This window comes from Haematobia irritans, chromosome 4, assembly GCF_050003625.1.
Source record: "Haematobia irritans isolate KBUSLIRL chromosome 4, ASM5000362v1, whole genome shotgun sequence".
Lineage (NCBI taxonomy): Eukaryota > Metazoa > Arthropoda > Insecta > Diptera > Muscidae > Haematobia > Haematobia irritans.
In genome coordinates, this window is record NC_134400.1 from 80343493 (window position 1) to 80408303 (window position 64811).

Below are 64811 nucleotides of genomic sequence, written 5' to 3' on the forward strand. Positions count from 1 at the left end.
GGCATCATGGTTTTATTGTTATTGACGGCAGAGACAGCGGTGGTGACGGCAGTAGGGACAGCTGAGACGACACCAGGAACGGCAGTAGAGACAGCGTTAGCGACGGCAGTGGGGATATCTGAGACAGCAGTGGGAACAACTGAAGCGGCCGCAACATCAGTGGATACAGCGGCTGTGGTGGCGACGTTAATTGGAGTTGATTCCTTGTTTGCCATCTCTTGAGGGCTATCAGAAAAAAAATCGCAGCTAATGATGGTAGTATCTCTTACTTCGCCATTGGTTTTGGTGGGTGAGGCACCGGCTAACATTAGTGTATCATCCATTATTTCAACATCATTTGTAGTGATACTGGATTCTTCTTCTACCGCGGCTGCAATATGGTTGAAGCCGGAATCCTCTCGTTGATTTTGCAAACCCCTTCCGTCGTTGGCTTTGAGCTCTGTTGTTAATATACTACTGTTTGCATTCTCCAATGCTTGACAAAGGCTCCGTAGCTGGCTTATAGTTGCCGTGGTTAGGAATTCGATATTTGCTTCTATCAACGTGTTTATTAATGCTTGGCGGCTTGAGCGCAAATCTATTTTAATCCAATTTAATCTTCGTAATCCACGAACAAAATTATCGATTTATATGCTAAGCCGGACCCCACACCTGGTATTGTAAGAAACCAGCCTGTTGAATTTTCCGGTTATCGATATTTATTTTTTATTGGCCCAAATTCAAATAAAACACACTTGTTCGTTCGACTTATTCAGTTAAATTCGGAATTATTCGGAAGACTAATTCAGTTAAAAAAAGTGCTGATTTTTTTTACTTTTTTAATTAAAAATGTATTTCAAACAATCATTTGTTAATCCTAATAAAAACTCTAAGCCAATCTAACTAAGTAATTAAAAATAGTTACCTTTTTTAATTAATAAATTAATTGCGTTTTGCAATCAACATCAATTAAATTTTTAATTGAATCAATTAAAAAATTAATTGAATTTTGCTGAAAAAATCAATTAATTTTTTAATCAAGAATTTTTTCTATGCCCAATTAAAACTGTGATTGATACTATCATTTTCGTGATTGAAGACATTTCAATTAAAAAATTAATTGGATCAATTAATTTGGTGATTGAATCAGAGAAAATATTTTTTGTGTGTACCTTAAAACCGCTATTAAAACAAAACAAAATTAGTGTTTTACACTTTACAAAGGAACACTTAACAATTAACAATTACCCCCATTTTCATAAAGCTCCGTTAGTGTTCCGTTAACTAACCAACTTTTGAACCGTATTATGGACGAAATTGTCATCTTGCATATATATTCCATAGCCAGTTAAGATATTTGCAATTTACTTTCTGTTAATTGGCAGTTAAAGCCTAACGGAGCTACACAGAAAAAAGTGTCTTGTAAATTTAAGGACCATTTTAACTTTCAGATAGTTCAACAAATTTACTGTAATATTGTTCATTTTTCGTAACCACAACGAAAATTAACTTAGCTAAAGGAAAACTTATAAAAATTCAGTAAATGTTTGTTAGTTCACTAACTACGAAATGAGAAGGATTTTTCCTTAAATAAATTTCCAACACAGTAGTTAATGCATCGTTGATTCTATTATAAAAATACATGGGCAATATAAAAATCTTACTACGAAATGTGGACAATTTACTAAGAAAAAATTTTGTATGGAAAAAAATTTTTGTAGTAAAAATTAACTTAACGACATTACCGATTCGTACGATGGCTGCCTACAGATTATTTCCCTTTTTATTATATGTTGGAGTGTTTTTACTCACATTGAAAATTTTAGATAAAGTAGAATAAAAAGTAGTTAATATAATCCTTGACGGGTGTATATAATTTTTTATAGATTCCTCATAGATTTGGTATATATTTTACCTTAACTTATAGATAGAATTCCAAATAATCAATAAACGTGCTACTGGAAAATGTGAGTGCATCATGTGAGGGTGATTTTAGAGACATTTTGTGTATATCTCGTATGATTGTTTGTGTTTTTTATTGCGTCATTTATGCTGTTGTTGGTTGTTTTGATTCTAGAGACAATGGAATGTTTCTTGTGTGTTGTTGGTATCTTTTGTGGTGCGAGTTGTTTTCTTGCAATAGCGAGATCAGAAAGGGATCGTGTGTGTGTGGAGTTGTTTTTCTTTACGGCAGGTATGCATCCTCAAAGACAATAAACTTGAGGAAGATAGGAAATTGGCTTGCGTCATACCAAATGTTGCATTTACCATGTTAGTTCCATACATGTTTGTAATTTTTTATTTGTTTTTCGTTTTTATTTTTTAAAATGAAAAACTTAATTTTCTTAATGAAACACTGTTAAATTTTAGGCAACAACAAAAAAATTACATTTTCCCCTTTATGGAAATTTATTTCGTGTACTTAATTTCTTTTTATTTGCATTTTAATGCTATGTCAATACTTGTCGTATACGCGTTTGGTTCGAGTATGAAACTAACACGGTATATGGTTTGATCTCCTCAGTAGCCAATTTCCTATCTTCCTAGAGTTTATTGTCTTTGTGCATCCTTTGTGACTATTTGTCTTTGAGTTTTATTGCTGCATTCAGTTCTGTTGATGCATTTATGAAGTGCACACGTGGATTTAATTTTGCAAAATTGTGCGTGCGGTATTGGTGTGTATTAATGAAACTACATTTATTCGAAACATTTTAGAAACTGAGAAGTGAATGATGTGATGTTAGAGTAATCAAACACGCTTTTTATTGATTAAAAAACAAATTACAGATTAAGAAACTGTATATTTCTGTTAATACTTTAAAATTAGTGCGGATTTTTAATTGATTTACATAAAAAATATACAACATGAGTGGTAATGGGATGATCTATATTTATTATACATCTGGATCACAAGTTGGAGATGCAACAATTTTTTTTTGAATCTATATTTTTTATGTTACATCAATTCCTACAGGTGAGTACTAAGCAGCGTTGCCAATTTAGCTTTTTTCCCCGCTAGATTTGGCTTTTTTTGAAGACGTTTAGCGGGGAAAAAATGCATTTAGCTTTTAGCTTTTTTTCTGGCTTTTTTTCATGGCCCTTTTAGCTATTTTTGGCTTTTTTTATTTTCGGCATGTTTCTATTGAAATATGGATAAATCGGCGTTTTTATCTAAGCCTTGCTGCAAGAATAAGGGTTTCCACATATTTCAAAGCTCAGTTGAAACATTAATAATGATTCCAGCCATTATGCGGGCATTTTTGTAGCAAATACACCTTGTTGTAAAGTTTTCTCATTATATGCATAAAAGTTATCGTAAACTTTAAATCTACTATTACCATACAAATTTGTTAGATAAACTGTCAGTAAATTATTGGAAATATTATCATTTGACTCGTTTATCCTTTTTATGTTATTATAATATTCTAAAGTTATTACGATATTACTAAATTAAAATAGTAGATGTGAATAGCTTGTGCACTGAAAAAATATTGTCGTGAGGCCAAAGATTTCATCTCCTTAAAATACGAACGCGAATTTTGGTTATAATAGCATTTGTGAACTTCTTTTATATAAACTGTTTTCCTTGTCCAAAAGACGATAAAGTCGTTTTGTCCTTATAATTAAGTGATTCAACTTAAAAATGGGTATGTTTTCATGAAAGAAGGAAGAATTAATGAAATAGTCTTTAAATGTGAGGAGTTTTTGCATCTTAACCACAAACCAAAATAGCGTTCAAAAATATATGTTTTTCAACACTTTATTTTAAAAACATATATATATACAATAATTTCTACTTGAAGTCGAGTCTGAATTTGGAAATTTAAGTTGGCGTTAGCACGTTTTTAAAGCACTTTGATAGCTCATGAAGAAAAGGAAAATGTTTTTACTGGGAAATGTAAACTATAGGTATTTTCTACAATTTTTCACAATTTCAAAACCAAACTAAAATTTTATTTAAAAAAATGACAAATCATTTTTTTACCAAATCCAAAGCATGCTTAGATCATTTAATATTTTAAAATAACAAGTAAATAAAATAGAGGTGTTGGGAAGGTAGCTCCCACAAAACGAAGGACTTCCAGTAAAAAATTTGTGATAGTAATCAAAATGTATCGAATACGCAAACAGAGCTAATATGCCTTAGATATTGTTACAATCTCACAGAAGTGGAATTAAAATGAAAATAATATGCATTGTAAGTGAAATAAAGCCTTTAAGTTTGTTAAATTTCAATCAAAAATGTGACTTTTGATACAAAAAAATTTAGCTTTTTTTCTAGCTATTTTTAGCTATTTTTTTTGGGCAAATCTAGCGGTTTTTGATGAAACAATTCTGGCAACGCTGGTACTAAGTTCGAGTTTAGCCGCTAAAATTAAAAATAAATCACTAAGAAAAGTATAAAATTATACGTCTTCGATACAAATTTAAATATAACTTGATGGAGAATAGGCCAAACCAAGTTTTTTATAGAGATTTTTTTTTATAATAGATTATTAAAGAGAAATTGCGATTTTAGCCTCTAAACTCGAACTTAATATCCACCTTAAACACTAAATGCTATACTGACAAGTGGAAATTATGTCTAATTTTATAATATTTTTTATTTCAAATATATTCAGAGAATAATTTCAAAAACGTCCCATTAGTCCACGGATATGATTCCAATAATGTACCTACTGGATGAATTTTTCAATGTGGTAAGTTTTTCTATAAACGGTATTTTGTCCGTTTTTAATAAAACCAAACTTTCAATTTATTAAAAATAATTATTTTCACTTGCTGGTAGACAGGTCTTGTAATGGTAATTTTTTTGAATATTCTTACTGTTTAATGCTAATTAAGCTGATATCCTTATTGGCTCTACGAAATACTCTTGAAAACCGTAAGTTAAAAATCAATATGAACGATAGAATTTGATAATATTTTTCTTATATTTTGTATAACTTTGCAATTTCAGATGCTTATAAGACTCCGCCCAACAAAAGTTAGCCAAAATCGATGAAATTGGACAATTCAATTGAATATAGCAACTTATGCCACATATATCTTTCATATGGATAGAAAACATGGAAATGTAAATTAATTAGTTTAGTCCTAATAACATAGAATATTACTCTTTTGAAGAAGCAATTACTAACTACCGACAAGTAACTGCATCCACCGTACTAATAAAAATATTTCCTTTATTGTATATCATAACCCATAATTTTGTGTAATATAATAATAATTTTTTGAAATAAAATATTGGTGATTATAGAAAATTTACTTGTTTTGTACGAAAAATTTCTTAGTTGTATACAGGCTTGTTGTACCTTTGATTCCTCAATTTCTCTACTTTTTTGAAAATTATACCGCTAAAATCGCCATTTTTTCACGATTACTTTTCTTTAATAATACTTTTTAAGGAATACAAACTTTGTGAAAACTTGCTTTGGGCTATTCCCCATCAAGTTATAGTAAAATCTGCAACAAATATGTATAATTTTATTCCTTTTTTTATTGATTTAGTTTTCACTTTAGTGAAAAAACTCGAACTTAATACCCACCTTAACATGTGAAAAAAAGTAAATATGTCTAACAAAATTTCTTCAATTAGTCGATAAATAAGTACTTATATTTGGGTTTTGGCGTGATGTCAGCGTTTAGTTTAGTTAAAACTTTCTACTCATTTGTAAAATTACCCAAATTGTTGTTCCTAGTGGTTTCACTGTTAATGTACATATTCACTTTATATGATAAAGGAACATTATTTTTTTTTTTTTTTTATTTATATATATTTATCCTATTATAAATCAATTCCTATCAACAATAATACCTCCATTACTCATTAAAAACCATTAGACATTGATGGAAATGCATTTTCAACGATAATTTTATGGAAAATTTACTATTTAAAAACCGTCAATTAATTTGTTTAGCAAGCGTTGTTTCAACGTTGGGTTCCAACGCTGTTACAACGCTCAATACTGGGTTTATGTACCACTATACTACAGAATGAAAAAATTAACTGAATTGAATTCATATATGGAATTATTTTATTGAACTTTTTTCATTCATTTGGACAAATCTTACATATTTGTTGTAAACCTTTTACTTCAAAATTAGAACTGCTTATTTTCGTTTTTAAATACAATTTCATTTATTTATATAGACAATTTTTTCTTCAATAAAAGACATGTTTTATTATTATATTAATCAACAGCATCGAAATATTAGTTTATTATTCCACTATTTCCAATTTCCATGTAATGTTACACTCAAAAAAAAGTGAACTCTCTATTTCACTAAAGCCAATTTAACTTTATTTTAGTTCATGGAATTATTATGTTTGGAGAAAGTTTCCTCTACTCTAATAATTTTTTGTGTACGTTAGTTAAATTAACTAAAACCCAGGAAAAAATATATACACAAATGAAGGATAAAGATTAACTAAATTCGTGTCTTCCACAAAATAGTTCAATATTTCTTTAAACTTGTAAATTTTACCACAAATGCGTCGATCGTGAACTTCGTATGTCACTAAAGACATTCTTGCAATTTTTAACGCCTTCAAACTATAAAATTACACCCAGAAAAAAGTGACCCCTTCTTTAAGTTAAAATGAACTCATTGTGAAGAAAGTTGAACTTCGTATAGCGCCAAAGACATTTTTATTTGTTTGAACGATGTGATTTTCGTAGAAATTAGGTATAATGCATTCCATATATTAGTTAACATTTTCCTATATTTATGTACCACTATACTACAGAATGCAAAAATTTAACTGATTTGAATTTATATATGGAATGATTTTATTGAAATTTTTTCTTTCATTTGGACAAATCTTACACATTTGTGGTAAAACTTTTACTTCATAATTAGAACTGCTTACCTTAGTTTTTAAATACAATTTTATTTATTTATATAAACAATTTTATCTTCAATAAAAGACATGTTTTATTAATATATTGAATATATTTATTAAGAATCAACAGCATCGAATCTCCTTGAAATATTACTTTATTATTCCGCTGTTTCCAATTTCCATGTGATATTATCAACTGTAAAACGCACTTTTTCTTCTTCTTGTACTTTTCACTTTTAATAAGTTGCTGCCTAACGATTTTGTCCTCCTTTTACAATTTCAATACCTACAAATATAAAAAATCATAAACCATTTTTGTTACAAAAGGTTAGCGTCACTGAATATTACCTGATAATTGAAGATTCCAAAATGAAGACAAATGAAAGGGTTGTTATTATGCTGGTGTTTTCTTTCTTTATATACCATCACGAACATTGATAGATTTATTTTCAAAAAAACGAAAAATTTTCTCACTAATTTAAAATAATAAATATTCTATATATTTTATTTGTTATTTATTATATTATTTTACCATATTAGTTTTTAACAATCTTTCCGTATACCACAACAACGCGATTCCAACTAAAACAAGTATATACGGCCGTAAGTTCGGCCAGGCCGAAGCTTATGTACCCTCCATCATGGATTGCGTAGAAACTTCTTCTAAACACTGCCATCCACAATCGAATTACTTAAATTGCGGTAACGCTTGCCGATGGCAAGGTATCTTAAAACCTCCAGTTCAGTTTGACAAAGTAGACATAAAATTTTGACAAAATTTTCTACAGAAAGAAAATATTAAAAAATTTTCTATGGAAATAAAATTTTTACAAAATTTTCTATAGAAATAAAAATTTTGACAAAATTTTCTATAGAAAGAAAATTTTGACAAAAATTTCTACAGAAATAAAATTTTAACAAAATTTTCTATAGAAATAAACTTTTGACAAAATTTTCTATAGAAATAACATCTTGGTCGATTATTTTTGGCTCTAGTGGCAACCATGATTAAGAACCGATATGGACCAATTTTTGTGTGATTGGACCAATTTTGGTATGGTTGTTAGCGACCATATACTAACACCTCGTTCCTACTTTAAACCGGATCGGATGAATTTTGCTCCTCCAAGAGGCTCCGGAGGTCAAATCTGGAGAACGTTTTATATGGGGGCTATATATAATTATGGACCGATATAGACCATGTTCCAAATTACAACCGGATTGGATGAAATTTGCTTCTCTTGGAGACTTCGCAAGCCAAATCTGGGGATCGGTTTATATGAGGGCTATATATAATTATGAACCGATGTGGACCAATTTTTGCACGGTTGTTAGAGACCATATACCAATACCATGTACCAAATTTCAGCCGGATCGAATGAAATATGCTTCTGTTAGAGGCTCCACAAGCCAAATCTTGGGATCGGTTTATATGGGGGCTATATATAATTATGGACCGATGTAGACCAATTTTTGCATGGTTGTTAGAGACCATATACCAACACCATATACCAAATTTCAGCCGGATCGGATGAAATATGCTTCTGTTAGAGGCTCCACAAGCCAAATCTGGGGATCGGTTTATATGGGGGCTATATATAATTATGGACCGATGTGGACCAATTTCTGCACGGTTGTTAGAGACCATATACCAACACCACATACCAAATTTCAGCCGGATCGGATGAAATATGCTTCTGTTAGAGGCTCCACAAGCCAAATCTGGGGATCGGTTTATATGGGGGCTATATATAATTATGGACCGATGTGGACCAATTTTTGCATGGTTGTTAGAGACCATATACCAACACCACATACCAAATTTCAGCCGGATCGGATGAAATATGCTTCTGTTAGAGGCTCCACAAGCCAAATCTGGGGATCGGTTTATATGGGGGCTATATATAATTATGGACCGATGTGGACCAATTTTTGTATGGTTGTTAGAGACCATATACCAACACCATATACCAAATTTCAGCCGGATCGGATGAAATATGCTTCTTTTAGAGGCTCCACAAGCCAAATCTGAGGGTCCCTTTATATGGGGGCTATACGTAAAAGTGGACCGATATGGCCCATTTTCAATACCATCCGACCTACATCGATAACAACTACTTGTGCCAAGTTTCAAGTCGATAGCTTGTTTCGTTCGGAAGTTAGCGTGATTTCAACAGACGGACGGACGGACGGACGGACGGACGGACGGACGGACGGACATGCTTAGATCGACTCAGAATTTCACCACGTCCCAGAATATATATACTTTATGGGGTCTTAGAGCAATATTTCTATGTGTTACAAACGGAATGACAAAGTTAATATACACTCAAAAAAAAGTGAACTCTCTATTTCACTAAAGCCAATTTAACTTTATCTTAGTTCATGGAATTATTATGTTTGGAGAAAGTTGCCTTTACTTTAATAATTTTTTGTTTACGTTAGTTAAATTAACTAAAACCGAGGAAAAAAATATACTCAAATGAAGCATAAAGATTAACTAAATTCGTGTATTCCACAAAATAGTTCAGAATTTCTTTAAATTTGTAAATTTTACCAAAAAGGCGTCCATCATGAACTTCGTATGTCACTAAAGACATTCTTGCAATTTTGAACTCCAAGTTTTTCCTTCAAACTACAAAATTTTCTTTAACAAGTGAAAAAACTTAGTTATGTCTAATAAATTTTCTTGAATTTGTCGAAAAATATTTACTTATTTTTATGACATCGGCGTGATGCCAACGTTTGTAATACTGTTTAGTTAAAATTTTCTACAAATATTCAAAATTTTCTAAAATTAACCGAAAGTTATTTTCCTGGTGGGTTCACTGTTTTTTCAGTGTACCCCCATCCTATGATGGAGGGTATAAAAAACCCACGCGCAAACATATCGATTACACCCACGCGCAAACACATCGATTACGATGACAGGTATCGATTACAGGTAGACAATAGAAATATAACAAGTGTGTTTCCCTAAGTTTTGAAAGGATTGCATACTTCTTAGTACGAATGAATTAAATATTTTTCTATGCCAAGTGTTGTTCGTATGTATGAAAAACTTTCTATTATAAAGGAAGTCGCAATTATCATTTTATAAGAAATTTTACTAATTTTGAGGAAACTTGGTTTTAGTTCGGTTTTTGTTTATTTTTACGAATGCTTTGTTATCGGTGAATAAAATTTTCTTGTTCAGTAGTAAATTCGTATACCCAGCGAAGAAAATAGTATGAGTAAAATTCCATGCCTTATTCTAGTTAATGAACTATTCCTAACTGCTTACACTTTAAGATTTTTTTACTGAAACGAGTAAATTTTATTATTTCTCACAAAAATTTACCTTAATGGAAATAAAATGGATAAACTAAATTGATGAAAAATGTTTCCTTTAGTTTCGAAGGCACTTTTTTCTGGGTGTATCTTTAACAAGTGAAAAAAATTATTTACGTCTAATAAATCTTATTGAATTTTTCGAAAAATATTTACTTATTTTTATGACATCGGCGTGATGCCAACGTTTGTAATACTGTTAAGTTAAAATTTTCTACAAATATTCAAATTTTTCTAAAATTAACCGAAAGTTTTCTTCCTGGTGGGTTCACTTTTTTTTTCAGTGTTTACTATATGATTTTTTAACAATTTCTCCGTATACCATAATAACGCGATTCCAACTAAAAAACAACCCACGCGCAAACATATCGATTACACCGATGACAGGTATCGATTACAGACAGACAAAAGAGATATAGGAAAATTTCCTATATTCTAACAAGTGTGTTTACTTAAGTTTTGAAAGGATTGAATACTTCTTAGTACGAATGAACTAAAATATTTTTCTATGCCACGTGTTATTCGTATGTATGATAAGCACTGACTAAGGATGTCAGTGTTATCGTTTTATAAGAAATTTTAGTAAATTTAAAGAAACTTGGTTTCAGTTCGGTTTTTGTTTATTTTTACGAATGCTTTGTTATCAGTGAATAAAATTTTCTTGTTCAGTAGTAAATTCTTATACCCAGCGAAGAAAACAGTATTAGTAAAATTCCATGCCTTATTCTATTTAATGAACTATTCCTAACTGCTTTTAGTTTAGGAGTTTTTCACTGAAACAAGTAAATTTTATTATTTCACACAAAAATTTAACTTAATGGAAATAAAATGGCTAAACTAAATTAATGAACATTTTTTCCTTTAGTTTCGAAGACACTTTTTTCTGTGTGTAAGTAGGTTTTCTTTCCTGACGCTTTAACTCCAGAATGCACAAACCGATTTCCACGGTTTTGCATTCGTTGGAAAGGTCTCGGGATCTGTGAGGTTCATAGCAAAGAAAATTCAAGAAAAGTTTAAACGGAAAAGAGGGAAAATCTTTTTTTACATACAGCGCACATTACAAATATTTATAATTTGAATTCATCGCAGTTTCATTTGCTATAAAATAATTTTATTTTTGCACATGACAAATGTTTGGAGAACGTAGAGGTTTCATTAAATTTAGGACACAAATTTTGTAAATTTGCGTCCCTCCGTTAAAGTCGCATGTCTTTGAAATAAGGAAAACTTTCCTTAAAATAAAGAAACACATTCCTGATTTAAAGGAGTCGTCCTTAAATTAACTGAAATATTGGTTCTTTAGATTTAACATAAATATGCTTCAAATATAGGCAAAGACTTATTTTGAGGATTTAGCATCTTTGGTTTAAAGTTTTTTTTTTGTTTTTTTGGAAGTAAGAAAACATTTTTACTTTGAGGTATCCGCTATAACTTCGATTTGTAAACTGGCATTTGTTTGTACGTGAATAGCTTTACCGCGAAAAGAAAATCAAATGAGATCTGAATCCTAATTTTAATTTATTAATTTTATTGATCCCAGATTTAAGGCCAGATAGGTAGCTAAAAAGTGTCTTTATTTTAAAGAAGCCGCATCTTTGGCTCGGAATCAATACCAAAATCCTTAAGAGAAGGTCAACATTTTTGGATCCAAGTAAACTTTTTTTTGAGTGTATAGTAAAAAAACAAAAATTCTCTGATATACTTGATATTTACAGAGAACATGCCGTGAGGTTATGAATTTATTATGGTGTTCCCGACTTTTTAATATTTGTACGGGAAGGGGGACCTTCCCCTTGCCCGACTTTTTGAAAATTGGAACAAAATTATCCGATTTGCTTGAAATTTTCACGGAAGATTGAAGGGGGCGTCTAGGCAAAGACTTTTTTAAAGTACAGTGAAAAAACTAAAATTTGTCGACTTACTGAAATTATACGGAGAACTTGGGGGAGATTATGAAATTTATATGAGGTATATGATTTTTTAATATTTGGTCAGGGGAAAATAAAAGGGCACAGGGAGACCCAAATTTCTCCTCAAGTACAACAATTTGTCCTCCGTGAAATAGTTAAACTTTTCCAATTTACAGAGGATGTGGGGTAGGTTATATTATTATAATGGATATATGATTTTGTGATATTCGGAAGGGAAGAGGGTCCTTCATTTGACCTGCTGTTTAAAAAATTGACTTATATTGCTTGAGATTTTCTGGGACGTCTACGCAAAACACGCTATATAATTTTTCGATATTGGGACGGGGAGAGAGACCTCCTCTAACACTGAAAAAAGTAGAATTCTCAAGTTTACTTTACATTTACAAAGACCGTAGGGAAAGGTTGTGAAATCAATATGGTGTACTTGATTTTTGGGTATTTGGACGGGAACCTTCTCCTTGCCCCACACTATGAAACTTGAAGGAAAGTTTAGAGATTTTCTTGACATTTCTGAGGGTGTCAAAGCTTCTCTAAGTGGTTTCAGTGCAATGTGGAACGCCGTTCGGACTCGGCTATAAAAAGGAGGTCCCTTGTCATTGAGCTTAACATGGAATCGGGCAGCACTCAGTGATAAGAGAGAAGTTCACCACTGTGGTATCACAATGGACTGAATAGTGTAAGTGAGCCTGATACATCGGGCTGCCACATAACCTAACCTAACCTAAGGTCATAACATCATACACTTAAAAAAAAGTGAACCCTATATTTCACTAAAGCCGATTTAATTCCATTTTAGTTCATGGAATTATTACGTTTTAAGAAAGTTTCCATGCCTTTAATAATTTTTTGCGTAAGTTTGTTAAAATAACAAAAACAGAGGAAAAACATATACATAAATGGAGCATAAAGATGAACTGAATTCGAGTGTACTACAAAATAGTTCAGAATTTTTTAAAATTTAAAAATTTTACCAATAATGGGCCCATCTTGAACTTTGTATGGCATTGAAGACATTTTTGAACTCCAAATTTTTCCTTCAAACTACGAAATTTTCTTTAGTAAGTGAAAAATAATAATTTTGTTTGAATGTGTCGAAAATTATTTACTACTTTTGTGAAATCGTCATGACATCTGCGTTTCTAATACAGTTTAGGTAACATTTTTTAAATTAATCTATTTTTTCTAATATTAACTAAAATGTTCTTTCCTGGTGGGTTCAATGTTTTTTCAGTGTAGGTGTGCGATTTGTAGGAAAGCGATTTCAACTCGTGAGCTTACACACATTCACGAACCGATTATTTTCGCTCAGCATTTGATTTGACAGCGTGACTCACGCCCCGTGTAAAAATTGTGGGATCATATCAGATATAGTTAGATCTCAAAATGGACCTCTCTAGATATAAGCCCATATACCCATATATGATAAGGTATAATTAGATACAATTATATATAATTCCGTGTATGACGATATCTAACAGCAGATCCAACTATATATAGCGATAACATTACGTTGCATCTAGACCAATATTGAGATACGATCAGACCATTTTTTGGAACTACTCATATCTAATTTTATCAAATTAGATCTCTCAATTTTTACTCGGGGCGTGACCCAGCAAAAAAAGCGTCGCCAAAAAACACTGAAAATGTTCTTTTTGGATCCGGAAATGGTGCAAAATTGGCGCAGAGGCGATTAATTTAACATGGGCTTGTGATAGGAAGGTTAGGTTAGGTTAGGTTAAAGTGACAGCCCGATTAAATTTCAGGCTCACTTAGACTATTCAGTCCATTGTGATACCACATTTAACTAAAAGTACCTATTACATATGGGCACTTCTAGTCTTAACCACTGAACCTTCTCTATTATTTACTTTTGTGGAACCAACCAGATTGCTCCAAAAACATTAACAAACTGCTTAAGTTAACGTTATCCAGGTCAGCCAGTAATCTAAAGCTATATGCTCCTAAAATTCGCTTACGCCTTACACAAAAAGCAGGACACTCACACAAGAGGTGTTTAATTGATTCCTTTTCCTCCACGTCATGACAGCTTATACAATAGTCATTATACTTCGCACCTATAGTTTTTGCAAATTCGCCTATCAGGCAGCGACCCGTTATAGCAGATATTAGAAGTGCTATCTGACGCCTTGAGAACACTAGCATATCTAGTGTGCGGTTTAAGTTTAAATGGGGCCATATTTGCTTGGTGTCGTTACAACCCTTGCAATTTTCCCATCGAATATTGGCCATCATAACAGCCTTCTCACGCAGTAAGAGCTTGCAGGTGGCCAGAGGCATACCAACAGATTCTAGTTCCCCTGGAATATGTAAGGTAGTTCCTAGCCTTGCTAACACATCTGCTTCACAGTTCCCCGGTATGTTCCTATGACCAGGCACCCATATTAGGTGAATATTGTACTGCTCAGCCATCTCGTTGAGAGATTTGCGGCAGTCTATGGCCGTTTTTGAGTTAAGGAACACAGAGTCCAAGGATTTTATTGCAGGTTGACTGTCTGAGTATATATTAATGCCAATATTTGTTGGAACATTACTTCTCAGCCAATTCACCACCTCTCTTATTGCCAATATTTCAGCCTGAAAAACACTACAGTGATTAGGTAATCTTTTCGCTATTCGAATTTCCAGATCTTTAGAATATACTCCGAACCCCACTTGTCCATTCAATTTGGAGCCATCAGTATAGAAATCTATATATCTTTTATTCCCCGGGGTCTGTGTACACCACGCCTCACTGTTGGGAATTAGAGTTTCAAACTTTTTGTCGAAAAGTGGTTTTGCCAGGGTGTAATCCACTACGTTAGGCACATCTGGCATTACTTTGAGGACCGAACTATGACCGTACATTTTTTCCGACCACAGCGATAGCTCGCGCAACCGCACAGCCGTTGTTGCAGCTGACTGTTTGGCCAAAATGTCTAAAGGCAATAGATGTAGCATGACATTAAGGGAGTCTGTTCCTGTCTTACTAAATGCGCCTGAGATACATAAGCTCGCCATACGCTGAACTTTATCTAAACAAGTCGGTTTCTGAAGTGCCGGCCACCAGACTACAACACCATATAGCATTATAGGTCTAACCACTGCCGTGTATAGCCAATGCACAATTTTTGGTCTTAGTCCCCACTTTTTCCCTATTGCCTTTTTGCACGAGTACAAAGCTACCGTGGCTTTTCTCGCCCTCTCTTCAATATTAAGCCTAAAATTCAGCTTCCTATCCAAAATAACGCCAAGGTATTTTGCACACTCACCAAAGGGAATTTCAGTACCCCCTAAGGAAATGGGCCTAACTGTGGGAGTTTTGCGATCTTTGCAGTACATGACTATTTCTGTCTTTGCTGGATTTACACCAAGACCATTATCTTTCGCCCATTTCTCAGTCATCCGGAGAGCTCTCTGTATAATATCTCTGATTGTGGATGGGAATTTTCCCCTGACTGCTAGCGCCACATCATCTGCGTATGCCACCACTTTTATCCTTTCTTTTTCTAGGGAAACCAGAAGGTTGTTTATAGCAACATTCCAAAGAAGAGGTGATAGAACTCCTCCTTGGGGAGTGCCTCTGTTCACATACCTTTGTATGTTTGCTTGCCCTAGTGTGGCTGAAATACGTCTCTTCATTAGAAGTTCGTCTAACAGCCTAAGAATACCTGGATCAACATTCAGAGTTGTCAGTCCATTTAATATCGAGCTCGGATGGATATTATTGAACGCCCCTTCGATGTCTAGAAACGCCACGATTGTGTATTCTTTGACAGATAGTGAGCTTTCAATAAAGCTGACCAGTTCATGCAATGCGGTCTCAGTAGACCTGCCCTTCGAGTATGCATGCTGTCGTTTCGAGAGCAAACCTGAATCCACGCTAGTTCTAAGATACATGTCTATCATCCTCTCCAGGGTCTTAAGTAGGAATGAGGATAAGCTGATTGGTCGGAAATCCTTCGCACTCGAGTGAGAGGCTTTTCCTGCTTTAGGTATGAAGACGACTTTTGTTTCCCTCCACTTTTCTGGAATATATGCTAAGTTTACACATTGTTTATATATCACCGTCAACCAGGGGATAATTCTTTCAGCCACTGCCTGTAACTCCGCCGGAGTAATTCCATCAGGTCCGGGGGATTTGAATGGTCCAAAGCTATTTAAAGCCCATTTTATTCTAGATTCCGACACAATCTCCTCGATAGGAAATGATCGCTGAGCCTCTGTTACACCGCCGGAACATGGTTCAACCGTCTGATTTCCAGGGAAGTGTGTGTCCAAAAGTACCTCCAACGTCTCTTCACTGGACGTTGTCCAATTTCCCTCCGATGTTTTAATGAAACCTGGAGCGGTGTTAGTGGACGCTAGTACCTTCCGTAGTCTGGAAGCCTCTGACGTATTCTCAATACTGCTACAGTAATCATCCCAAGAGTTTTGTTGAGACCTTCTCAGTTCTCGTTTATATTCTCTCAGATTCATCTTGTAAGTGTCCCAATCCTCCGGAGCTCTTGTGGACTTTGCTTTGTTAAAGAGCTTCCTGCAGGATTTCCTCATATTACTTAACTCAGTAGTCCACCATGGCGGCCGATTTTTTCCCCTTGGCTTTCCTCTAGGGCATGCAGCTTTCAGTGAAATGTTGAAGGCCTTAGTAATCCGCTCCACTGCGTGTTCGATATCTTGCACAGTGCTCATATTTGTATCCGGCACTTCCGGTATCATCAAATTGAACGATTCCCTATACCTATTCCAATCAGCTTTCCTAACATTTGGCGGAAATATGGTCTTTGAAGTACGAACAGCCAATCTGAAACTGATGTAGCGATGATCTGAGAAGCTATGTTCCCTCAAAACTTGCCACTCAGATATCTTATCATTCAGTTCCGGAGAGGTCAACGTTACGTCCAAAACCTCTTGTCTGTTCCTGGTGACGAAGGTTGGTGCATCTCCCTTATTGCAAACTACCAGGTTAGTACGCAAAATAAACTCTATTAGCGACTCTCCCCTTGCATTAGTATCACTACTTCCCCAAATACTATGATGTGCATTTGCATCGCATCCCATAATGAGTTTTGTCTTTGTTTTTAGTGACTCATCAACTAAGGTCTTAACGGCACAGGGTGGCATATCCCTATCATGTCCCATGTAGACCGAAGATACCCAATATTTGCATGTGGATATCTCTAGACTGGCTACGACAGTGTCTGCATTGCTCAATGAAGGAAGCAGAAACAAGTTTAGTTCGTTTTTAGCAATTATACATGCTCGATTTATATCGTTACCGGTATTATGCAAAAGTTTGAAACCCGGAGTGCTTAATTCACAGATCTTGTTCTTATATATGTATGGTTCTTGAATAAGAACTATATCTATGTCTCCTTTCATCAGGAGAACTTTTAAGGCAGCACAAGCGGCCTTACAATGGTGAAGATTTTTCTGGAGGAACCGTAGAACCATCCAAATTTTCAACCACCGTCACATCAGCCGCTTCAATTGAGTCATCAAGGGCTTCCTCTTCACAGATCTCGGTGACTCTCGCAACAATCCGCGGTTCAGCTTTGGTGAGGCTTGAGCCTGTAGAAACTTCCCGCATATGATTTTCGCCATAGTCTGCAGGTTTTATGTCTCCTTCGGCTTCGCTAGGAGACTTTTTCACTGCTGACTCTACCGGAGGCTTGTCCGTTTCGGTATCCTTTGGCTGATCGCTTTTGTATACCTTCATATGGATATCATGAAAGCCATAACTTACGCGTCCTTGGGTCTGGGCTAGATGTTGCAGCGACTCTATGTTTAATATAAACACCGCATGTCGTCTTGGTCCATCCACCTCATCCAAACGACCAACCTTCCAATCGGCGGTTGGAAGATCTGGGTTACATTCTTTTAGTCTCTCTAGTATTGACTCAGGATCAGGAGGGTTTACCGGTATCCATGCATGTGCTCTAGGTTTAGCCGGTATGTCTTTTTTATCGACTAACTCCAAAGCGGCTCCTTCCCAAACTTCACCAATTAGCATCAATGCAGCTTTAAAGCAATCCATAGACCTCTGGTCTGCAAAAGCTATTAACTTATATCGTCCTTGATACCATCCAGCATCTTGCCGTCGAGGACTTGGTCCGGGAAACTTTTTTCGCACCTCTGAGTAGACACCAGACATCGCGTTCTCAATTTCCCCCCATTTTTGCCTTGGAATCATACCGTCCAATGCTCCTTTATTAATAATAGCCATCACAAGGCTGTCTTTTGCAACTGAGGCAAACGATCTTTGATCCCGTTTAGAGGATGGTAGCTCATCCGGTGATCGTTCCCTTTTTCCAGCTTCAAGAATTCCTTGAGCCCATTTTAAGGAATCGCTTTGCTTAGCCGACAACGTGCTTGGGTCGACTGATCCTAATTTCTTTAGGATAAACAAAGCATTTCTTCGTTCCTTGAATCTCTTTCGAGAGGGATTGCCTCCTTTTGATGTCGTCACCTTAGAAAAGGTTCGACTTGCCAAAGTGTCACCGCCAGTCGACCCGTCTACAGGTCGATTAATTGGGCCTGACTCTTGGTCGCTGCCCAAATTTATAACTTCAGTCGTTACCCGTCCACTGGGCCCTGAAGTTAGCAACCCAGTGGATGACTTTGAATTTCGCTGCATGGTGGTTTATTATTTCCACCACACGTGAAATTCGTAATAAGTACTTATTACGATGAAATACTCCGCTATTAGAAAACACGTCCGTTCAGTTCGACGGTTGAATATATATAGGATGTCCACCATATCAACAGCCGTTGCACTGAGTATACTTCGCTTCTTAAGGTGTGATCCGAATTCAGTGTTTTGGAAGTGATTTTAAAAATTTTGTGATATTTTTATAAATACTTTTTAAATTTTTCTTATGAATTTTTATGTATTCTACCGATATTAAAAGATTAATTGATACTATTAATTCTTGTGATAGATTTTTGTATTAAATAAAAAATTTGTTGAATCAATTAAAATTTTAATTGAATATTTTTGAAAATTCAAAATTGGAAATTGTTGAATTTCGCGCTTTTATTAAATTATAAATATGGCAACATTTTTGAATAATTTTCTTTGACCTTATCTTAATTCTAATCATGTATGATATTTTACAAGATAAATCAAACTTTTGTACTTCCGTCTGTCAAAACTTCCCTTATTTATCTTTTTTATCCATCATCGGAGCTCCATCCTTTTTATACCCTGCGCACTGGAACAGGGTATTATAAGTTAGTGCATATGTTTGTAACACCCAGAAGGAGACGAGAGAGACACATGGTGTCTTTGGCAATAATGCTCAGGGTGGGTTCCTGAGTCGATATAACCAAGTCCGTCCGTCTGTCTGTGAACACATTTTTGTGATCAAAGTCTAGGTTGCAATTTAAGTCCAATCGCCTTCAAATTTGGCACATGTTCCTAATTTGGGTCAGAATAGAACCCTATTGATTTTGGAAGAAATCGGTTCAGATTTAGATATAGCTCCCATATATATTTTTCGCCCGATATGCACTAATATGGAACCAGCAGCCAGAGTTTTGACCCAATTTGGTTGAAGTTTTGCACAGGGAGTAGATTTAGCATTGTAGTTATGCGTGCTAAATTTGGTTGAAATCGATTCAGATTTAGATATAGCTCCCATATATATTTTTCGCCCGATATGCACTTATATGGACCCAGAAGCCAGAGTTTTATCCCGATTAGCTTGAAATTTTGCACAAGGAGTACAATTGGTAGTATACTCATGTGTGCCAAAGTTGATTGAAATCGGTTCAGATTTAGATATAGCTTCAATATATATTTTTCGCCCGATATGGACTTATATTGCCCCAGAAGCCAGAGTTTTGGCCCAATTTGCTTGAAATTTTGCACTAGGAGTACAATTAGTAATATAGTCATGTGTGCCAAATTTGTTTGAAATCGGTTCAGATTTAGATATAGCTCCCATATATATGTTTTTCTGATTTCGACAAAAATGGTCAAAATACCAACATTTTCCTTGTTAAATCGCCACTGCTTAGTCGAAAAGTTGTAAAAATAACTCTAATTTTCCTAAACTTCTAATACATATATATCGAGCGATAAATCATAAATAAACTTTTGCGAAGTTTCCTTAAAATTGCTTCAGATTTAAATGTTTCCCATATTTTTTTAGTAAAATTGTGTTCCACCCTAGTGCATTAGCCAACTTAAATTTTGAGTCTATAGATTTTGTAAAAGTCTATCAAATTCTGTCCAAATCGAATGATATTTAAATGTATGTATTTGGGACAAACCTTTATATATAGCACCCAACACATTTGACGGATGTGCTATGGTATCGAAAATTTAGATCTACAAAGTTGTGCAGGGTATAATATAGTCGGCCCCGCCCGACTTTAGACTTTCCTTACTTGTTCTGTATAGTATATGAATTTATCAATATTTAATAAAATATCTGAATTAAACATAAACTAATTTTATTTGTAAAGAACACTGTTTATCATCAAACTTCAACAGGTTATGGGCCCAGTGCCTCAGTATTTCGTAAAATAAAGTTTATGGACATTAAAGCAGATATTAAAGAAAGTGAATTTGAAGACGCACAAGATTACAATTCTCTAGAGGATAATACGGCGCATAGCTCTGAAGTCATGTCAGATACAAAAGCCTACCAATTACATCGTTTCAATGAACATAAGTATCAGTTCACACAAAGAAAATTTCATTAAAAGTCAACCAACGAAAAATTTTCATTGATATAACGAAACATTTTCATTGATACAATGAAAATATTCGTTAATAGTACGAAGCGTTACGTTGATTTGCAGAAAATTCGTTATATTAACGAAAAAATTCGTTCTATTAACGAATTTGTTTCATTGGCTCACTTTTAACGACACATTTCGTTAATATAACGAAACTTTTTCTATTAGTGTTGTAAAAGCGGCAAATGGAAATTTATATGACAGAGAATAAGTTAAAACCGTATATATTTGGTACTACACCAAAGCCAGTTACAAATAGCCAATCATGGGAAGAAACAGATGCTGAGGCGCAAGCTTTTATTATGAGAGGGCTTGAATTGGAACAACTAAAATATTTAACCGATTGTTGTACGGTAGCTCAAATGTGGGCTAGACTAAAAATAGTTCATGCAGAGAAAAGCGAACAATCAGCGCAAGTGTTGTTGGAGAAGTTCATAACCTTAAAAATGGAAGAAGAAGAAAGTGTTGTAAACTTTATTGCTGGTGTTACGTCTTTAACGCAGCTTTTGAAAGATATGAATATGGAGCAAAAGGAACCAATGATAGTAGAAAAATTCTGAGTGCGCTTCCATCGAAATATGAACATATAAGAACCGCATGGTATGCAGTACCCCGTTCAGAACAAAACATTGATGATATTGGGTGTTCAACTTTAAAAAAAAATATTCATATAATCTCATGTGTAGAAAATTTTATTTATGCATAGGTATGTATACAATATTTTTATACCCTAAACTACATAGGGGTTATTATACCCTAAACCACATAGTGGTTAGGGTATAATAAGTTTGATCTGCCAAAAAATGTGCCTACCAGAAATATTGATTTTAGACCCCATAAAATATATACCGATCGACTCAGAATCACCTCCTGAGTCGATCTAGCGCTTGGTGTCCGTCCGTCTGTCCATGTATTTGTTGTTCACAGGATTCCGGTCGCAATTATTAACCGATTTTGATGAAATTTGGTACAGGGAGTTTTTTGGCACAAGGACGAATGCTATTGAATTTGGAAGAAATCGGATCAAATTTAGATATAGCTCCCATATATATATATCGCCCGATTTCGACAAATGGGGTCACGCTGTGCTTTTTTTCAAACGGATCGTCACCAAATTTGGCGAAAGGTAATATTTTCCATCGCCCTTCAAGTCTGCAAAATTTCATCCAAATCGGTTCAGATTTAGATATAGCTCTCATATATATGTATCACCCGATTTTCCCAAATTTGGCCACAAAACCCTAATTTATCAACCGATCTTACTCAAAGTTAGCTAAATGTAATCTTCCATAGCATTAACTATATGTGTAAAAAATCATCGAAATCGGTTCAGATTTAGCTATAGCTCCCATATATATGTACCGCCCGATTTTTCTGAATTCGGCCATAAAACCCTTATTTTTCAACCGATCTTACTCAGAGTTAGCTAAATGTAATCTTCTATAGCACTAACTGTATGTGCGAAATATCATCGAAATCGGTTCAGATTTAGATATAGCTCCCATATATATGTATAGCCCTATTTTCCCAAATTTGGCCATAGAACCCTTATTTACTAACCGATCTTACTCAAAGTTGGCTAGATCCAGTCCACTATAGTACTAACGGTATGTGCAAAATTTCATCAAAATCGGTTCAGATGTAGATATAGCTCCCATATATGTATCGCCCGATTTTGAAAAATTCGCCCCTAATAACCTTATTTTTGACCGTAGAGCCCTCATTTCTTAACTGATCTTTCTCAAATTTTGCACAAGGTAACCTTTTGTGATATTAATCAAACCCGCAAAATATTATGCAAATTGGTTCAGATTTAAATATAGCTTCCATATATATGCATCGCTCTATTTTCCCTAATTTGGCCAAAGTACTCTTATTTATTAACCAATGTTACTCAAATTTTAAATTTTGATGTACTACCCGATCGTATTTATACGTACTTGTAGCTCTTACATAAGAATATTGCTCGATTTTTACAAATTTGGAGTTATTACCCACACTAATTGAACGATTTTCTCTTTTTTAATAATGGGCTCAATATTAGTGGCATACTAACTCTTTTGGTGCAAAATAAACTATAGCTCCTAATATTAGACATTTCTGCTCAGATTGTGACACGACACCCATAAACATGTACCCCCCTTTATGTTCTCCAAAACCTATACCAATGATACCCCACAAATGCTTATGTTTACTAATTCAGTAGGGGTGGTTTAGGGTATGATATAGTCGGCCCGTCCGACTTTCTACTTTATTCACTGGTTATAATATTAAATTGAGCCGACGGGCTTTTTGGGCAGCAAATAAATCAATGACTTCTTCAGTCGGCACATTTATTCGGCGATGAACCGACATTAATGCCAATACTTTGAGTCTACTCTCGCTATCGAATTTCTTAGATACGTCTTTAATCTCGTCATTGTTGGAAATGAACGTTCGGATGAGCACGTAGTAACTGCAGGGATGGAAAATGCAGTACTATAGTACTTTTTTCAAACCTTTTTCACCCCGGTCAGTACCGTAGTACCGCCCCGAATGATTTAGTACCTTTTGTGTAGACATTTTTGAGTCGATATCAGATTTATGGTACAATAGCTTTGACAAAATATTTTAATATTTTGAGAAAGTCTTTATCAACTTTATTTGCTAATAGTCTTTTACAAATATGGCAAAACAGACATGTTCATGTGGGAAGAAAATCTCGATTTTGTAAGACATAGTCAAAAACAGGATTTTATTGAACTTCAAGAAAGTTTTAGTCGAAAAAAGAATGTGATTCTATATTATCGATTTTTTATTTCGGTAGAAAATGTTGTCAAAATTTTATTTCTATATAGAATTTTTGCAAAAGTTTATTTTTATTGAAAATTTTGTCAAAATTTTATTTCAATTGAAAATTTTGTCAAAATTTTATTTCAATTGAAAATTTTGTAAACATTTTATTTCTATAGGAAATTTTTGCAAAATTTTATTTCTATAGAAAATTTTGTCAAAATTTTATTTTCTTTAAAATTCAGTCTCTCGACAATAATCTTTCCGCTCAAAAAATACAAAAAAGGTACTTTCTTAAAAATTGTATTTTCCATCCCTGAGTAACTGGCAAAGTGACCAAAATTTTTAAAAGAATATGCACGTTTGGAAATATCTCTTTATTGCTTCCATCGCTGAATTAGGCAGGTTTTTTTTCGCAGGTTTTGCGCCATTTCATTTACACTTGTGTGTTTGGCTGTTTCGTTGTTGTTGCTATGGCCAAACAAAGCGAGTCATGTTCACAAAAAGAACAACAAACACACATAAAAAGCAGAAATACATTTTCCAAAAATGAAATTTATGGTGCGATAACAAAAACAATTTGTTTTTTGACGGGCTTTTCAACTAGGATTTGTGTAAGTTTTATAGGTAAGCGTTTTTCAAAATAAAACCTCCAGCTTTTCTTCAACATCTTCGGTAAGATTTTTCTATGCAGCTAAAAATATATATTTATTTATATAAAAATATTCATTCATTTCGGGGGGGGGGGGTTTGATCCTCCTCACCCCCCCCCCCCCTGAATACGGCCTTGACCACACAACATTTTTGTAACGGGAGCAACCGATCATATGATTTCAGAGGGAGCTGTATAAAACTTTCAAAGAATATGATCAAGGCATATGTCGTGTTAAAGTTGGAGATGGTAACATGCTAAATGTTGTTGGTATAGGCGGTATTGACGTTCTAGTACCTAGCAGCAGTGTCGTACATACCATTAAAAATTTACTGCTAGTCCCAGAGTTGGATAGAAATTTCATTTAAGTATGTAAATGTACAGAAAAAGGAATCAAAACTGTATTTGAAGAAGCCGATGGAAAAGTAATATTCATGAAAGACAATGAAGTTATCGTAGATGGAATGCGCAGTAATGGACTATACAAAATAAATGTAACTCCCATTGTAAATTCAACTTTATGTGCGGCAAATTCCATAATGGTTTGGCATGAAAGATTAGGACACGTGTATTATAAAACATTACGAGAAATGCATTCGAAAAATGTTATAGAAGACATGAATATGGATAATGTGTCATTAGAAGAGATGCTCGTATGGGAAACAACACCGTGCAAAACGTGCAACCAAAGCTGGAGAAACTTTTCATGCTGATCTCTGTGGTAAGATGAGTTTACCGTCTATTGGAAAATCAAATTATTTTTTGTTACTCAAAGATGCTTTTTCAAGATATTGTTTCGATAATTTTCTCAAAAACAAAACTGAAGGTTTAGAAAAGTTTATGCAGTTTTGTGCTGACGTTAAAGCCGATGGGCATCATATAAAAAGAATACGGACGGTCGGTGGTTCTGAATTTTGCAATGAAGAATTTAACATGTATTTTTTAAAACAAGGAATTAAACGTGAGGTGACCACACCAAGAGCTCCAGAACAAAACGGATTTATAGAAAGACAAAATCGAACAATAGTTGAGTGTTCAAAGGCTATGCTTCACGAACGAGATCTACCCACTTATCTTTGGGCAGAAGCAACAAATACTGCCGTTTACCTCAAAAATAGAACTGCTTCTGAGGTATTGATGGGAAAAACACCTTATGAACTTTGGTTCAATAAAAAAATCATCAGTTGGTCACCTTAAAATTTTAGGCAGCAACGCTTACGTGCATGTACCCAAAGAGCAGAGAACTAAATGGGAGAGAAATTCTTTCAAAGGTATAATGTTTGGATACAACGAAGAGAGTAAAGCATATCGCATTTACGATTCAAAGAACAGAACATTTTTAATTAGAAGAGATGTGAAGTTTGATGAAAGTAAAAGTAAAGTACACGAAGTGATAGAATTGAAAAATAATGAAAACAAATGGCAAAGTAATAATCAAGACAGAGCGGAGTGTGACAAATACAAAGAAGAAGAAGAAACGCCTTTCATTAAGCGTAGTCCATATAACACCAGATGATCTAAAAAGACAATAGAACGTCAAGAAGAATCCGAAAAAAATCTCTATATGGCAGAGTTGGAGCCTACATCACTACAAGAAGCTTTGGACAGTCCTGAGTCTGGAAAATGGCTGGAAGCCATTTATGAGGAAATTGATGCTTTAAACAAAAATGAAACATGGAAATTGGTAAACAGAAATAATGTTATGAACGTGCTATCAAATCAATGGGTTTTCAAACATAAGTACAAAGAAAATCGTAATAAGAAATATAAAGCGAAAACGGCTTTTCTTCATGGCATAATCGAAGAAAATATTTATATGGAAGAACCATTTGGTTTTGAAAAAGAATTGTTGAATTTCTTACCAAGTTTCGTTTTAAGCAGTCATCAGCTGATTTGTGTGCATTTATTTATAATGATAACTCCAACATAATTCATCTCGCGCTTTATGTCGATGACGGGATAATATGTGGCAATAAAAATGATTTGATTGGACGTTTATCGAAAGCTTTGCATGATGAATTTGAAATAACATACAAAGAAGCAGAATTTTTCGTTGGAGTGCAGATAAAAATTGATACGAATGCAAACAGATAAAAAATTTTTCAAGAAGTGTATGTTGGAAAAATATTAAAGCGATTTAATCATTTCATTTTAATCATTTTAACTGCCGTTGCAACACCTGCTGAATCTGGTATGATATTTTCCCAGCAAAATGATCACAGAAGCACCGCATTTCCATATCGCGAAGCCATTAGATGTTTAATGTATTTATTGGTATGTACCCGCCCAGATCTGTCGTATATAGTAGGTGTTTTGAGCCGGTATGTAGAAATCCCACAGAGACCAATGTAAAGGGAATTAAGCGAATATTGAAATATCTAAAAGGAACTGATCAATATTTTTACAGCTGTGAATTACAGCGAGAGGGAGAATGTACATATAAAGAAAAATTTACCAATCTAATTAAAGAATATAATTTTGTAGATTAATAATTATTATTAATTAAATAATTTAACAAAGCGAGAGCGAGTGTTGAATTTAACGCTTTTATTAAATTATAAATATGGGAACATTTTTGAATAATTTTTCTTTGACGTTTTCTTAATTCTAATCATGTATGATATTTTACAAGATAAATCAAACTTTTGTACTTCCGTCTGTCAAAAATTCCCTTCTATTTTTATCCATCATCGGAGCTCTACGTTTTTCTGTATAGTATATGAATTATCAATATTTAATAATATATGTATTTAACATAAACTAATTTCATTTGTGAGGAACACTGTTTATCGTTAAACTTCAACAGAAATATTTTGGTGAACATTTTTTCTGTGTACATGCCTTTCGAGTCATTGAATGTTTAGCTGGAGTCTTGAATTTCATTTTATTTCCTCAAAAAATTACAAATTGCAATTATATCACTTAGGTCTATATAAATACATTCTCCTACATATATAAATAAAGAATTACAATGAAAATTTACACTAATTAACTAACAAATGATCTGATGTTGTAGTAGTAAAAAATGCGATTGATATGGGCTCGGTAGTTCAACAGAATGATGAATATGAATGGTCAATTGACGAGCTTGTTGATACCAATGAACTCTAGATATGTTAGTGATCAATATCAGTCGTTGTCTGTAGGAAGTAATATTTGATTGAGAAACAGATATGCTGAGATTAACAAAACCTTGGGGATACCACATATGAACTTATCTCTTACAAATGGATGCTGCCGGAATCTATGCCACACCCAATGATAAGAAAGAGAGATCTCTTACTGATGAATTTGATGCACTGTCTGAACTCTTCCAGATGGATCTTCTGGACAACCCCAGTCACGACGTGGAATCCAACGTTTCACTGTTTGAGCAGCATCATTGCCTGGAAACATTTCCTCGAATATACTGCGATAGTAGTAGGCCTCTCTGGTGGAGGGTGTGTTTATGGGAAACTTTTCAAATGCTTTAGCAAATTCCATGTCCGAAACGTGGTCGGTTGCTACTTGACGAATACTATCAATCCAATCGTAACCCACACCATCAGAAAATTGTTCCTTCTGTCTCCAAAGGACCTGCTCGGGAAGATAGCCATTGGCAAAGGCAGCCCTTAAAATATGTTTTTCAATGCGATACTTTTGCTCGTCGCGTAAATTGTTTAAATTTCCAGGTATTTTATCTTCCGGCCGTATTGACATAACGTAATTCACAAAGGCTGTATCCAAAAATGGGACACGCAATTCAATACCTTTGGCCATGCACACCTTGTTTGCCCTTAGACAGTCGGATAGGTGGAGTTGGGAAACTCTCTTCACTAGTTCTTCGTGAAAGTCTCTATAGTTGGGAGCACTAAAGAAATACAAATAACCGCCAAAGATTTCGTCGGCTCCTTCGCCCGACAGGATCATTTTAATACCGGTGCTCTTAATATGTCGTGCCAATAGCAACATAGGTAAGCTGCATCGCACAGTGGTTACATCATATGTTTCCAAGTGATAGACAATATCGCGGATGGCGTCCAAAGCGTCATCTATTTCAAATATTAGTTCTTTATGTTCACTGCCAATGTAGTCCGCCACTATGCGAGCAGCCTTAAAGTCTGGGGCATTTCGAAGACCAACGGAAAAGGTTTTTAGCCGAAAGCTTGGTTCACGTTCCCGTCGAATTTTCGTGGCGATTGAGGCTATCAAACTGCTGTCTACTCCACCTGAAAGCAGAGCCCCAAATTCCACATCACAATGTAGGTGTGTACGAACAGCATATTCTAAAGTGTCTCTCAGTCTTTCCAAGTCCACGCTCATAGAAGGTGTTTCATACATCCATGACTTATTAAAATACCTGCGCTTTACCAGATTGTCCGCTTTTCCCAATCTCAGCTCTCCAGGCTGAAACACTTCAATGTTTTGACATGCCCCCACTAGGCATTTCATCTCAGATGCAACCCATATGTTGCCATCCACATCCTCACCTATGTACATTGGTATGATTCCGAATGGATCCCTGGCTATAAAAATGGTTTTGTTCCTCTTATCGTACAGGGCAAATGCAAACATGCCAGTTATACGTTCTAGTAATTGTTCACCCATCTCGGCATACAATTCCACAATGATACTGCAGTCACTTTTTGGTTTGTAATGACCCCGTACTTTGGAGAGTTCAGCCGACAACTCCAGATAATTGTAGATTTCACCATTGGCTACCATAACGATATCTTCACTTTCCGAGATTAATGGCTGGTGTCCTGTCTCAACACCTACTATGGCTAGCCGTTCGTGTATCATAACGACTCCCTCTTCAGCTATGTAGTGAACTCCAGTGTCGTCAGGACCCCGATGCCTTTGCTTACCACTTTGCCTGTAAGCCAACTGTCTCAACGAGTGCAAACTTCCATGATGTATTTTCGGTTCGATAGCATTGCCATCCTTAGAGAAGATAGCAAATATTCCACACATTTTCGATCGAAGTTTGATTGTTAAGTTCCCGGTGAGTAATAATGAATATCTCGTCTCCAACCGTCCGGCTTTTCACTTCCCAGAAGAGTAGGCTTACAAGAAAACGTGCTGCTCCAAGATTGAGAACTGACTGTGTGTGAGATTCGATAACAACTAAAAGTGCATTGCATATGGCCATGGCCTTTTATAGCATTCATTTGATTGTTTCCATTGTGGGTCTCGAAGAAACTCGAAGCGATGAGGTCGATCATGTTTCTCGTCGCAAATGGGCATCGCACAGTGGTAGATTTGTTTTAATTTACATAAGCCTCTTTGTATTTGGATACATCTGCGGTTGACACAAGCGATCGTTAATATCAGAATAAAAAACAAAACAAGTGAGCCAACCACGAAAGAAAATGCAGGCTCATTTTTGAAAAATATATTACAAGTACCGTCATAATACCAATGAGTTAATAGTACTTTAGTCAAATTGAAGAAAATTTCTTAAACCTCAATAATTTTTAACTGTCCAACTTTGAAGCAAACCCAAATTGGAGCTAAAAATTATTAAAACGCTTTTACTAGTATAGGGGCTAGATGCATTTTTACAAACTTTAACAGCAAGTTTTCTTTATTGGTTAAAATGTAATCATTTTAGAAAATGTTGGATTATTTCCTATAATTATATGTACTAACATAGGTTCAGATTTCGTGTTGAAAGTCTCTTCATTACTTACTTTTTTATATAATTGATAATTTGACCCATTTATTAATAACAAACTGAAAATATTTTTAATTTAGGGTGTTATGTAAAGAAAAGTTTAATTTAAAAAGATTTTGCAATTTGTAAATGTTTAACCTGCTTTTGCATTTTTTATACCCTCCACCATAGGATGGGGGGTATATTAACTTTGTCATTCCGTTTGTAACACATCGAAATATTGCTCTAAAACCCCATAAAGTATATATATTCTGGGTCGTGCTGAAATTCTGAGTTGATCTGAGCATGTCCGTCCGTCCGTCTGTTGAAATCACGCTAACTTCCGAACGAAACAAGCTATCGACTTGAAACTTGGCACAAGTAGTTGTTATTGATGTAGGTCGGATGGTATTGCAAATGGGCCATATCGGTCCACTTTTACGTATAGCCCCCATATAAACGGACCCCCAAATTTGGCTTGCAGATCTTCTAAGAGAAGCAAATTCCATCCGATCCGCCTGAAATTTGATACACGGTGTTAGTATATGGTCTCTAACAACCATAGGTTAGGTTAGGTTAGGTGGCAGCCCGATGTATCAGGCTCACTTAGACTATTCAGTCCATTGTGATACCACAGTGGTGAACTTCTCTCTTATCACTGAGTGCTGCCCGATTCCATGTTAAGCTCAATGACAAGAGACCTCCTTTTTATAGCCGAGTCCGAACGGCGTTTCACATTCCAGTGAAAACACTTAGAGAAGCTTTGAAACCCTCAGAAATGTCACCAGCATTACTGAGGTGGAATAATCCACCGCTGAAAAACTTTTTGGTGTTCGGTCGAAGCAGGAATCGAACCACGACCTTGTGTATGCAAGGCGGGCATGCTAACCATTGCACCACGGTGGCTCTAACAACCATGCAAAAATTGGTCCACATCGGTCCATAATTATATATAGCCCCGATATAAACCGATCCTCCGATTTGGCTTGCGGAGCCTCTAAGAGAAGCAAATTTCATCCGATCCGGCTGAAATTTGGTACATGGTGTTAGTATATGGTCTCTAATGACCATGCAAAAATTGGTCTACATCGGTCCGTAAGTATGTATAGCCCCCATATAAACCGATCACCAGATTTGACCTCCGGGGCCCCTTGGAAGACCAAAATTCATCCGATTCGGTTGAAATTTGGTAAGTATATAGTATCCAACAATCATGCAGGAATTGGTTCATATCAGTCCCTAATTATATATAGCCCCCCATATTTCAATTCTGGCTCTCTACGTACCGTGAAAAAATCCATATCGAGTCTTAATTATTTGTAGACTTACCTGTACATACCTTTGTTGTCTAATATATACCACGTATGGACTAACTCACAATTTAGAAAACGATGTTAAGAAGTTTTAAGATACCACAACCCAATTAATTCGATTGTGGATGACAGTCTTTCGTAGAAGTTTCTACGCAATCCAAGGTGGAGGGTACATAAGATTCGGCCTGGCCGTTTCAAAACTATCGCTAGTCCAAACTTTCGCATTTGCAAATACTGTCATTCGACTCCACAGATACTTACGAAACACACTCATATCTAGGATCTCTTGTGTTATTTGAGAGCATCTTCTCTGCTTCATTCGACTATCTCAGCATATTGACGAAATAACAGGATCACACATGTTCCTTTCGCATCGTATGTTGATGTGAAACCAAAGATGATAATCAGCCTTAATCACGCCTACTTGACTACTCCATTGGAGGCCCCAGTGACATCATTGAATTCTGGATTGGTTGGAGTTAAAACTCGTTTGGGATGGATCATCTTCGGACCAAAAGGTAATAATAAGAATGTTTGCAGACAAAGATCCTTAAGTATAAAAAAGTTGCGAAACATGATGGAGTAACATTTCAATATGGAAACGTTCGGCATAAAACCTGATGTGAAACCTGTTTTGTCAGATGAGGATAATAGAGCAATGGCTATTATGAATGATTCTGTTTGTAAAGTCGGTGATCGATATGCATGTGGTTTACTCTGGAGAGAAGATTTTAGGTCCTTTCCAGAAAACTTTTCTTTGACTTATAAGGGAAAGAAAAATACAGATGGATCCTGAAGCTCGTAATTATTGTGAGAAAATGAACGACTATTTGCAAAAAGGGTATGCTAGGAAACTAACGGAGTCAGAAGTGAAATCTTTGTCTTTTTATTTGCCCCATTTTGGGGGGACAACTCAAAATGAACCTGGTATACGTCTGGTTTTCGACGAAGGTGCAAATTTTGAAAACATGTCATTCATTGATGCATTGTTATGTGGGCCAGATTTGAACAAACCATTAGTTGGAACTTACTTGGATTCTTTCCAAGATGAAGACGAAGCTGTTCACGTTGTTAAGGATATAATACGAATTCATAAACTTGGTGGTTTTGAATTGAGAATAATTAAATCAAATTCGCCGAAGGTAATGTCGAAATTTGGAGATATAGAAGACCTTGATACATTTAATATTAAAGGAAATGAAAAAAGAATTCTTGGTATGCACCGGTACGTTTTCATTTGTGTTGACACTGAAAAAAGTGGGTCCACGAATAATTGGAAAAGATGGAATTTCAAGAAGCGCAAATGTGTAAACTGAAGTAGGAGGGATGCGGACACCTATTTCCAAGTTGGCAATTATGGAAACAAACTGATTATTGTAAATCTTATATTGTATCGATTTACGGTGGATAGTATGTTATTCGTTGAATTTAATTATATAAATTACTACTTTGCAATGAATATTTTATTTTAAATCTAAGTATGCTTTGAAGTCAATTTATTCGTTTACTATGGTACTACTTTGTAATTAATTTTCACTTAAAACATAAGTATGCTTTGAAATTAATTTTTTGTTTGCTATATTCTTTCTGTTAAGGCCGGTACTCTGTTCGCTTTTCGCGTTGAAACTCCATACAAAACCAAAACATGCGAGAAACTAGCGAAATTTTTTCCATTTGTGGTACTTTGTTTTTTATACCCTTCACCACTACTGTGGTACAGGGTATAATAAGTTTGTGCATTTGTATGTAACGCCAAGAAGGAAAAGTCTGAGACCCATCGTTTAGTATACCGATCGTCTTAGAATTAAATTCTGAGTCGATTTAGCGATGTCCGTCTGTCTGTCTGTCTGTCTGTCTGTTGATGTATTTTTGTGTGCAAAGTACAGCTCGCAGTTTTAGTCCGATTATCCTAAAATTTGGTATAGGGTCCTGTTTCGGCTCAAAGACGATCCCTATTGATTTTGGAAAAAATCGGTTCAGATTTAGATATAGCTGCCATATATATTTTTCACCGATCTGGTCATAATTGGCGTGTATATCAACCGATCTTCCTCAAATTCCGTACATCCGAATATTTTATGAGTCTCGAAAAGCTTGCAAAATATCAGCCAAATCGGTTCAGATTTAGATATAGCTCCCATATATAGCTTTCGCCCGATTTACACTCATTTGCCCACAGAGGCCAATTTTTTGCTCCGATTTAGTTGAAATTTTGCACAGGGAGTAGAATTAGCATTGTAGCTATGCGTGTCAAATTTGGTTGAAATCGGTTCAGATTTAGATATAGCTCCCATATATAGCTTTCGCCCGATTTACACTCAAATGACCACAGAGGCCAATTTTTTGCTCCGATTTAGTTGACATTTTGCACAGGGTGTAGAATTAGCATTGTAGCTATACGTGCCAAATTTGGTTGAAATCGGTTCAGATTTAGATATATCTCCCATATATAGATTTCGCCCGATTTACACTCATATAACCACAGAGGCCAATTTTTAACTCCGATTTAGTTGAAATTTTGCACAGGGTGTAGAATTAGCATTGTAACTATGCGTGCCAAATTTGGTTGACATCGGTTCAGATTTAGATATAGCTCCCATATATATTTTTTTCTGATTTCGAAAAAAATGGTCAAAATACCAACATTTTGCTTGTTAAATCGCCACTGCTTATTCGAAAAGTTGTAAAAATGACTCTAACTTTCCTAAACTTCTAATACATATATATCGAGCGATAAATCATAAATAACCTTTTGCGAAGTTTCCTTAAAATTGCTTCAGATTTAAATGTTTCCCATATTTTTATACCCTTCACCACTACTGTGGTACAGGGTATAATAAGTTTGTGCATTTGTATGTAACGCCAAGAAGGAAAAGTCTGAGACCCATCGTTTAGTATACCGATCGTTTTAGAATTAAATTGTGAGTCGATTTAGCGATGTCCGTCTGTCTGTCTGTCTGTCTTTTGATGTATTTTTGTGTGCAAAGTACAGCTCGCAGTTTTAGTCCGATTATCCTAAAATTTGGTATAGGGTCCTGTTTCGGCTCAAAGACGATCCCTATTGATTTTGGAAAAAATCGGTTCAGATTTAGATATAGCTGCCATATATATTTTTCACCGATCTGGTCATAATTGGCGTGTATATCAACCGATCTTCCTCAAATTCCGTACATCCGAATATTTTATGAGTCCATATATATTTTTTTCTGATTTCGACAAAAATGGTCAAAATACCAACATTTTGCTTGTTAAATCGCCACTGCTTATTCGAAAAGTTGTAAAAATGACTCCAATTTTACTAAACTTCTAATACATATATATCGAGCGATAAATCATAAATAACCTTTTGCGAAGTTTCCTTAAAATTGCTTCAGATTTAAATGTTTCCCATATTTTTATACCCTGCTCCACACTGTGGAACAGGGTATTATAACTTAGTTGATATGTTTGCAACACCCAGAAGGAGACGAGATAGACACATGGTGTCTTTGGCAAAAATGCTCAGGGTGAGCTCCTGAGTCGATATAGCCATGTCCGTCTGTCCGTCTGTCCGTCTGTCCGTCTGTCCGTGAACACATTTTTGTAATCAAAGTCTAGGTCGCAGTTTAAGTCCAATCGACTTCAAACTTGGCACAAGTATGTGTTTTGGCTCAGAATAGATACCTATTGATTTTGGAAGGAATCGGTTCAGATTTAGATATAGCTCCCATATATATCTTTCGCCCGATATGGACTAATACGGTCCCAGGAGCCAGAGTTTTACCCCAATTTGGTTGAAATTTTGCACTAGGAGTTCAATTAGTGGTGTAGTCTAGTGTGCCAAATTTTATTGAGATCGGTTCAGATTTAGATATAGCTCCCATATATAGCTTTCGCCCGATTTACACTCATATGACCACAGATTCCAATTTTTTGCTCCGATTTAGTTGAAATTTTGCACAGGGAGTAGGATTAGCATTGTAGCTATCCGTGCCAAATTTGGTTGAAATCGGTTCAGATTTATATATAGCTCCCATATATAGCTTTCGCCCGATTTACACTCAAATGACCACAGAGGCCAATTTTTTGCTCCGATTTAGTTGAAATTTTGCACAAGGAGTAGAATTAGCATTGTAGCTATGCGTGCCAAATTTGGTTGAAATCGGTTCAGATTTAGATATATCTCCCATATATAGCTTTCACCCGATTTACACTCATATGACCACAGAGGCCAATTTTTAACTCCGATTTAGTTGAAATTTTGGACAGGTAGTAGAATTAGTATTGTAGCTATGCGTGCCAAATTTGGTTGAAATCGGTTCAGATTTAGATATAGCTCCAATATATAGCTTTCGGCCGATTTACACTCATATGACCACAGAGGCAAATTTTTTGCTCCGATTTAGTTGAAATTTTGCACAGGGAGTAGAATTAGCATTGTTGCTATGCGTGCCAAATTTGGTTGAAATTGGTTCAGATTTAGATATAGCTCCCATATATATGTTTTTCTGATTTCGACAAAAATGGTCAAAATACCAACATTTTCCTTGTAAAATCGCCACTGCTTAGTCGAAAAGTTGTAAAAATGACTCTAATTTTCCTAAACTTTTAATACATATATATCGAGCGATAAATCATAAATAACCTTTTGCGAAGTTTCCTTTAAATTGCTTCAGATTTAAACGTTTCCCATATTTTTTTTACTAACATTGTGTTCCACCCTAGTGCATTAGCCGACATAAATTTTGAGTCTATAGATTTTGTAGAAGTCTATCAAATTCTGTCCAGATCGAGTGATTTGGGACAAACCTTTATATATAACCCCCAACACATTTGACGGATGTGATATGGTATCGAAAATTTAGATCTACAAAGTGGTGCAGGGTATAATATAGTCGGCCCCGCCCGACTTTAGACTTTCCTTACTTGTTTTTTACTAAAATTGTGTTCCACCCTAGTGCATTGGCCGACTTATATTTTGAGTCTATAGATTTTGTAAAAGTCTTATCAAATTCTGTCCAAATCGAGTGATATTTAAATGTATGTATCTGGGACAAACCTTTATATATAGCACCCAACACATTTGACAGATGTGATATGGTATCGAAAATTTAGATCTACAAAGTGGTGCAGGGTATAATATAGTCGGCCCCGCCCGACTTTAGACTTCCCTTACTTGTTTGTACTAACATTGTGTTCCACCCTAGTGCATTAGCCGACACAAATTTTGAGTCTATAGATTTTGTAGAAGTCTATCAAATTCTGTCCAGATCGAGTGGTATTTAAATGTATGTATTTGGTACAAACCTTTATATATAACCCCCAACACGTTTGACGAATGTGATATGGTATCGAAAATTTAGATATACTAAGTGGTGCAGGGTATAATATAGTCGGCCCCGCCCGACTTTAGACTTTCCTTACTTGTTTTCTAGTTGAAAAACTGACGTAACTCGCGTAGTCAGTATTTTCATACCATGGCGCCATTTGCAATGTGAATTAGGGAGCCACCGTGGTGCAATGGTTAGCATGCCCGCCTTGCATACACAAGGTCGTGGGTTCGATTCCTGCTACGACCGAACACCAAAAAGTTTTTCAGCGGTGGATTATCCCACCTCAGTAATGCTGGTGACATTTCTGAGGGTTTCAAAGCTTCTCTAAGTGTTTTCACTGGAATGAGGAACGCCGTTCGGACTCGGCTATAAAAAGGAGGTCTCTTGTCATTGAGCTTAACATGGAATCGGGCAGCACTCAGTGATAAGAGAGAAGTTCACCACTGTGGTATCACAATGGACTGAATAGTCTAAGTGAGCCTGATACATCGGGCTGCCACATAACCTAACCTAACCTAATGTGAATTAAGAAATAATTTATTTATTAAACTGATTGTTGTGAATTTATAACACAAAAGTGGATCTGATTATTATTTAAAAATGTAATCTAATGATTGATAAAACAAAGTATAACATGGAGTTGTATTTCCATAATAAACTAGCAACAATATCTAGCCGCTCCCTACTATATGGTAGAATATAAATAATGTACATATATAACATGAAATTTAAACACAAATGTTAACAAAATAAAAACTTTATTTGGTGAATTATATTTTACAATCGTTTCATTTGTACTGGGCATCGGGATAATAAACACAAAACAATTTAAACAAAAGGAGGCACAGCAATTGATGTTCCAAAACAAGAAATAGCACTTCAACCAACATGTATAGTACCGAGGTAGCAATGAATGCAATCACAAGAAATAATTGCTATTTTCCAAAAAATAAAATGCAGCACTGTAAAATCAGTTTTTTAATTCCAAAGATATTTGTAAAATAACTTCGCCTGCTTCTTCTTTTTCAAATTATTTATTTTGTATGCGTGTGTGTGTAAATCGAGCCACTAGTTGCGTAGGTATATGTAATCATTTCGTGACAGTCTGCGATGTTGTCAATACATTTATACGAAATAAACGCAAAAAAGTCCCAAAATGGCTGTTTTCCCCCCCAAAATATATTGTCAACACTATCATTTTTCAACGCGAAACAATGATTGAGTGGAACTTTTTTCGCACCAACAAACAGAGTACCGGCCTTTACCCAGAAAAAAATTTGGAAGTTCTTCTAATGGCACACCTTCCAAAAATGTCCTCCCAAAGATGTTCTTTAGTTTAACTACACAGGAAGTTCTTTTAATACAATTTTTTATAACTCGCTGTTTTCATATTTTTAATGGATAATTTTAACTTTTTTTGTTTCAAATGGGTTAAAAACAGAGTAAGAATTAATAAAATGGTGCAAATTATTAAAATTTTGTCGGAAAAAAATATTAAATCCAATCTGGAAAAATTGCGAATTTTTGAAAATATTTGAGGTCAAATGTTTTAGACAAGTCTTTGAATGCATTAAAAATCATAAAAAATTATAAAATTTAATTATTTGGCAAAATATCATAAAATTTTCCAACACACATCCAAAACACTGATTTCGGATCATACCTTAAGAAGTGATGCAAATTTAATGCAACGGCTATCGAAATGGTGAACATTCATCGGTTCTGCGTCAATTTTGCACCATTTCCGGATCCAAAAAGAACATTTTCACTACTTTTTTGGCTACGCTTTTTTTGCTGGGTAATTATACCCTAAACCACATAGTGCTCAGGGTATAATAACCTTGATCTGCCAAATATTGATTTTAGACCCCATAAAATATATACCGATCGACTCAGAATCACCTCCTGAGTCGATCTAGCGCTTGGTGTCCGTCCGTCCGCCTGTGCATGTATTTGTTGGTCAAGGGATTCCGGTCGCAATTATCAACCGAATTTGCTGAAATTTGGTACAGGGTGTTTTATGGGCACAAGGACGAACGCTATTGAATTTGGAAAAAAATCGGATCAAATTTAGATATAGCTTCCATATATATGTATCGTCTGATTTCGGCAAATACATATGTAACGCCCGATTTTTCCAAATTTGGCCATAAAGCCCTTATTTATCGACCGATCTTACTTTAAGTTGGCTTACTATAATCTTCTATGGTACTAACTATATGTGCAAATAATCATGGAAATCGTTTGTCATTTAGATATAGCTCCCATATATATGTATCGCCCGATTTTCAAAAATTTACCATAATAACTTTATTTTGACAATAGTGCCCTCATTTATTAACCGATCTTACACAGATTTTGCACAATGTAACCTTCTGTGGTATCAATCAAATCTGCAAAATATTATACAAATTGGTTCAGATTTAGATATAGTTCCCATATATATTCATCGCTCGATGTTCCCAAATTTGGCCATAATACTCTTCCTTATTAACCAATGATAATCAAATTTCAAATTTTCATGTAATAGCCGATCGTATTTAGACTAACATGTAGCGTTTTGATAATAATATTGCCCGATTTTTACAAATTTGGATTTATTACCCACACTAATTGAGCGATTTCCTCCTTTTTTAATAAAGGACTATAATATTATTTTCATACTTAGGTCGAAAACCTTAGTTGTTATTACCTTTATTTTTTTTCTATTTATCTTCATAATTTATTATGATTTTAAATAAACTAATAATAATTATTTTCATACTAACTCTGCAGGTATTAAATAAAGTATAGCCCCGCCCGACTTTCTACTTTACTTACTTGTTTAATAATGGACTCAATATTAGTTGTATACTAACTCTGTAACTGCAAAATCAACTATAGCTACAACTATATATAATATTAGACATTTCTGCTCAGATTGTGACAAAACTCCCATAAATATGTACCCCTTAATGTTCTTAAATATGGAAATGCGGTTTATCTCTCAAATCTATGCCAAATTATTAATTAGGTGGGATTGGTTTAGGGTATGATATAGTCGGCTCCGCCCGACTTTCTACTTTACTTACTTGTTATACCCTCCACCATAGGATGGGGGTATATTAACTTTGTCATTCCGTTTGTAACACATCGATATATTGCTCTAAGACCCCATAAAGTATATATATTCTGGGTCGTGGTGAAATTCTGAGTCGATCTGAGCATGACCGTCCGTCCGTCCTTGGAAGCACAAAATTCATCCGATACGGTTGAAATTTGGTACGTAATGTTAGTATATGGTATCCACCAACCATGCAGGAATTGGTTCATATCAGTCCATAATTATATATAGCCTCCATATAAACCGATCCCCAGATTTGGCCTCCTGTGCCTTTTGGAGAAGCAAAATTCATCCGATCTGGTTGAAATTTGGTACGTGGTGGCAGTATATGATATTTAATAACCATGCCAAAAGTGGTCCATATCAGTCCATAATCATATATAGCCCCTATATAAACCGATCCCGAGATTTGGTTTTGGAGCATCTTGGAGGAGCAAATTTCATCCGAGTTGAAATTTGGTACATTGTGCTAGTATATGACCGTTAACAACCATGCCTAACTAGGTCCATATCGGTCTATAGTTCTATATAGCCCTCAGATAAATCGATCCCCAATCACCCAAAAATTGGTCCATATCAAGTTCATAATTCTATATAGCCCCCATATAAGCGACCCCCATATTTCAATTTCCATGTCGATTCGTAATTATTTGTAGACTTACCTATACATAACTTTTTTGTCCAATATATACCACGTATGGCCTAACTCACAATTTAGAAAACGGTGTGAAGAAGTTTTAAGATACCACAACCCAAGTAATTCGATTGAGGACGACAGAAGCTTCAGCCTGGCCGAACTTACGGCCGTATATACTTGTTTTTTTAATTGAAAAGTCTTCAATCACGAAAATGATAGTATCAATCACCCATTTTAATTGAAAACCGACACGATTTTCAATTAAAAATGTAATTGACTGTTGTTACGGTATTAATTAATTGTGTGATTGAATCAATTAAAAACGTGATTGATTTTTTATATAAAATTCAATCTCTGTTTTAATATAATTAATTAAAATCTTAATTAATTTCGCGACAAAAATCAACGAACTATTTGAATAATTCAAGTAAATTATTAATTGATATTGGCAATAAATTTCAATCAAAACAAGTATGTACGGCCGTAAGTTCGGCCAGACCGAAGCTTATGTACCCTCCACCATGGATTGCGTAGAAACTTTTTCTAAACACCGCCATCCACAATCGAATTACTTAAGTTGCGGTAACGCTTGCCGATGGTAAGGTATCTTAAGACCTCCTAACACCGTCTTCTAAACTGTATGTAAGTCCATACGTGGTTATATTTAATCAAAAAAGATCGATCAAATACGTATATAATTCAGTTTGACAAAATTTTCTATAGACATAAAATTTTGACAAAATTTTCTATAGAAAATAAATTTTCACAAAATTTTCTATAGACAGAAAATTTTGACAAAATTTTCTACAGAAATAAAATTTTAACAAACTTTTCTCTAGAAATAAAATTTTGACAAAATTTTCTGTAGAAATAATATTTTGACAAAATTTTCTATAGAAATAAAATTTTGGTAAATTATTTTTGACTCGAGTGGCAATCATGATTATGAACCGATATGGACCAATTTTTGTGTAATTGGAGATCGGCTATATATAACTATAGACCGATATGGAACAATTTTGGTATGGTTGTTAGCGGCCATATACTAACACCAAGTTCCAAATTTGAACCTCCAAGAGGCTCCGGAGGTATGGAGAACGTTTTATATGGGGGCTATATATAATTATGGACCGATGTGGACTAATTTTTGCATGGTTGTTAGAGACAATATACCAACATTATGTACCAAATTTCTGACAGATCGGATGAAATTTGCTTCTCTTTGAGGCTCCGCCAGCCAAATTTGGGGATCGGTTTATATGGGGGCTATATATAATTATGGACCGATGTGGACCAATTTTTGCACGGTTGTTAGAGACTATATACCAACACCATGTACCAAACCAGATCGGATGAAATTTGCTTCTCTTTGAGGCTCCGCCAGCCAAATTTGGGGATCGGTTTATATGGGGGCTATATATAATTATGGACCGATGTGGACCAATTTTTGCACGGTTGTTAGAGACTATATACCAACACCTTGTACCAAATTTCAGGCGGATCGGATGAAATTTGCTTCTCTTAGAGGCCTCGCAAGCCAAATCGGGGGATCGGTGTATATGGGGGCTATATATAATTATGGACCGATGTGGACCAATTTTTGCACGGTTGTTAGAGACCATATACCAACATCATGTACCAAATTTCAGCCGGATCGGATGAAATTTGCTTCTCTTTGAAGCTCCGCAAGCCAAATCTGGGGATCGTTTTATATGGGGGCTATATATAATTATGGACCGATGTGGACCAATTTTTGCGTGGTTGTTAGAGACCATATACAAACACCATGTACCCAGTTTCAGCCGGATCGGATGAAATATGCTTCTGTTAGAGGCTCCACAAGCCAAATCTGAGGGTTCCTTTATATGGGGCCTATACGTAAAAGTAGACCGATATGGCCCATTTGCAATACCATCCGACCTACATCAATAACAACTACTTGTGCGAAGTTTCAAGTCGATAGCTTGTTTCGTTCGGAAGTTAGCGTGATTTCAACAGACGGACGGACATGCTTAGATCGACTCCGAATTTCACCACGACCCAGAATATATATACTTTATGGGGTCTTACAGCAATATTTCGATGTGTTACAAACGGAACGACAAAGTTAATATACCCCCCATCCTATGGTGGAGGCAGGGCTGTGGAGTCGAGCCAATTTTGCTACATGCTTAGATCGACTCCGAATTTCACCACGACCCAGAATATATATACTTTATGGGGTCTTACAGCAATATTTCGATGTGTTACAAACGGAACGACAAAGTTAATATACCCCCCATCCTATGGTGGAGGCAGGGCTGTGGAGTCGAGCCAATTTTGCTCGACTCCGACTCCGACTCCAGCATTTTTCATTAGCTCGACTCCGACTCCGACTCCGGAGTCGACTCCGGGTAATATAACTAAATCTATTTTTAATACCACTAAATTGTAGTTCTATTGTGGGGGTACCGTAAGTGGATCGATATAAAGTATCGTATTTATTTATGTGTGCAAAAAAGGACTTAGTTGCACATTAGATGCCAATTGAACTCTATATTCCAAATTTAGGGCAATGTTTAATAAATAAAATAATGATATAAATACCCATCATAATATGAGATGATACCAACAGTATATGTATTTGTGGACCAAAATTATTGATACTATCTCAAATCCTTTAAATTTGTTGCGAGCTATATAAAGGTTTATATTTCCATATACATGAATTTGAATCTGAATCGGGTTAGACAAAATTGTATATACTTCTACAAAATCTATGTACTTAAAATTTAAATCTAACGTTATGGGACATAACACAATTTTAACGAAAAATAAAAATGCAAGAAAAGTCTAAAGTCGGGCGGGCCGATTATAATATACTCTGCACAAATTTGTATTTAGATCTACATTTTGATAAAATCTCACATCAGACATCTACAAAACTAGGGCAATATTTATAATTGTTTAGACAAAAATGCATTTATGATTCATTCATTGAAAAATTTGAAAATTTGAGTCATTTCTACAAGTTATCGACTTAGCAGCAATTTTTCCAAAATTGTATGCTCACTGAATACAATTTTGGAAAATTTTTTGTATATGTTAGTAAATAAAATTTTGCAAAATTTTCTACAGAAACAAAATTTTGACTAAATTTTCTATAGAAATCAAATTTTGACCAAATATATAGAAATAAAATTTTGAATAAAATTTTTATAGAAATAAAATTTGGAAAATTTTTTATAGAAATAAAAGTTTGAAAAAATTATCAATAGAAATACAATTAAAAAAAAAATAGTGTAGCAACCAAAATTTTGCAAAATTTTCTATAGAAATAAAATTTTGCAAAATATTCCATAGAAATAAAATTTTGGCTAAATTTTCTATAGAAATAAATTTTGACTAAATTTTATATAGAAAAAATATTTCTGTAGTAATACAATTTTGAATACATTTGTTATAGCAGTGAGTATCAGTGAGCATCAGTAAGAAAAAATTTTGAGAAAATTTGCTATAGAAATAAAATTTGACAATTTTTATACCCTTCACCACTACTGTGGTACAGGGTATAATAAGTTTGTGCATTTGTATGTAACGCCAAGAAATAGTGGTCATAGACCCATCTTTTAGTATACCGATCGGCTTAGAATTAAATTCTGAGTCGATTTAGTGATGTCCGTCTGTCTGTCTGTCTGTCCGTCCGTCTGTCTGTATATGTAATTTTGTGCACAAAGTACAGCTCGCAATTGAAGTCCGATCGTCCTCAAATTTGGCATAGGGCCGTTTCTTGGGGCAGAGACAATCGCTATTGGTTTTGGAAAAAATCGGTTCAGATTTAGATATAGCTGCCATATATATTTATCTCCGATTTGGTCATAGTTAGTGTGTTTATCAACCGATTTTCTTGAAATACCGTACATCTAAATATTTTATGAATCTCAAAAATCTTGCAAAATATCAGCCAAATCGGTTCAGATTTAGATATAGCTCCCATATATATCTTTCGTCCGATTTAGACTCATATGACCACAGAGGCCAAAGTTTACTGCCGATCTTCGTTAAAATTTACACAGAGGGTAGAATTGACATTCTACCAATGCTTGGTAAATTTGATTGACATCGGTTCAAATTTAGATATAGCTCCCATATATATCTTTCGTCCGATTTGAACTTATATGGCCACAAAAGCCAGAGTTTTGCCGTGATTTGCTTCAAATTTTGCACAAGGGGTACGTTTAATAGTATTGTTAAGTGTGTCAAATTTTGTTAAAATCGGTTCAGATTTAGATATAGCTCACATATATATCTTTCGCCCGATTTTGACTTATATGGTCTCAAAAGCCAGAGTTTTGCCCTGACTTACTTCAAATTTTGCTCAAGCGATACTTTTAACGATACTATTGTATGTGCCAAATATTGTCAAAATCGATTCAGATTTAGATATAGCTCCCATATATATCTTTCGTCCGATTTGAAGTTATATGGCCTCAAAATCCAGGGTTTTACAGTTATTTGCTTCAAATTTCGCACAAGGAGTACGTTTAGTAGTATCGGTAATTGTGCCAAATGTGGTTGAAATCGGTTCAGATTTAGATATGGCTCCCATATATATCTTCCGTCCGATTTGCACTCATATGACCAGGGGGGCCAAAGTTATACTCTCATTTACGTGAAATTTCGCATAGATAGCAGAATTATTATTCTAACTATACATGTCAAATTTAGTCAAAATCGATTCAGATTATATATAGCTCCCATATATACGTACACCAGAGTTGGGGAAATATGTTATGGTAGACTGTTACACATTTTAAACCCATTTTCAATGGAAGTTTCCTCCAATTAACTGGATAGCGTTAGTTGATTTAAATTTTAATTCTAGAGATTTGTAGAAGTAAAAAAAATGTCTCCTTTATGTAGCTTCCAGCAAATGTGAAGTAGTTGAGATGGTAACACAAATTTTGGCCTACATAGGGGTGAAGGGTATAATATAGTCGGCCCCGCCCGACTTTAGACTTTACTTACTTGTTTCTTATAGAAATAAAATTTTTATAAAATTATCAATAAAAATACAATTTTAAAAAAATTTTTGTATGGTAAATAAAATTCTGCAAAATGTTCTACAGAAACAAAATTTTGACTAAATTTTCTATAGAAATAAAATTTTGACCAAATTTTCTAATCAAAAAATCTATTACAATAAAATTTTGGCAAAATTTTCTATAGAAATAAAATCTTGACTTAAATTTTTATAGAAATAAAATTATCGATATAAAGAAAATTTTGAAAAAAATTTTTGTGTAACAGACAAAATTTTGCAAAATTTTCTATAGAAATAAAATTTTGCAAAATATTCTATAGAAACAAATTTTTGACTCAAATTTGTATAGAAATAAAATTTTGACTAAATTTTCTATAGAAAAAAATATTTCTATAGTAATACAATTTTGAATAAATTTTTTATAGAAATAAAATTTTGACAAAACTTTTTATAGAAATAACATTTTGACAAAATTTTCTATAAAAAAACCACTTTGAAAATTTTTTCTGTCAATATTCCACATATGTATATGGCCTTAAAATAAAAATAATATCGATTGTTCGAAATATTTCAAATAAATTGATATCGGCATTAAAATGGATCGATCCAGGCCATCTGCTAGTCTAACATTCTAGGAAACATAAAAAGATAGCCGTAATTGGAAGTTGATTTTCATTTACAATCATGCTGTACATTGATCGAATGAATAACGCAATGGAAACTAATTTGCGTAAAAAATTGCTTAGTTACAAAAATGTGAAGTGTTTTAAAAAATTTGGTTTAGCCGGAGTCGGAGTCGAGCAAAATTTTTACGACTCCGACTCCAGCAAAATCTTCAGACTCCGACTCCAAGACTCCGACTCCGACTCCGGCTCCACTGCCCTGGGTGGAGGGTATAAAAATTATATATTGCGCCCCCAAAATCTTATTTAGTTTTATTTGAAATAAAAGAAAATACGCGTTTCTTATAAAAATATTCAATATTTTATGTTTCTGACAAAGAAAATTCTTCTGTATGTAACATAGACAAAAGAATTTGGTTCTTGTTATTTGTGTGTTTTGTTCTAACATAACTAAGACATACAATTACGATCAATAACAACTAAAGGGTTAAACAAATAAACTATATAAATCATTATCTTCCTTATTATACACCGAAAAAAGGTGAACTGTTTTATAGGAAGAATGAACTACCTCGCACGAAAATTGAACTAAATTTTACTCCACATTTTGATATTTCCACAAAGCGTTGTTAAAACCAGGAAATTTTAATACCCTGTTGTACTTTTTAACTGCAGTTCACGAAATTACATCTTCTTATAGAAGAAAAAATTAACTAAAAGTAAAAAAGAAAATCATTGGCGCCAAATCATGACCATTTTAACCATATAGCAATAGGAAAAAAGTGGTAAACGTTATATAGATTTCTACACTGATGGCTCCAAATTTGATGGACAAGTGGGTTTCGGAGTATATTCTAAAGATTTATACACTGACGGCTCCAAATTTGATGGACAAGTGGGTTTCGGACCTGGAACTTCGAATAGCGAAACGATTACCCAATCACTGTAGTGTTTTTCAGGCAGAAATACTAGCAATAAAGGAGGTTGCGATTGGGCTGAGAAGTAATGTTCCAACAAATGTTGGCATTAATATATACTCAGACAGTCAACCTGCAATAAAATCCTAGATTATGTGTTCCTTAACTCGAAAACGGCCATCGACTGCCGCAAATCTCTCAACGAGATGTCTGAGCAGTAGAATATTCACTTAATATGTGTGCCTGGCCATAGGAACATACCGGGGAACTGCGAAGCGGATGAGTTAGCAAGGCTAGGAACTACCTTACAATTTTAGGGGCATATAGCTTTAGATTATTGGCGGATTTGGAAAACGTTAACTTAAGCAGTCTGCTAATGTTTTTGGAACAATCTGGTTCAGGGATGAAAAAATCATAATTTTAAAATGTACCAGCGAGAATAAAAAAGTGTACTTTTTGTACCAAATTTCAAAAATAATGGATTGGAATAATGTAACCGAAAAAATACAAATTTATTTATCAACTTGTAAAATAACGAAGGTGCTATTTGTAAAGGTTTTGTGCGAGTCAAAATTCAAAATAGGTTTCCTTCCAATGTGTTTGTTGTCGAAGCCTCCATCATATTCATTCGGCATATTCAGGTATTTAATATTGGAAATGAAGTGAGTGAAAACAATTTTTCACTCACATCTGGCGGAAGTTTCGATTTGGCCTCAGTATCAAGACTAAAGTTCAATGGAAATACTTCATAAAATTCGAAATATATTTTTTTTATCCATTTTAGGATACAGAAAAAAGTGTCTATATGGAGTCCCTATTTGATGTTGAATATTTTAAATATCCAGTTTCCATTTAATCTTCCGAAACGTTATATTTTATTGTCAGATACACATCGAACTCCAAATTTTAAAAAGACATTTTTGTTACATTTAATTGTAATTTGGTCAGTAGCTAAAATATGTGTACAATAAAATTTATTTTGAACAATTAATTAATTGGGACTTCTCGAGCATTTTGGAGACGAACTGAGTATTTCAAATTGTACCAAATAGGTCATTGTAGTACCATCGTACTTTTGAGAAGCGGAATGCATCAAATTTAGTACAATTGTACCAACGTTTACATCCCTGCCTTTAGTTAATGTGGTATCATAATGGACTGAATAGTCCAAGTAAGCCTGAAACTTAAACGGGCTGCCACTTCAACCTAACCTAACCTAACCTAACCGAACTAGTAATATGAATTTTTGCTGGGTTTTCACTATGTAATGCAAATTTGGTTACCAAGTTTCTACAGTTATTGACACATTTCTATATGTTGAAGAGACGACTTTTAACCCTTAAAGTGTAAAGTGGCAGCCCGATTAAATTGCAGGCTCACTTAGACTATTCAGTCCATTGTGATAACCCTTAAATGCACAAGAACACCGATCAGTGCTGCCGCTAGTGACAAATTGAGTGAAGTAGATTTTGGAAAAAAGTGGAGTAGATTGAATAAAATTGAAGTAGCATGCATTTTTGAAAAAAAAAAAAAACAATAGAATTCTTTTTATTATACCCTCCACCATAGGATGGGGGTTATATTAACTTTGTAATTCCGTTTACAACACATCGAAATATTGCTCTAAGACCCCATAAAGTATATATATTCTGGGTTGTGGTGAAATTCTGAGTCGATCTGAGCATGTCCGTCCGTCTGTTGAAAAACGCTAACTTCCGAACGAAAGAAGCTATCGACTTGAAACTTGGCACAAGTAGTTGTTATTGATGTAGGTCGGATGGTATTGCAAATGGGCCATATCGGTCCACTTTTACGCATAGCCCCATATAAACGGACCCCCAAGTTTGGCTTGCGGGGACTCTAAGAGAAGCAAATTTCATCCGATCCAGCTGAAATTTGGTACATGGCTTCAGCATATGATCTCTAACAATCATGCAAAAATTGGTCCACATCGGTCCATAATTATATATAGCCCCCATATTAACTGATCCCCCGATTAGGCTTGCGGAGCCTCTAAGGTTAAAGTGGCAGCCCGATTAAGATTCAGGCTCACTTAGACTATTCAGTTAGGTTAGGTTAAAGCCTCTAAGAGAACCAAATTTCATCCGATCCGGCTGAAATTTGGTACATGCACCAAGAAAAAAGTGCCTTCGGAACTAAAGGAAAAAATGTTCATCAATTTAGTTTAGCCAATTTATTTCCATTCAGTTAAATTTTTGTTTAAAACAATAAAATTTACTTGCTTCAGTAAAAAAATCCTAAACTTAAAGCAGTTAGGAATAGTTCATTAACTAGAATAAGGCATGGAATTTTACTAATACTGTTTTCTTCGCTGGGTATAAGAATTTACTACTCAACAAGAAAATTTTATTCACTGATAACAAAGCATTCGTAAAAATAAACAAAATATGAAATAAAACCAAGTTTCCTCAAATTTAGTAAAATTTCTTATAAAGTGATAATTCTGACTTCCTTTATTATAGAAAGCTTATCATACATACGAATAACACTTGGCATAGAAAAATATTTTAGTTCATTCATACTAAGAAGTATTCAATCCTTTTAAAACTTAAGGAGACACACTTGTTAGAATATAGGAAATTTTCCTATATTTCTTTTATATACCTGTAATCGATAACTGTCATCGATGTAATCGGTATGTTTGCGCGTGGGTTGTTTTTTTGGTCGGAATCGCGTTGTTATGGTATACGGAGGGATTGTTAAAAAATAATATAGTAAAATAATATAATAAATAAAATATATAAAATATTTGTTATTTTAAATTAGTGAGATAAAACTATGTTCGTGATGGTGTATAAAGAAAGAAAACAGAATAACAACCCCTTCATTCGCCTTCATTTTGGAATCTTCAATTAACAGGTAACATTCAGTGACGCTAACCTTTTGCGAAAAAATTGGTTTATGATTTTTTTATTTGTAGGTATTGAAATTGTAAAAGGAGGACAAACTCGTTACGCAGCAACTTATTAAAAGTGAAAGGTACAAGAAGAAGGAAAAATGGGTTTTACAGTTGTTGACATTACATGGAAATTGGAAATAGTGCAATAATAAACTAATATTTCAAGGCCAGTCGATGCTGTTGATTCTTAATAAATATATTTAATATATTAATAAACCGTGTATTGTATTGAAGAAAAAATTGCCTATATAAATAAATAAAATTGTATTTAAAAACGAAGGTAAGCAGTTCTAAGTTTGAAGTAAAAAGTTTACCACAAATATGTAAGATTTGTCCCAATGAATGAAAAAAGTTGAATAAGATCATTCCATATATGAATTCAATTCAGTTAAATTTTTTCATTCTGTAGTATAGTGGTACATAAATATAGGAAAATGTTAACTAATATATGGAATGCATTCTACCTAATTGCAACGAAAATCACATCGTTCAAAAAAGTAAAAATATCAAAAAAGTAAAAATATCTTTGGCGTAGTTCAACTTTCTTCACAATTAGTTCATTTTAATTTAATGAAGGGGTCACTTTTTTCTGGGTGTGGTGTAAGTATATGGTCTCTAACAACTATGCAAAAATTGGTCCACATCGGTTAATAATTCAATGACTAAAACCGCTATGTCTATCGTAATTAAAGGAATAGGAAAAACAATTAGGTAATATGGGGAAAAATTTAAAAATTTGAAGCAGAACAAAAAGTGAAGCAGATTTTTGGAAGAAGGAGTGACGAAGTAAATTTTGTGAAAATGAAGCAAAATACTTCGATTGAAGTAGTAGCGGCAGCACTGACACCGATTCCTCCAAAAAATATATAGTATGCAAAAATTTTCTAATTTTTTTTTGTGTTTTTTCCAAAAGTAGTGAAAGATGAAAGCCTTATACAATGTTTTTGTTTGCAAATAAACAATTTGTAGTAGAGAATAGAGATATTTTTACACTACACAGATTTTTTACCAACAGTACTTTTATCTTTGGTAAATACCAATAATTCTCGAATTTGTTTTTTAATTTTGATTTGAGATTACACAAAAGTATTTCCGGATTCCGGAAGATTTTCCGGAAAAACTGCGTTATGATGATTTGATTTCGTAGAATTCGGTCAAAATTTTAAGACATAATGATTTTTTTTTGGTTGATCTTAAAAGATACAGTGCGCATTTATGGGTTATGATTATTTTTTACCTTGTAAGCCTTTTCATACACCCATTGGTCTGTACATAACATAACTCCTGAAAACTTCAAAAGGCGCAAACGTAAAAAGTCAATTTTTAAAAAGCCAAAAGATCAAAATTTTAAAAAGTGCTTGATTTTATTGGATAAATAAATTAAAGAGAGTGCTTGAATCGATTTGCATGTGCCTCTTGGGCTCTTCCAGATGGGTCCTCGGGACATCCCCAATCCAAACGTGGAGCCCATTTTTCAACTGTAAGTGCGGCAGGGTCTCCAGGAAACATTTCATCGAAGATGCATCTGTAGTAGAAAGCCTCTTTGGTTTTTGGTGGATTAATTGGGAAACGGGTGGAGGCTCTGGAAAACTCGACATCACTAACTCGTTTAGCGGCATAATTGGGCAGTGATTCGATCAGATCATAGCCAACCCCATCGGAAAATTGTTCCTTCTGACGCCATAGGACTTCGGATGGCAAGTAATTGCCCTCGAAAGCTTTGCGTAGAATAAATTTTTCCATGCGTTGACTTTGAGTGCCCGTATAACAATTGAGTGGTCCCGGTATTTTATCCTCAGGCCTTATGGACATTGCATAGTCGACAAAATGGGTGTCAAGGAAAGGTACTCTTAGCTCCAAGCCCTTTGACATGGTCACTTTATTTGCCCGAAGGATGTCCGATACATGCAATTGGTCGATTCGTGTAACCATTTCCCTATGGAAATCAGCATAGTTGGGTGCCTTGAAGAAATACAAATAACCTCCAAAAACTTCATCGGCCCCTTCACCGGAAAGAATCATTTTGATACCAGTGCTCTTAACGTAACGCGATAAATAGAACATGGGCAAGCTGCAGCGAACCGTTGCGACATCGTAGGACTCAAGGTGATAGATTGTATCTCGGACGCCATCAAGGCAGTCTTCTACTGTAAACAAAACTTCGGTATGGTCACTGCCAATGTAGTCGGCCACTAAGCGAGCATATTTAAAATCTGGCGATCCTGCAATACCCACCGAAAAGGTTCGTAGGCGGTAGCCAGGATCTCTCTCTCGCATTATTTTCGTTGCTATGGATGCAATTAGGCTAGAATCAACCCCACCTGAAAGAGAGCTCCAAATGGTACATCACATTGCAAATGGGAGCGTACTGCTGCCTCCAAATGCTTTCTAAGGCCATCGATATTTACCGGCAGTTTTGGGACTTCATTCTGCCATGGCCGATTATAAAATTGTAGGGTATTTAGATTCTTCGGCTGGCCCATTGCATAATGACCGGGAGGGAAGTTTTTTACTTCCACACAAAATTCTACCAAGCACTTCATCTCAGACGACACCCACACATTGCCCTCGGTGTCAGTTCCAATATAGAGCGGTATTATCCCAAAGGGATCACGTGCAATTAAAACACATTTCTTGATCTTATCGTACAGTATAAAGGCAAACATGCCGGTTATGTGATGCAGCAACTTCTCTCCGTATTGTTCGTACAGTTCAATAATGACGTTGCAGTCACTTTTTGGTTTATAATTTGATCGGGACTTGGCAATTTTCTCACTCAATTCCAGATAGTTGTAAATCTCCGCATTGGCCACAAGCACAGTATTCTTATCCTCTGAGAAGAGTGGTTGACGTCCTGTTTTGATTCCAATGACTGCCAGCCGTTCATGCACCAGAACCACACCATGCTCTGGAATGACTTTAACGCCAGTCTCGTCCGGTCCCCGGTGTCTTTGTTTTCCACTCTGGCGGTAAGCTCTTTCTCGTAGAGTTTGCACACAACCATTATAAGTTCTTGGCATGATGGGGTTTCCCTCCTTCGATAGAATCGCAAAAATTCCGCACATTCTGTTGGTGAAACTGTGACAGATGATTAAACACCACTAACACTGAAACTAATCCCAAGTTCTTCTGCTTTTATATTCAGCAATAAAGTTAGATTATGTAAAAGAGACGCCTCAATCGCGTTCCGCTCCGTTCCGGTTAGCCCGCATTTTAATAATTAATCAATTACATCTCATTGTTGATGCGATTTAAGATGTTTTTATGTAGGGTAGGATATTTAAATTAGCACTTAATTTGTTTTTGCATTTTGCCAAATTATGAACAAAAACAGACAAACTAAAAAAACACGTTTATTATGAACAGAAACAAACAGATAAAAAACAAAACGTTAGAACAGAAAAGAATAAAAATGCTACGGGAGATAATGTAGATTTTCGTATACACTCAAAATAAAGGTTCTACATTCTCAAAAAAATTGTTTCTCTAACAAATGTTCCAAACATATTTTGCTGGAAGCACGTATATTTTTGGATACTGTCCAAGCATTATGGTGTTTGTTTTATGTGAATATACACTAATAGAAAAAGTTTCGTTATATTAACGAAATATGTCGTTAAAAGTCAGCCAATGGAACAAATTCGTTAATACAACGAAATTTTTCGTTATTATACCGAATTTTCTGTAAATCAACGTAACGTTTCGTACCATTAACGAATATTTTCATTCTATTAATGAAATTGTTTCGTTATGTCAATGAAAATTTTTCGTTGGCTGAATTTTAATGAAATTTTCTTTGTGTGTACAATATGTTTGGAAGCACTTTGTAATATCTCCTTCCGAAAAATATTGTGTTTTTACGTAAACTAAAATTTATTTGTTGCAAGTTGCATATGAACATATATACTTTTCCGTAGAATCATGAAGTCCTTTAACGACAAATATTTTATTGTTTACTCCTAAACAATCATTTTTCAACACACATATAAAGTTGAACCACTCTGTGGAACAGGGTATTATAAGTTAGTGCAAGTAAAAATTTAAAATAAAATATTAAAATACACCTCCTATTTTGAAACTCTGTTTTGCTTTGTAGTCAAGACACAAAAATTATTTATTATTTTCTTAAATGTGTCCTTACTTCAATTCCCCCCTTCTTTGTCACGGAATCAACCCCAAAATCATTAGTGAGAACCCACAATAGTTGCTTTTTCAGTGCGGGACAAACTGTTAGAAACCTGTTTCATTTTGAGCATCGGAATCACACCAAAAAGGAAAATTTTTAGCCCCCCCCCCTAGCAAAAAAGTTATAGGTTCAATAAATGTTTTATTTTATAAAAATGAATAAAAAATAAGACTTCAAATTAACTAGACAATTAATTTATAAAAAAGCAACTAAAAGCTGTTCCACACTTTTTCCCAGCAAAAAAAAAATGGGAGTTGTTCTAAGTGCACAACTTTAAAAGCACTTCCAAAAATGTCCTTACAAAGAAGTTAATTATTTTAACTACGCAGGAAGTTTTTTTAAATTCAAATTCGTATTTTTAATGGGTAATTTTTTTTTAATAGGTTAAAAAAGAGTAAGTGTTAATAAAATTATAAAAATTTTGCCTCAAAAATGCTAAATCCATTCTAGAAAAAGCGATAATTTTTGAAAATAACCAAGGTCAAACGTTTCAGACAAGCGTTAGAATGCTTTAAAAATCATAAAAATTATAAAAAAACAAGTAAGGAAAGTCGAAAGTCGGGCGGGACCGACTATATTATACCCTGCACCACTTTGTAGATCTAAATTTTCGATACCATATCACATCCGTCAAATGTGTTGGGGGCTATATATAAAAGTTTGTCCCAAATATACATTTAAATATCACTCGATTTGGACAGAATTTGATAGACTTCTACAAAATCTATAGACTCAAAATTTAAGTTGGCTAATGCACTAGGGTGGAACACAATTTTAGTAAAAAATATGGCAACATTTAAATCTGAAGCAATTTTAAGGAAACTTCGCAAAAGTTTATTTATGATTTATCGCTCGATATATATGTATTAGAAGTTTAGGAGAATTTGAGTCATTTTTACAACTTTTCGACTAAGCAGTGGCGATTTTACAAGGAAAATGTTGGTCGAAATCAGAAAAACATATACACGCAAAGAAAAAACGTTTGGAAAACGTGTACCGAAAACGTTTTTCTTTTGTTAGAGTTTTTTGAATTGCTTCGAAAATTTTAAACTTTTATCACCAAAAAAATTCGTTAGTTACAAAATTTTTATTTTTTCAATAAAAAGAGTTATTTTTGCAACAACAACACAGTCCATTTCGTTTATATCAAACACTGTTCTTTTCTGACTTTAGGTCTTTAATAAGACACATTTTACAGTTCAAAATTTAATATAGTACAATGTTATGTTGAACATTTTTTCGGAATCTTCCGAACATATCTGGAATATATGTAAAAAAAAAATCTTTGGTCGAAGCAGGGATGGAACCCACGACCCTTGGCATGCAAGTCGGACGTAGCAACCACTGCTCCACGGTGCCAAACTAAATGTTTGTTTCTGTTAAATAAACTTTGTTTATTCGGTTCGTGGGCGCCGCAAGCTATGATATATAAATATAACTTATATGGATAATTATCTATTGATGACCATAACAGGTACATAGCTCAGAGGTTAGTGTGTTGGCTTACAAAGTGCATGGTCCGCGGTTCGATTCTCCGTCCAGGCGAAAGGTAAAAAAAAATTTTAAAAATTTATAAAATTGTATAATTTCTTCTACATTGTTGGTATTACAGGAAAAGGTGTTAAGAACTAAAAAACCTCGTGGATGTGAGAAAGATGTGAGGGAAAATGCAATTAGCAAGAAAACAATGTTTTTTTTGTGAGTTAGTCTTTATGAAATTGTTTTTACATCCTGGAAAAGAATAAACGTTTATCACAAAAAGTATATACTTTTCTTCCAAATACACTTCCTTACAGCGAAAAGCAAATGAGAAACGAACTTTGTTTGTCCAAAATTTCGTTTGGGAGGAAAGAATTATTTTTTTGCGTGTATATGGGAGCTAAATCTAAATCTGAACCGATGTCAACCAAATTTGGCACGCATAGCTACAATGCTAATTCTACTCCCTGTGCAAAATTTCAACTAAATCGGAGTTAAAAATTGGCCTCTGTGGTCATATGAGTGTAACTCGGGCGAAAGCTATATATGGGAGATATATCTAAATCTGAACCGATTTCAACCAAATTTGGCACGTATAGCTACAATGCTAATTCAACTCCCTGTGCAAAATTTCAACTAAATCGGAGCAAAAAATTGGCCTCTGTGGTCATTTGAGTGTAAATCGGGCGAAAGCTATATATGGGAGCTATATCTAAATCTGAACCGATTTCAACGAAATTTGACACGCGTAGCTACAATGCTAATTCTACTCCCTGTGCAAAATGTCAACTAAATCGGAGCAAAAAATTGGCCTCTGTGGGCAAATGAGTGTAAATCGGGCGAAAGCTATATATGGGAGCTATATCTAAATCTGAACCGATTTGGCTGATATTTTGCAAGCTTTTCGAGACTCATAAAATATTCGGATGTACGGAATTTGAGGAAGATCGGTTGATATACACGCCAATTATGACCAGATCGGTGAAAAATATATATGGCAGCTATATCTAAATCTGAACCGATTTTTTCCAAAATCAATAGGGATCATCTTTGAGCCGAAACAGGACCCTATACCAAATTTTAGGGCAATCGGACTAAAACTGCGAGCTGTACTTTGCACACAAAAATACATCAACAGACAGACAGACGGACAGACAGACAGACAGACGGACATCGCTAAATCGACTCAGAATTTAATTCTAAGACGATCGGTACACTTAACGATGGGTCTCAGACTTTTCCTTCTTGGCGTTACATACAAATGCACAAACTTATTATACCCTGTACCACAGTAGTGGTGAAGGGTATAAAAATATTTGCGAAAATATCACAAAACTTTTTAATTCACATTCAAAACACTGAATTCAGATCAAACCTTGCGAAGTGATGCAACTTCAGTGCAGCGGCTGTTGAAATCAAAGATTATAAAAGAGGAAGATGGGAGATTGGCTACTGAGCACATCAAACCATTTACCACATTAATTTAATACTCGAACCAAACGCGTATACGGCAAGTATTGACATAGCATTAAAATGCACATAAAAAGAAATTAAGAGCACGAAATAAATTTCCATAAAGGGGAAAATTTAATTTTTGTTGTTGTTGCCTAAAATTTATCATTGTTTCATTAAGAAAATTAAATTTTTCATTTAAAAAATGAAAACTAAAAACAACTAAAAGGTTACAAACATGTATTAAACTAATCTGGTAAATGCAACATTTGGTATGACGCAAGCCAATCTCCCATCTTCCTCTTTTATTATCTTTGGTTGAAATGGTGGGCATCCGTTCTATGACTTGCCCACGTTAAATTCATCGCTTCTATTGCCAATTTTGCGCCACTTCCGGACCCAAAAAACATTTTCTTTACTTTTTTGGTGACGCTTTCTTACAGCTTTATTAAATCGACTAAAAATCAAACTTAACTAAGTTCCTAATAATTTAGGAACTTAACTCATAAATTCATATCATAAATATCAGACTTCAAACATTTACTTTTAATAAAGAAACTAACATACAATTTGGAAGACAATGTTATATGTTCACATCGGCAAATTTTACCACAATGCAAAGTCGTAAATACAGAGAAAAACATTTCACGGAATTTTTCCCAATTAAAATCTTAATTGAGTTTTAAAACATATACAATTAAAAATTTAATTGATTCAACAAATTTGTTAATTGAAACAAATTTTTTAATTGATACTATCATTTCTGTGATTGAAGACATTTCAATTAAAAAATTAATTGGAGGGGGGGGGTGGGTTTAAGCCCCCTCCCCAGAGGCCTTCCTGCGCCTATGTCTTTATATTAACTACGCAGGAAGTTCTTTTCATTAAATTTTTTATAACTCGTTTTTTAAATATTTGTAATGGGTAATAATACGTTAAAAACATGGTAAGAATTAATAATATGGTACAAATTATTTAAATTTTGTCGAGAAAAGAACTAAATTCATTCTAGAAAAATGAGAATTTTTAAATATAGTTGAGGTCAAACGTTTCAGACAAGCGTTAGAATGTCATGAATGTCATAAAAAATTATAAACATGAATGAATTGGCAGAATTTTTCAATTCACATCCAAAGAACTGAATTCGTATCACACCATAGGAAGTGATGCAAATTCAGATGAAAGTTTACTCGTTAACCTAAATTAGCATAAAGTGTTTGAGAGACTTATGTTAATATGTTTGAATATATTACGTTTGTGGACATTAAGTTTTCATAAAAAATAATATATGCGGATGTAAACATATCTAAATATAGAAATTTTGAGCGTTGTCACAAAGAAATTTTATTTTTTACCAAATTTTTTCTAAAATCGGACCAAAATTGCCTCCGTCGGACCAACTTACTTAGTGCTTTTATTAAAAAATAAAATAAACCAGAAATGACTATTATGATTTATCTGGTACACATTCGAGTAAAATGGTCCAAAAAGATATAAAACCTGACCAAATACCTTCCGATTTTCTTGAAAGCTTGTCCAAGAAATTCAAGATTCCTCTTCAACTTAAATTTGGTTTACATAAATAAAAGATATGAATAGCGGAAATAATTATAACAAAGTAGACGGTAAAAGTTTTTGAAATGGTCGGCTTTAAAAGGAACGGACGAATTCGGTTTTATGAAAAGAATCGTTCGATAACTTTGAAAATACTATTGAATATATAATAAAAAATAAAAATACTAGAAATAATTGATAAATGGACTAAATTCCGTTTGTTCCGATCATCGGACCAAATTTAAAAATTATAAAGCTTTCGGACCAAGATGGCAACAATATACATACATATATACAAGCTTGTATGGCATATGTGGCATATGTTAGAGAAGCGATTTTTGACAATTGATACAACACCAAGCTTGAACCTCCACCAATAATACTGCATTTTCTTTATTTTTATACCCACCACCATAGGATGGGGGGTATATTAACTTTGTCATTCCGTTTGTAACACATCGAAATATTGCTCTAAGACCCCATAAAGTATATATATTCTGGGTCGTGGTGAAATTCTGAGTCGATCTGAGCATGTCCGTCCGTCCGTCCGTCTGTTGAAATCACGCTAACTTCCGAACGAAACAAGCTATCGACTTGAAACTTGGCACAAGTAGTTGTTATTGATGTAGGTCGGATGGTATTGAAAATGGGCCATATCGGTCCACTTTTACGTATAGCCCCCATATAAACGGACCCCAAAATTTGGCTTGCGAGGCCTCTAAGAGAAGCAAATTTCATCCGATCCGGCTGAAATTTGGTACATGGTGTTCGTATATGGTCTTTAACAACCATGCAAAAATTGGTCGACGTCGGTCCATAATTATATATAGCCCCCACATAAACCGATCCCCCGATTTGGCTTGCGAGGCCTCTAAGAGAAGCAAATTTCATCCGATCCAGCTAAAATTTGGTACATGGTGTTAGTATATGGTCTCTAACAACCATGCAAAAATTGGTCCACATCGGTCCATAATTATATATAGCCCCCATATAAACCGATCCCCCGATTTGGCTTGCGAGGCCTCTAAGAGAAGCAAATTTCATCCGATCCGGCGGACATTTGGTACGTGATGTTAGTATATGGTCTCTAACAACCATGCAAAAATTGGTCCACATCGGTTCATAATTATATATAGCCCCCATATAAACCGATCACCAGATTTGACCTCCGGAACCTCTTGGAAGACCAAAATTCATCTGATTCAGTTGAAATTTGGTACGTGGTGTTAATATATGGTTGGAATTTGGTACGTGATGTTAGTATATGGTATCCACCAACCATGCAGGAATTGGTTCCTATCAGTCCATAATTATATATAGCTCCCATATAAACCGATCCCCAGATTTGACCTCCGGTGCCTTTTGGAGAAGCAAAATTCATCCGATCTGCTTGAAATTTGGTACGTGGTGGTAGTATATGGTATTTAACAACCATGCCAAAAGTGGTCCATATCAGTCCATAATCGTACATAGCCCCATATAAACCGATCCCGAGATTTGGTTTTGGAACCTCTTGGAGGAGCAAATTTCATCCGAGTGAGTTGAAATTTGGTACATTGTGCTAGTATATGGTCGTTAACAACCATGCCTAACTAGGTCCATAACGGTCTATAGTTATATATGGCCCTCAGATAAATCGATCCCCAATCACACAAAAATTGGTCCATATCAAGTTCAGAATTCTATATAGCCCCCATATAAGCGACCCCCTACTTACCTACACGCTCACAAAAAATCGCTTCTGTAACATATACTCCCAAACATATTTTGCTTCAAGCATATACATTTTTGGGTATTGCCCAAACATTTATATGTTTGATCTCTTCCAATATATAATATGTTTGAAAGCATATTGGTCTAAACAATATATGTTTGGGTAGTCTAAGTTCCAAACATTTTGTATTTTTGCATCCAAATTCAATAATGTTGTCTTCCAAAAACAATATGTTATTATGTGACCATATAATATGTTTGGAAGCATTTTGCACCCAAAAATATTATATGCTTAAAAAAATTCTCCAAAACAATATTGTGCTCAAAATTTTATTTATTTATTTATATATTTACAATCATAATGAATTATGAAAATAAACAGGTAATATAGGTGCTAACAACATAGGGTTTCGACCTGAATGCTCAAAATTTTGTTTCTGCCCAATTGTATATTCCCCGACATCTTTCTCACTTCCACGAGATTTTTTAGTTCTTAGCACCTTTTTCTGTAATACAAACATTGTAGAAGAAATTATTCAATTTTATGATTTTTTTATTTTAATTTTACCTTTTGCCGGACGGGGATTCGAACAGCGGACCACACAGTTTGTAAGGATCAAAGAAGTAGCTGATCAATTGCCCAAGGAAAAATAAAATGTTAATTTTGTAATAACAAGCAACAACCACCAACTTAATTCAATATCGCTCCCTGTTAAATAGCGCTCCAAGCTACTAAACACATATATGTTAATAGGCTATTTCTAAATTAATATATGTTTGCATTCAAGCATATGATATTTACAAACATTTTATGTCCCAAACATAATATGTTCTAACATATTAACATATATGTCCCAAACATGTTATGCTAGTTTATGAACATTATATGCTTGCACTCAAAAATATTATGTTTAAAAATTTGTGTTCCAAACATATAATGTTTATAGCCAAACATATGAAAAACAGTCTTTTTCAACCGTGTATACATAACTTTTTTGTCTAATATATATACCGCGTATGGACTAACTCACAATTTAGAAAACGATGTTAAGAAGTTTTAAGATACCACAACCCAAGTAATTCGATTGTGGATGATAGTCTTTCGTAGAAGTTTCTACGCAATCCATGGTGGTGGGTACATAAGATTCGGCCTGGCCGAACTTGCGGCCGTATATACTTGTTTGAAATAAATCTCCTTATAAATTTTTAATGCACCCTGCTATTTTATTGTTTTTTTTTCCTTTGTCAGAAGAACCCCAGATCTTTGCAACGAATGCAAAACCGTGGAAGATTTTCCCGCTTTTCCGTTCAAACTTCTCTTGAATTATCTTTGCTATAAACCTCACAGAGCCCGAGACCTTTCCAGCAAATGAAAATGGGTACATGCATTGTGGAGTTATAGCATCAGGAAGGAAAACCTGACTTATTTTTGTGTAGAAACGTAGATATAAATTACATATATTTGCATCCAGAGGCACACTGAAAAAAATATTGTCGTGAGGTCAAAGGTTTCATGTCTTTAAAATACGAATACAAATTTTGCTTAGCATAGAAGACGCATTTCTCTAAAATAAAGTTATTTTCCTTGTCCAAAAGTCGATAAGTGATTTGACTTAAAAATGGGCTAAGGTCAACTTGACTTTAATAATTCAGAAAAATTCTTTAAATTTAATGAAATTGTCTTTAAATTTGTTGTCTTTTTGCATCTTTACTACAAAGCAAAAAATCGTTCAAATATAGGACTTGTTTTTCAACACTTTAATTTAAAAAAGTTTTTTACTTCAAACATAGCATAATTTCTACTGGAAGTCGAGTCCTAATTTGGAAAATAAAGTTGCCGTTAACTCGTTTTTAAAGGACTTTGATAGCATATGAAGAAAAAAAGCTGAGAAAGCGAAAAATTAAAATTTGCTTCCTAGAAGCAAGTACACAAAACCTAAATTTAAAAGAGAATTGTGTCTTAAAAGTATCCTTACTTGTATTCTCCGCTTCTTTGGCTCGGAATCAATACCAAATTTTTTAAGTAAAGACAAAATCTTTGGAACCGAGTATGCTTTTTTTCAGTGCATTATATTTAAGAAAATGTTTGTAATATTATATGCTTGCACTTAAAAATATTGTGGTAAAAATTTGATGTTTACAACATAATTTTCCGCCGAAAAATAACCGTGTAGAGATTTTGTAGCAGGGAACATTTTTTTCAAAATCGGTACAGATTTAAATATATATGGGATTATGAACATTTATATAGCTTCCAACCAATTTGAAGCATTTGTGATGGTATTAATAATGTTGGTCTACAAAGTGGTAAAGGGTATAATATAGTCAACCCCGCCCGGCATCAGACTTCTCTTACTGGTTTTTATTTATATTTAAACACTATTTTGGTTGCATAAAAATTTAATCGTTTTTAGTAGTACAAAATTTCATATCTCAATTTAAAGAGCTTTGGGCATTTAATACTTACGTAAATCGCCTCTCCAACTTATGTCCGCAACATATTTTACAAGAAACAGATAAACAGATATTTCAGATATTTCATTATTATTGTTTGTTTTATGTGTACATATAATATGTTTGGAAGAACTTTATTTTTATACATGTGTTCATTTACTGTTTCCACTTTTTTCATTTTGTCTGGAAGTGTTTTCATGCCGATGTAGATAAAAAAACATGGGTCTGAACTCCCATATTATTGTCTAAAAATAGTAGAGTATCCTTCCGTTACTTTTTATGAATAAATCCACCATATACTCCCGAACATATTCTGCTTCAAGTATGTATATTGTCAGAATTTGTTCAAACAAAAAATGGTTCACCCTTAGCATTACACAATTGAATGTGTAAATTGAATAATGTTTAGACTTAATCATTTAAAATGTTTGATTAATGTAATCCCATTTATACACATACAAATATGTCTCTCAAGCAGAGCATCATTTGCTCTCACTGTGTTACGTGATAGTCTTTTGTTATATGTTATCGTAGCCATCTTTATCTTTTTCCTCTAGAAAATGTGATGTCCCAAAACTAATATGTATTACCATACATATCCCAAACATGTTATTCTAGTTTATAAATATTATATGTTTGCAAATAATGAGACTTCTTCGTCCATGTACCCATGTGGAAATTTTATATATTTTCACTGTTTTGTTTTTTTTTTATTTCCTTTCCTGTACTCATTTTTTCAAAATGTATATTCTCTTTTCCCTCTCTTTTCTCCGAATACACATTTTAATATTCAAATTATATAATATTTAGACCTAAGCATATATAATTTTTGGGGACGCGTCAAAAAGAATGCAGTGCTACAAAGATAGTTTTCGGTAACAAAAAACGGGCAGTTTCACAGCAACCAACATTAACTCTATGTTGATTCTCTTGTTGTGTTATGATGGTGTCTTTCTTCAACTCTCTCTGATTCCATCTTAATTTCTTTAATTATACTCCCTCTCTCGTTCCTGGAATAGGATCGCAACATACATATGTATACACGAAATTTCTAAAATATATATGTTTATATCCACACATATTATTTTTATGAAAACTTTATGTCCCAAACATAACATGGTCTAACATACTTTTCTATCCGTGTAGGGGCAACAAATGATTAACGAAAATAAAATTTTAATTACTTAATTTCCAAACAACATGTAATATACTTGTTTACTAAGCCGGGTTTGAATGTATGTTATTGAAAAATGACAGCAATGTTTGCACCTTAACATAGTTGTCGGAAGTGTCATCCAAAAATATGCATACTTTGAGTAACGATTTTTTTTTTATTTCTGTATAGTTAATTTTTACCTCTATTATTTAAATTTCGTTTTTCTATTTATTTGTGCTTCAACTCCTCTCAGTCTCCCTACGAATAAATGGAAAATAAATAATATAGTATTTAAATGAATTTCAAGCTGGTTTCAGAAGAGGGCATTCGACGATAGACAATACCTCTAATCTGATGGCAATAATTAGCATGAATATGAACGAGAACGAGAAAAAGCTATACGCATATTTCATTGATTAAATCCGCTTTCGAGAGATCCGCTTTCGAGAGATCCTCGACATCTATGAAATAGCATGAGATTGGCCTTTCTTTCAAATTTGTTAGTTTTCTGGAACAGGCATATACATGTACGGAGTCGGCTGTGTGGACAGATACGGGATATTCAGAGTACTTCGCATTAATTCAGAGTACTTAAACAACTCCAGGTGCTTATTTTCACCAATTCTGTTCTCATTATACCTAAATAATTTACATGCCCACCTCAAATTAGACATCTTCATAGAAAACATCAATGTACCATACTTAATGTGCGTGAAGATAAATTGTAAATTTAACTAGCCGAGACACAAACCAGTTAGTCTTTGTCTGCGCACCTAATGGGTTAATTACAATTTAAGGAGATAAAATATTTAACAGAATTCAGCACTTTTCAATATATTTGCGCAACATATTTTGGTATTAAACGAAAGATCTTGAAGAGCACTATAAACGCAAGTTGTTTTTATTATCAAAAGCATCCCAGAAATGTTAGTTTTACCGCTATATTTTAAAAGTTAGTTAGTCCAACTTGAAATAAAGTTTAACTATGTCCACTGTGCAAAACCTGCTCTACATTTTTTGGTATCAAATGAAAGCTCTTGACGAGTACTACAAATGCAAGTGGTTTTTATTTTCA

The 64811-nt window shown here is 34.3% G+C and overlaps 2 protein-coding genes and 1 long non-coding RNA gene across 3 annotated transcripts; all 3 read right to left on the bottom strand.

The window, feature by feature from the left end:
* Positions 1–6893: 6893 nt before the first annotated feature.
* LOC142234096 (uncharacterized) lies at positions 6894–7286 on the bottom strand. Its single transcript, XR_012721560.1, has 2 exons — positions 7175–7286; positions 6894–7112 (listed from the first exon to the last, which is right to left on the bottom strand). It is a non-coding gene; the product is annotated as an uncharacterized LOC142234096 (long non-coding RNA).
* Positions 7287–27124: 19838 nt separating this feature from the next.
* LOC142233783 (putative asparagine synthetase [glutamine-hydrolyzing]) lies at positions 27125–29365 on the bottom strand. Its single transcript, XM_075304814.1, has one exon. The coding sequence runs from the start codon at positions 29210–29212 to the stop codon at positions 27539–27541; it is 1674 nt and encodes a 557-aa protein (XP_075160929.1). The 5' UTR covers positions 29213–29365; the 3' UTR covers positions 27125–27538.
* A 21722-nt stretch (positions 29366–51087) lies between these two features.
* LOC142233784 (putative asparagine synthetase [glutamine-hydrolyzing]) lies at positions 51088–52855 on the bottom strand. Its single transcript, XM_075304815.1, is given in 2 exon segments — positions 51088–52072; positions 52075–52855. Coding segments are annotated over 2 exon segments (1683 nt in total). The 5' UTR covers positions 52808–52855; the 3' UTR covers positions 51088–51122.
* Positions 52856–64811: the final 11956 nt, after the last annotated feature.

Excerpts from the sequence above, each read along its gene's own strand:
- LOC142233783 (XM_075304814.1), bottom strand. The coding sequence starts at position 29,212 with ATGTGTGGAATATTTGCTATCTTCTCTAAGGATGGCAATGCTATCGAA.